The sequence below is a fragment of the Vicia villosa genome, unplaced genomic scaffold, assembly GCF_029867415.1.
Source record: "Vicia villosa cultivar HV-30 ecotype Madison, WI unplaced genomic scaffold, Vvil1.0 ctg.003694F_1_1, whole genome shotgun sequence".
NCBI classification, from domain to species: Eukaryota; Viridiplantae; Streptophyta; class Magnoliopsida; order Fabales; family Fabaceae; genus Vicia; species Vicia villosa.
In genome coordinates this window covers 157,093-227,130 of record NW_026706272.1, presented here as the reverse complement: position 1 = coordinate 227,130, position 70,038 = coordinate 157,093, and the positions used below count along the sequence as shown (strand labels likewise).

Sequence of the window (70,038 nt, the reverse complement as noted above, 5' to 3'; positions counted from 1 at the left end):
CGAGTGATAAAATGATTCTGGAGACTTTGCTAGGGAAATTACTGGATGTTCAGCCTTGTGAACAGTAATAAGGCCCTGATCGTCAAATGGTCTTCATGATTGATTTCCTTGAGAGGAAAAAGCTTTTGAAAGAGACATAAGCTGCTCAGATGATGAGGCTATTGCTTATGGTCCTATTTTTTCACGACTCTGTTTGAGGAATCGGAATTTGAATTTTTGGTAAAGACAAAGTTCTAACCATGAATGAATTGGAAAGAAACAGTCAAACAAGACTTTGTTCCCATGAGGGATGAACTCAAATGGGGATTTTCTCCTTTGTTTTGAGAGGAGAAACTGAAGCAACCTTCTTCCACGAGGAATGATCTCAGTGGGGAACTGGAGAAAGAATATGTTTTTTCTGCTTATGGGTGACAATCTATTTGGAGGGATGACACACCCATACTCGTTTCTTTTTTCTTTCTTCTTTTTTTCTTTTTTTCTTTTTTTTTTTTTTTTTGAGGATAGATATATCCTAAACAAGTAAGTATTGAAAAATGCAAGAATGCATAAATGATGCAAATATGTATGAATGATGAATGTCATGAATGTAGCATGCATACTGACAATACTGACAGACAATGGAGTATATACTGGAGATGGACCAACGCCGCAATACAACCAGATACTTGGCAAATGTTCTTCAACACGGTGTAGATAACACAGGTGATGAATGGTGTTGCGTGCTTTAAACTTCTCTGGGGAAGATAAGCATCTTTTCTCATTGAGATGGAAGAACCTTTTCACTGGAGATAGAAAATCTTCGTTACTGGGGATAAAAGGCCTTCTTCACTGGGGATAGAAGAGCTTCTTCACTGGGGATAATTGCTTCAAGAATTCTTTTCTGGGACAAGAATACCGTTGTTTCAACAATTTTTCAGGGAGAATCCTTTTGTTCATCCTATGGAGACGACTGCTGATGTTCCTTCCGTTGTTCACAACTCAAAGGAAAATTTCGCTTTTATTTTGAAAAAGAAAAGTGAAGTAAATTCATTTAAAACTTTTTTTCTTTTTCTGTTTCAAAAGTGAATAACACAATTAAAGCGTCATTTTGCAAGCTGAAAGAAATTAAAGATTGCAAACAAATGGGCACAAGGCTCAAATTTATTTAATAGGATGATAATCAGCTAAAGGCGTGATTCCATGGAGTATTTACAAAAGTTGGAAATGGTAATTATGCGGAAAAGGCTACATTGAAAGCAATAACCACTATTCCCCCCAACAACTTTGAGTTCCAACTGTGCTTGTCGCTTCAGATTTGGCGATGATTTGATTGAAGATCCTTTGATGAAGTACAGACTCTTCAGGTGACGAAGTATGGACTGATGCAGTTACTTTGTCATAAATCCTTAATTTTTGCCTAGATTGCCTTTTCAGGTTTTCAATCTACCAGGATGAATTTTTTTCTGTTTATTGTCTCTAATTTTTGCCTGGACCGCCCTTTCGGGTTTTCAGTCCACCGAGACGCTCATTTTTGCCTAAGTCGCCCTTTGCGGGTTTTCGACTTACCGAGCTGTTCTTTTGTATTTTTTAGACAAAGTATTTCTTGACTGCATCGGCATTCACAGGATGTGGGAGTTCATCACCATCCATGGTTGCAAGAGTCATGGCGCCGCCAGAAAATGTTCTTTTGACAACATACGGGCCTTCGTAATTAGGAGACCATTTGCCCCTAGAATCTGGTTGAAAAGACAAGATCTTTTTAAGCACGAGGTCGCCTTCTCGAAATTCACGAGGTCGAACCTTTTTGTTGAAGGCTTGTTTCATCCTTGCTTGGTATAACTGTCCATGGCATAGAGCAGTCATACGTTTTTCTTCGATTAAGTTTAACTGATCGTATCTGTTTTGACACCATTCAGCCTCTGATAGCTTAGTCTCCATGAGGACTCTCATTGATGGGATTTCAACTTCTACGGGGAGCACAGCTTCCATGCCGTATACTAGAGAAAAAGGGGTTGCCCCTGTTGAAGTACGCACTGAAGTACGGTACCCATGTAAAGCAAATGGCAGCATTTCATGCCAGTCTTTGTAAGTGACGACCATTTTCTGGACGATCTTCTTAATGTTCTTGTTAGCGGCTTCGACGGCGCCATTCATTTTTGGTCTGTAAGGAGAAGAGTTATGATGCTCAATCTTGAATTCCTCACACAATTCTTTCATCATTTTATTATTCAAGTTTGAACCATTGTCAGTAATGATCTTGCTGGGAATACCATATCGGCAAATGATGTTATTCTTGATAAACCTCACAACCACTTGTCTTGTAACATTGGCGTAAGATGCTGCTTCGACCCATTTGGTGAAGTAATCAATAGCTACCAAGATGAAACGATGACCGTTTGAAGCTTTCGGTTCGATCATTCCAATCATGTCGATACCCCACATGGAGAAAGGCCGCGGAGATGATAGAACGTTGAGTAGAGTCGGTGGCACATGGATCTTATCTGCGTAGATCTGGCACTTGTGACATCTCTTCACGTGTTTGTAACAGTCAGATTCCATTGTCAACCAATAGTATCCTGCTCTTAAGATCTTCTTGGACATTGCATGCCCGTTTGAATGAGTTCCAAAGGACCCTTCATGCACTTCATGCATTAACATGTCTGCTTCGTGTCTATCCACACATCTGAGCAAAACCATGTCGAAGTTTCTTTTGTATAGCACATCTCCGTTCAGGAAGAAACTGCCAGAAAGTCTTCTTAGAGTTTTCTTATCTTTGTTTGATGCCCCAAGTGGGTACTCTTGAGTTTGAAGGAAGCGTTTGATGTCGTGGAACCACGGTTTATCATCGATGACTGCTTCAGTTGCAAACACATAAGCGGGCCTTTCAAGGCGCGTAATTCTGACTTTAGGCACATCATTCCAGTGATTGACTTTGAACATGGAAGATAGAGTAGCCAAGGCGTCTGCCATTCGATTCTGATCTCGAGGTATATGATGCAATTCAACCTGGTTGAAGAAAGTCAACAGACGTCTTGCATAATCTCTGTAAGGAATCAAGCCAGGGTGGTAAGTTTCCCACTTGTCTTTGATTTGGTTGATCACGAGAGCTGAATCTCCATATATGTCTAGGATCTTGATCCTTAAATCAATGGCTTCTTCGAGACCCATGATACAAGCCTCATATTCTGCGATGTTGTTGGTGCAATCAAATAGCAATCTGGCGGAGAACGGGATATGAGTACCCTTGGGAGTGATGATGATTGCCCCAATTCCATTGCCAAAAGCGTTTACTGCTCCATCAAAAATTAGGCCCCATCTTGATCCAGGCTCAGGACCTTCTTCAGGTAACGGTTCGTCACAATCTTTCATCTTCAAGTACATGACATCTTCATCAGGAAAGTCAAACTTGAGAGATTGATATTCATTAATTGGTTGATGCGCCAAATGATCGGCGAGAATGCTTCCTTTGACTGCTTTTTGAGCACGGTATTCAATGTCATATTCGGATAACAACATTTGCCATCGGGCAATCCTTCCTGTTAAGGCAGGCTTTTCAAAGACGTACTTGATCGGATCCATTTTGGAGATTAACCAAGTAGTATTGTTGATCATGTACTGGCGGAGACGTTTTGAAGCCCAAGCCAAAGCACAACATGTTTTTTCGAGCATGGAGTAACGAGACTCACAGCCTGTGAATTTCTTACTCAAGTAATAGATGGCATGCTCCTTCTTACCGGTTTCATCTTGTTGTCCAAGCATACAACCCATGGATTCTTCTAACACGGTAAGGTACATGATTAATGGTCTTCCTTCAACTGGAGGAATCAATATTGGTGGTTCTAACAGGTACTCTTTGATACTGTCGAACGCTTTCTGGCAATCTTCAGTCCATACAACCCCTTGATCTTTGCGGAGAAGCTTGAAAATCGGCCCACAAGTAGCAGTCATTTGAGAGATAAATCTGGAGATATAGTTCAATCGTCCGAGAAATCCTCTTACTTGCTTTTCAGTTTTTGGTGCAGGCATCTCTTGAATAGCTCTGACTTTGTCGGGATCTACTTCAATACCTCTTTGGCTGACAATGAAACCCAAGAGTTTTCCAGATCTAACCCCAAAAGTACATTTGTTAGGATTCAAGCGAAGCTGATATTTCCTTAGTCGTTGAAACAACTTCAAAAGGTATTCAATATGTTCTTCTTCTGTGCTGGACTTGGCTATCATGTCGTCCACATATACTTCAATTTCTTTATGCATCATGTCATGAAAGAGAGTAGTCATTGCCCTTTGGTAAGTTGCGCCTGCATTCTTTAATCCAAACGGCATCACTTTGTAGCAAAAGGTACCCCATGGGGTGATGAAAGATGTCTTCTCCATGTCTTCGGGAGCCATCTTGATCTGATTATAACCGGAGAACCCGTCCATGAAGGAAAAGACGTTGAACTTAGCAGTGTTATCAACCAGCATGTCAATATGTGGTAATGGAAAGTCATCTTTTGGACTGGCCTTGTTCAAGTCACGGTAGTCAACACACATTCTGACTTTTCCATCTTTCTTCGGAACTGGCACTATGTTGGCCAACCATTGAGGATACTCAGAGGTGACAAGAAAACCCGCGTCGAGTTGCTTTTGAACTTCCACTTTGATCTTGTTAGCCATATCAGGGTGAGTCCTTCTCAATTTCTGCTTAACCGGCGGACATTCTGGCTTCAATGGCAAGTAATGCTGAACGATATTGGTATCCAACCCAGGCATGTCTTGGTAGGACCAGGCAAACACGTCAACATATTCTTTGAGAAGGTCTGTCAACTTACTCTTGATATCAGCATCAAGCAGCGATCCAATGGTCACTTCTTTTTTGTCTTCTTCAGAACCCAAGTTGATCTTTTCTAAAGGCTCTTTGTGAGGCAGAATGGCTCTTTCCTCGTGCTTAAGTAATCGAGAGATCTCGTCCGGGATCTCCTCTTCTTCCTCTTCTTCGGCTTCGAACACAGGAAACTCAAAGTTGGGAGAGGGCATAGGGTTATTGCATTCAATGGGTTTATCAATAGTAAATCTGCACATGTGATTTATATTTATTTCAGAAAATTTATGAATGCAGGAGTGTATGCAGATTTTTTTGAAAAAGTTTTTTTTTTTTTTTTTTATTTTGGGTTTTTTAGGATTACCATTTCCAGAAAAAGCAAAAATAAAACATATAGTGTAGGGAATTCAAAATGACACTTTATTTATGATTCATCTTTGAAACAAAGCCCTAAACACAAACTCATTTGCCTTGGGCAGGACAAAGAGGGAAACTTTTAAAACAAAGCCCTATACACAAAGTTATTCGGGCGGAACATTTAAAAGCAAAGCCCTATAAAACATCTCTCTGCTTTGGGCAAGGCAGGAGGTCAAAATAACAGCGAGGTGATTACTTTGAGCGGCGAACAACATTCGGAACGTCGACAGCTTTCCAGTAACAACGAACTCCTCTGTGTATTATGTATTCAGGAAAATTCTCCTCAGAATTATCTTCAGTATTGACATTGACCGCTGGTCGAGCAGGATTTGAAGGTCCTGGTTTGTCACCATTGTTCTTTGTAGAGTTGAAACGGTCTTCTTCTACTTCTTGAAGAGCATAAGACGAGTCACAATCTTCAGAATTTTCAGGATGTATTTCCCAGTCTTCAGGATGAAGAGACTCATTGTCAGCGACACTTTCTGAGTCGGTTGCGGGACCATCTTCCCCTTCATCTTCAAAAATGGCATTTATGTGATAATAACCATCTTCAGGATTATAAACATTGGCAGATGCATTGAAGCCGAAACCTTCAGTAATTTCAGGCTGCTGAGAAAATTGACATGGCTGATAGGCCTCTTCTGGTTGACTATTATATTCAAAGGAATCTCCCCATCCAGTTGGTTGGATATCCTCAATCGCAACCTTGTAACTCTCAGGTGCAGTGTATTTCACCATATACTCAAATTTTCCACTTGGTTGTCCCAAGGTGTCCCAGATCTCTGCAGGAACAGGCTCAGTTTCTTTGCCTTTGGATTTCTCTAAAGGAGGATATGGTTCTTCCTGAGATATGTATCCCGAGTCATTGAGATAACATTTCCATTCTTCTTCAGGATCGGGTAAACCTTCTTCGATGCACTCTTCGATAAGGACATTAACCTCTTGAGGAATTGGGTTAAGGAATCCTCCACTAATGAATGTTTCTTTGATCGGTCGAAGGGTTTCATCCTTCTTGGTGCAATTTGAGAATGTTGGTGAACATCCGAGACCTGCTCTAGTTTCATTCTTGGTAGGGATCACAACTTGCCCCCAGCCAGTGGTAGTTCCATCTTTCACTACTTTTACCGCCTCTTTGTAAGAAGAGATTGATGCTTTCTTCTTGGAAGATTCGTCTTCTAAAGAGAGACCTTGGAACTGAGTTCCTTCCACATCATCAGCACTTATGAAAGAGAAATTGGATAAATGGCTCACCATCAAGGCTTGTTCTCCACTTATTGTTACCAATTTTCCATTTGTTACAAATTTTAACTTTTGATGGAGCGTAGAAGTTACTGCCCCTGCTTCATGGATCCATGGTCGTCCTAACAGACAGCTATAAGCAGCTTGAATGTCCATGACCTGGAAGGTGATTTGAAATGTATGTGGACCAATTGTCATGGGAAGATTGACTTCGCCGATAACAGATTTTCGCGATCCATCAAATGCTTTGACAACTACACCACTGAACTTCATAGGCATTCCTTGGTAAGACAAGCGAGCAAGAGTTGTCTTTGGCATCACATTCAAGGAAGATCCGGTGTCTACCAACACATTGGACAAAGAGTCTGACTGACAGTTCATAGAAATGTGCAAAGCAAGATTGTGATTTCTGCCCTCCTCGGGGAGTTCTTCATCACAGAAGCTTAAACTGTTACAAGCTGTTATGTTGGCTATTATCCCATCAAAGTGATCAACAGTCACATCATGATCTACAAAAGCTTGATCCAAGACCTTCATCAGGGCTTCCCTGTGGGCTTCTGAATTCAACAGCAATGAAAGTATTGAGATTTTTGAAGGAGTCTGCATAAGCTGATCCACAATCTTGTATTCACTTCTTTTGATAAGCTTCAAAATTTCATCAAAATCAGGATTGACATTGGTTCCACTGGACTGACCAACATCAGTATTTGTATTACTGACAGGAGTTTCCACAGGATTTCCCACTGGAACATTGACAAGATTTTGTCCGGTTGTAGGAGCAACAGGCTGCTTTGAAGGTAGTGGAGTATACACACGTCCACTTCTTGTTACTCGACTTACATCGGCGATGTTTTCGACAGATGAGAGAGTTGGTAAAGGAACTTCTTGTCCATCCTTTATCATTGTTGCATTGTAGTTGTATGGAATTGCTTTGTCAGAGTCATAAGGAACAGGTCCAGGTAGACAAATGATCAGAGGAGCAACAGGAACCCTTGGCTTGTTGTAAGTAACTTCCATGCGCTCAGGCATGTTGAAATGAGGAACAATGACGTTAACTGTAGGCATTTCCGAGTTGATATCTGAGACTAAAAGCTCATGCGGATAACATCCTATCATGTTAACTTCATTTTCATCCCTATTTCTGTAGATCTCAATAGTACCATTATCTAGCAAAACTTGGAGATCTCTTCTCACAATCGAACACCCGTGAGGATCCACACAACATATTCTACAGGAACCATATTGATGCTGGCGAAAATTCGGCCCTCGACAAAGAGTAGCGTGCATTTGTACCAAATCTGCTCTTGAGAAGTTGATATTATAGACTCGGTATTGGCCAGGACATCCATATACCATGTTTACCACATGCCCTCCATGATTGGGCAGCGGATTTGCTTGTACATTTGGATTCAAATTTCTGAAAGAGAGGAGATTAGATCTAACCAACCTCTGAACTTCATATTTCAAAGCTATGCAATGCTCAAGATCATGGCCAGGTGCTCCTTGATGATAAGGGCATGAGACCTCAGCTTTGTACCACCATGGGAGTCTCTCAGGTATTGGTGGTGGTGCTTTAGTTTGAACGAGACCTTTTTCAATCAAAGCAGGGTACAACTCTGTGTAGGTCATTGGAATCGGATCAAACTGTGGAGCTCTTTGCACACGATTCTGATTATTGTTAAGCTGCTGAGCCTGTTGTCGAGGCTGTTGTTGTTGATACTGCGGGGTAAATCCCGGATTTGGCGCTGTATTAACGACTGGTGCAATAGCAGAAACCTGTTGTTGACGACTGACATTTCCTCTTGGCCTCCCTTGGGATACCATGTCAACACTTTGTTCTTTCTTCTTTGGGAAACCACTTCCGAACTTTTTGGTTCCGCTTGAAGATCCACCTTCTTTAGTTAGACGTCCGGTTCGGACCCCTTCTTCTAGACGCATCCCCATGTTTACCATTTCGGTGAAATCACTTGGAGCACTAGCAATCATGCGTTCATAATAAAACGGACTGAGAGTATTCAAGAAGATCTTTGTCATCTCTTTCTCTTTTAACGGTGGATTAATCTGAGCAGCAGTTTCTCTCCATCATTGGGCATACTCTTTGAAAGCTTCATGGTCTTTCTGAGCCATGGATCGAAGCTGATCTCTGTCTGGAGCCATATCCGAGTTATACTTGTATTGTCGGACAAAGGCCTCACCTAGGTCATTGAATGTTCGAATATTAGTGCTATCCAAGCCGGTATACCACTTCAGTGCGGCACCAGTCAAACTGTCTTGAAAGTAATGGATAAGCAACTGATGATTATCTGCATAAGTAGACATCTTTCTGGCATACATCACAAGATGGCTTTGCGGACAAGAACTACCTTTGTACTTCTCAAAGTCAGGGACCTTGAATTTAGCAGGTATTTGTACACTGGGAACCAAACATAGCTCCTGGGCATTCTTTCCAAACAAATCTTTGCCACGAATAGCTTTGACTTCCAATTGCATCTTGTTAAACTGCTCTTGGAGATCTTCCACAAGGTTACGCTGATTTGTGCTATCACCTTGATCATGATAAATCTCATTGCCATCATAAGGAACAGTGTGAACCGTAGGAGTCGGAACTGTCATAGTGGGTTGAGAAAGTGCCATAGTGATTTGGGAAAAAGTTACCCCTGAATGTGGAATAAATGCCGAACCTTGAGCAGCAGGCGCTTCAGTTGTAGCTGTTTGAACCCCAGAGAAATTATGGCGGAAACCTGTACCAAAGCTGAAAGGCGGGCCCCAACCTTCTGGCATAGAGAAAGATGGAATACCGAATGCAACTGTAGAAACTGGAGTAGTGACTTCAGAAGTCACTGTTGCTTGACTGTTGGGTGGCGGCGGCTGATTCTGTGCGGCCATTAAGGAGTCAACCAGAGTAGTGAGACTTTCCAACTTTTCCTGAAGAGTGGTCACTGTACCACGGAGCTCAATATTCTCTTGTTCAGAGTGTTCCATTACTCTTCTTCTGCTTGAACGAGTATTGTATCTGTGATCTGATTGCGAGCGTGGTCGAGTAACTTTGAGACGCGACAGCTTGACGATCTAATGGAGAAAGATCCAAAAGATGAGACTCTATACAACAGACTCGATATGCAGAATGATGTATGCAAAGAGAAAATTTATGATTTTTCCAAACATTTTAAAGATTATTTTCTTTGCAAATATTTGAACACAAACAATTCTTTTATTGAAATAATGGGAAATGTTACAACATTGGAGCGTAGCTCCTTACAGAATCAAATGATACATGAAAATCTAAACAAATCCTAAACATCTTCATCAGACGAAGAACCAAATGCATTGTGCAGCTTGAGCTTCATGATTTTTTTCCCATAGTAAGCTTTCAACTCGGCCTTTTCAGCTCTCAGCTTGTCAACAACATTCTTCCAATTGTCAGGCATCGGAGCGTTGCTTGTTGAGCCTTCGAGCTTTTTCTTGCTCTCTTTGATGTATCTTCTGATTGCGGCATCTTTCCGACGGATCTTCTCATCTTTGTTCATGAGCCATCCATCCTGATAATAGAGAGTTTCTTCATGTTCTTTCACTTGTTTCTTCAACTTTCTGTGTTCCACATCAGTTCTTCGAAACTTTTCTTCCCAAGCGTCTTTTTCTATCCTCATCTTGGTCAGAGTGTCTTGGTATTCCTCCATAGCAGGAATGTTGGGTCGTTGAGGTACCACAGGGAACATGGGTTTTTCATAATCATAAGGCATTTGAAACTCCCTTGCTCTTTTCTTCACCCAACAGGTATAGGCGTTCGTAGCGATACAGTTCTTTATCTCACCTTTTTCTTTCCATCGGATGTCGTACCAGGCTTTCACCATTTTTGTCTTCAACCCTTGAGGATCATTTCCTTCCTGATAGAAGTAGCTTTCCACTGTAGGGCCAATGGGTTTTGTTGAATTTGCATACCCGAGTTGTCGTCGGGCTAGGACCGGATTGTAGTTAATTCCTCCTTGTGTACCAATGAGGGGTACGTTGGCGAATTCTCCACAACTTTCAATGGTTTCTATACCGCAGCGAGCCAAGGTATACCACTGAATATCATTATTAGCAAGAGACATAAGTCTTTGAGACCAACGTAAACCTTCCCGGTTTTCCGTGAAAATGGGAGACTTAGGTAAGTGTGAAACAATCCATTTAAACAACAGAGGTGCACAACATACAATAATTCCACCACCTTGGTGATTCCTATGATGGACAGAGAAATACATGTCACCAAGTAGAGTCGGAACGGGATTTCCATTCAAAAAGACCTTTATGGCATTGATATCAACAAAGTCGTCGATATTGGGAAACAGAACCAACCCATAGATGAGCAAGGCTAGTACAGCTTAAAAAGCTATCATGCTACCAGTCTCGATGAAATCAAAGGCTTTCTTTATTAGAAACTGTGAAGGCAAACCTGGAAGGTTTCCTTTGGTAGTCCAATTACTCTCTATTTCAGATTTCTTCAAGTGGGTTCCTGTTGCAATGACTGGTGACTTAGGAATGGCTTCCAAACCATTGAAAGGTATTTTGTCAGACACAGGAATACCCAAAAGATTGGCATATTCTTCCAAGGTTGGTACCAACTGATAGTCTGGAAAGGTAAAACACCGGTAGACGGGATCATAAAACTGAACCAGAGTTTTGAGAAGTCCTTCATCAACATGAGTGTTCAAGATAGGCAAAAGCTTTCCATGGCTTTTCCTAAAATCAGAAGGATCTTGTACAAAAGACGCTAACTCTTTCAGTCTTTCCACATTAGGCTCTTTGAAACCGTACCTCTTGGTATGCCTTTTTACCCACTCCATAACCTAATCCTATAATGTTTGCAAAGAAAATTCTCTAATTGTTTGGAAAAAATCATGTTTTTATGGAAAAAGATTTTTTTTATTTTTTATGGATGTATGAATGCATGGATGCATGGATGCCACATATTCAAACATAGTAAAGCGAACATGGTAACGCCAACATGGTACTGTAAACATGGCAACACAAACATGGTAACACAAACATGGTACACACAGGTTCAAAGGTCCAGCGTCACGAGCATGAGGTCAGAGAACCAAATATGGGATAGTTCTAGTTAATCACCTGCAAAACATGTTCTACTGATACGTCAGAGTCTACATTTTTCTTTCGGATATTACCGGCTTTCCACAATTAAACTCATGAGCCAGCAATATTCTCAAGAAAAACTCGTCTGAGTATGGTTCTCCGCATGACAACTAATCCAAGTCTTCACCTGAATAGTTTCTGCACCACAACCTAATAAGGCCAGGATGGGTTGGGGTTCTACGGTCTCTCAGCTTCTACAGTTCAATGAAAGCAACAATGTCTTCGCAATTAACTCGCTAAACATATATTACAAACAAGGAACCTCCACTGAGCGGAAGGATTCTCACGTGCGCCTGCACATGACTATACCCTCCACCTAATTTCTTATGTGTACTTAATCCGGGTTAGGATTTGTCCATAATGTATCACTTGTAACAGAACCACACAAGTAACAGAACCAAAACCACACATATAACAAAAAAATGAAATGAAAAATAAAGTAAATAGAATTAACCCTTCCTTTGGAAACAATAAAAAGATGGTACCCAGTGAAGTCGCCATTTTTCTGTCGCGGGCGAAAAACCGTTTTGTTCCTCTTTTTTGTGGGATGAGACACCTGATGCCTTCTTTGGGCTCGAGTGCTCATAAAAAAATGATTTTTCTTTGTTTCGACCAAACTTTTTATTATTTCCAAAGGAGGAAAAGGAAAAAAGCTGCAATAACCTAAAAGTGGGGGGAGAGATCTTTGGGTAAGAGGGTTGGTTATACGAAGGGAAGGTATTAGCACCCAACGTATCTATAGTACTCTATAGGTTTCTTTGCTTTGTTTTTCATTCCATGTTGCTGAGAGGTTCTGTTGTGAAATAGGTGGGACCTAAGGTGTTTGTTTGATTATGCTCGCAAAGATCATCGCGATCCTCTGCATACATATCCCTTAGAGGGAATCAGAGCATCTGTAGCTCGGGGTCTACGGGTGCTAAGGTTTGAGTGGTTTTTTTTGTTTTGTTTTGCTCGCCAAGGATCGACCTTGTGCCTACGTATTCTCAAAGGGATGTTGAGAAAGTCAGAGCAATCGTAGTTCCCACTTATGCTAGTGGAAGCAAAGGAAAATAGACAAATGTCGTCTAAATGCTAGATGTATCTAATCTATATCATCACATACATCTGTTTGATTTTTGTTTGTTTAACCAGCCTTGTGGCAAAAACTTTCAATGAAGTCAGCCTTGTGACAAAAAGTTTTGATTAATCAGCCAGCCTCGTGGCAAAAGTTTCAATGAAGTCAGCCTTGTGACAAAAACTTTGATTAATCATCCAGTACGGTGGTAAAACAGTTTGATTGATTAGCCAGCCTTGTGGCAAAAAAGTTTGATTTTTTGATTTAGCCAGCCTTGTGGCAAAAGTTTGATTGATTAGCCAGCCTTGTGGCAAAAAATTTGATTTTGATTGATTGATTGTTTGTGATGATATAGAAGAGATACTCCTAGCATAGAGATGAAAAATGTCTAATCTCCTAGGGTATTTGATTTGGATATTTGGGATGCTTATAAGAAGCCCGTGGGTCCTTGTACGAAGCCCAAGAGGAGGCTATCCGAGGGTCCTTGCATTGTAAGCCCAAGAGGAGGCTATGGGAGGGACAATCCAGGGTCCTTGCATTGTAAGCCCAAGAGGAGGCTATGGGAGGGTCACTCGTTTGTACAAAGCCCAAGGGGAGGCATGGTATAGTTGGTTTGAGCTCTTAGAGCGATTTCACCGGGAAACCATACTCTATGTCTCAACCTAAACTAGTGGAGATTCTTTGCACGAAGCCCAATAGGAGGCTATGGGGAACCTAGTGTTGTACTAAGTTGAACAAGCACACATATCACACATATGAACAAACATGAACAAGTATGAACAAACATGAACAGGTTATGAATAAGCATATATATATGACAAACTGTGTGTATATAATGGAGTTTATGAAGGAAATATACCTGTAAGCATGATCCATTTGTATATACAGGGATCGGGACTCACACTCGGGGAGAAATCCACTTGAGTTTATTCACAGCTATGTAAACAGGTATTTACAAAAGGGCTTGGGACTTATACCTACATGGAGGCCCATGGTATTTTTGGGAAGATTTAAAGAAACCTTCATTTTTGGTTTGTTATTCAAAGTTTTAAAAAACACATTGATTGAGATATGTACAAAAGACGTACAATGAAATACCTAATTTCATGTACTTGAGTGGGTATGTACAAAAGGGGCTTGGGACTTATACCTACGTGGAGGCCCGTGTTTTATTTACAAAACATGGTTGATTGTTTTATTTACAGACGCGTCGTTTGTTGTTTGAAAACAGTTTGAAAAGTATTGTTTTGAAAGAGTTTTCTGTACAAAGAAAAACTGTATAAAAGGAAAAAGGAGTGGGTCTTATACTCTCTAATATTCGAGAGGCCCCACTTCGTTTTGAAAATCAATTGATCAATTAAAAAGATTTAATCAAAAAGAAGTGGTTTATCGTTTTGAAAAAGAATCGCGATCGCTCGTCTTAAAACGATTTGAATTTGACAAAAGTCAACTTAAATTAAGTTAAAACAAGTTTTAATGCTTAATTAAGACCTAAATGATTAGGGTTTGATCACAAAAAAATATTTACAAGTGATTAGGTTAAAAATTAAATGAAAAACAATATTTAAAGTAATTAAAAACACTTAAAAATGTATCATTTTAAACCTAATTAAAAACATATTAAATAAATCTTTTTTTGTGATTTTTTTTGATATTCATAAAATATATGTGTTAAATAAAGAGTGTACAAAAAATGAATAAAAAATGAATTAATTTGGTGTGTTAATTAATTAATTAAAGTTGTGTGAAAAAAAAGAAAGAAAAATAGTGATAAAAAATTGGTTTTGTCTCCACAAGGACTTGAACCCACGCCCTCATGCTTGCCAATCAAAACAATGACCAACTGAGCTGCGCGCGCAGCTTGTTATACATATGCCTTCATTTAATTATATTAAAAACAAACATTTGAAATTTATGAACAAAAAAAGGCGCCAAGAACACATCCCCAAATCAAATTTGAAAATTCTGAAAACTGAATTGTTTGGATCAAGTAAGGGGTCTATTTCACTCGATTTTCCATAAGGAACATGATGGTGATCTTTAATTGCATTTATTTTCACTCTAAGGCTATCAATTTTCTGATGAACACGAAGAACCCTAATTCTATGATTCAATCTGAAATCGTGTATGTGCAAGTTATGATGCAATTGATTGAGGGTTAATGATCCTCATGTGTGCAGAAATGAGATGGTATGTTCATATTTCATTTATGATGCGTGGAGAGTAGATTTTGAAGTTCAAGTGTACTTACCTCAAAAACGGCCAAACTGAGAATTGGATTTTGATCTGGAGGTGTTACAGAAGTTGTTTGATGATCTGGATAGCTTCAATGGACCTTATGGAAGGTGTCTGAATGCTTGGAATCATCTGAATTCATCTGGGCATGGCCATGGTACCCGACCTGCATAAGCTTCAAGAGTGAATCGAATTTGATGATTCTGAGGTTATTGGCTATATGTGATGGATTGGATAGTTCATATGTGATATATGGATGATGTTAGAAGCATTAGTTTGGACAGAAATGAGCCTGAATGAAAATTGGCATGATAAGGTTCATTTCATGTTCATATGGAGGTTGAAAAGTGAATCTGAGTTTTGGGGTGATTTGGGGTGTATGAGTGGTTCAAACAAGTTTCAAATGATGTTTGTGGTTTGTGGGAAGCATCACTTTGGTCAGAAATTCAAGGGTTTGGAGGTTGAGCATTTTACCTCTTTGAAACTTAAGAAACTTGCATTCTAAGAAAGAAAGAGAAAGCCTATAATTTGTGAGACTTTGGTGTGAATTTGAATGAGGTAATGACCTCTATTTATAGGCCAAACATTCTGAACTCAGAACTTTGCAACTTGCTTCTTCTTTGGTGATTTGGCACTTAAAGGATAGAAAGGAATCTTACCATTAAATGCATATGGTTAAAGTTACTAAACCATGGTTAAAATTGGCTATGCTTCTTATCTCTTTCCCATCTGTCTCAAATCAGAAAATATCTTCCAATTATTGCCTCTATGTATCATTACTTGGACAATTTGGCAATTTGGTTCATAACTTTGCAAAAATGGCTTGAAATTTCAAGTGAAATGGTCACTAATGTCAAAATTCAAAACCATAGCTACACTCCATATTTTTTCATGCTCTTGGACATTTTGGAAAGCTCATATTACATACTTCAAAACCCTAGTTGAAAGTTTCTTCAAACTCTTTAAGGAAATGGGTGAAAAAGATCCATGAACTTTGAGAAAAATGAAGTTTTAAGTGAAGTTTTCAAAAAGTACCAACTTTGAAGCTCCATATCTCTTAAATGGTTGATCTTATGGAAAAAATTTATATGTGTCAAAGTTGTTTATTGGATCAAAATCTACAACTTTCATGTTGGAAGTTTTTTTCAGTTTGTAGGTGAAATTTTGAGAAATTCCCTTTCAAAGTTTGGAAAAAACCATGAAAAACACTTAGAAATTTTTCTAAGTATGGAAAGTCAAACTTTTGACTTTTTGATTCTTGATTGATTTTCTTGATTTTTCTTGATCAAATGACTTCTCATATCATATATTGATGATTTAAAACTTCAAAAGTCATGGTTGACCAAAATTCCCAAAAGTCAAAGGTGTTCTTGTACAGTTGACTTTTTCAGACGAATCGCGTTTCTGGAGATTTCAAATGAAACAGGCTACCCTCACCAAATGAATGGTATGAATGGATCATATTGAAGCATTAGAGGATATTGAGCCATGGTTTGAGTTGTGACACCATGTCCTGATTAAAAAGTCAGTTGTTCAGTGAATTAGGTCAAAAACCCTAATTGTCGACCAGATGAAATTGATGACTGTGGATCTTGAATTGAGATGTAATTTCCATTGGATGTTGTCATAGGGATTATTTGAAGATGATTGAAACCTTTGATTGACTCCCTGGGGGTTTTTAGGGTTTCCCAAATGTGATCCCTGATTTCAGTCCCTGATAGTTCAAAACCCTGATCTGAGGATTTGTCTGATCAATCTTTGTATAGGAGATGTTATGGGCCAATGGATTAGGTCAAAATGATTCACTTGAGGTCTTGATATCATGTCCCAAGCCATTAGGTCAAATTCTGAGCAAAAGTCAGGAGTGTGCTATCCTCAGTCAAAACCCTAATTCAGTCGATTCAAAGCTGTTGAGCTTGTTGAAATGAATCTCTGAGGACCAAATGTTGATTGTAGATGAAGATGATTCATTTGAGATGAAGGGGGAACAAAACCCTAATTGATTGGTATTTGTACTGATGAGTGATTTCCTGATTAAATCCTGCTGAGTCACAAGTAGCAAACACAAACTATGCAATTTGTTAGAGATGCAAATGATGCATATGCAAATGATATGAGGTGGTATCTTAGGTCAAAAATTGGGGTATGACAGGTATGACAATGTGAAATGAACATTCTTGAATGGTCCTATAGATGAAGAGGTGTATGCCACAAAACCTCACAGGTTTGTGATACAGGAGGAAGTAAGGAAAGTATATAAGTTGCACAAAGTGCCCCATGGCCTCAAGCAGGCGCCTAGGGCATGGAACAAGAAGATCGACTCATACTTAGTTGAATTGGGGTTCATCAAATTCAAGTTTGAATATGATGTCTAAGTTTAAGTTATGTAAAAAGATATAATAATCATATATTTATATGTCGATGACTTGCTGGTAACTGAAAATAGCTTGAAGAAGTTGTCGAAGTTCAAAGAGCTAATGATGAGGGAATTTGAAATGTCGGATATGGGAAATTTGTCTTGTTTCCTAGGTATGTAATTTTAAATGTCAAATCAAGGTATGGTGCTACATCAAAAGAATTATGACAAAGTGATACTCAAGATATTCTGAATGGATAAGTTGAATACCGCATCCTCACATGTCGAGCCAAACTTGAAACTGGAGAAACACGGAGAGGAAGAGAAGGTCGATCCTACTTTGTTCAAACAAATTGTGGGTTCTCTGAGATAAGTGTGCAACAGTAGACTAAATATAAGTTTTGCAGTCGGATTAATGAGCAAATACATGAGTGAACCAAGAGAGTCACACATGAAGGCTGCATGAAGAATCCTGAGATGCTTAATAGGATCGATAAACTATGGAATTTTATTTTGACAAGACTCTGAAAGCAAAGAAACTGTGATTAACTGCTATTTAGATGTTGATTGGTGTGAAGATAAGGAAGATCGAAGAAGCACAAATAATTATTCCTCTCAAGTTTTTGGTTCGCTAATCTCATGGTGCTCGAGAAAGTAACATGTGGTGAGATTGTCATCGTATGAGGCTGAATATATAGCAGGATCATATATTGCGTGTCAAACAATTTGGATCAATCTATGCTGCAAGAGGTGAGGTCGAAGTGAAGAAACCTCTGGTGCTGCAGATCAACAATAAGTCATCCATTAATCTTGCAAAGAATCCAATTCTGCATGGAAGGGGTGAGCACATCGAGCTAGATTTCACTTCTTACGAGAGAAGATAAATCGATGTGAACTTGAAGTAAGACATTGCTCAAGTGAAGCACAGTTGCTTGACATTTTCACCAAAGGATTGAAGATTGACAAATTCATGAATTTGAGAAAGAAATTAGGAATAGTTCAGATCGACTATGATTAGCGTATGTTCGACAACTTGGATTATATGAAGATATGTTATGATATAATCCAAGTCAAGTAATCCAAGCCCAAGTTAATTAGGGTTTGTTAGTTACTTAGTGTACAAGTCATATATATATATATATATATAATTTGTAATTCAGTATGAACAATTCAATAATATTAATCTTTATTTCCTTATTCTCTTTCTTTCTCTCCTCATTAAAAATATCTCACGCACTAACATCATTTACATCCTCAAATTAAAACCATAAACATCATTTCAAAGATATTATTTTTTAAAATGTGAATACTTATCAATAAAATTTATTTGATAAAAAGATAAATTTACATACGTTAAAAAATAGTTTGGCCATTTTGCTAGAGACTGTTTGACAAACAAAGGAAGGAAATCAGAAGAAGCAAATATAGCTAGAGGTGATTCAGATAATGAACCTGTGTTATTGATGGCTTCAGAGTCTGACGGAAGATGTTTGTCAGAGTGGTGGTATATGGACACTGGGTGTTCAAATCACTTGACTGGAAACAAACAATGGCTGATAGATTTTGATTCTGAAAGGAGGACAAAGATCAGATGTGCTGATGACAAGTACCTTTATGTAGAAGGAATGGGAAATGTCAAAGTCAGAGTGAAGAATGGGAAGAATGTTCTGATCAAAGATGTTTGGTATGTTCCCGGAATCAAAAGCAATTTGATGAGTGTGGGTCAACTCATTGAAAAAGGTTTCTCAGTTGTTATGAAGAACAACCTCTTGAAGTTGTATGATTCCAATCAGAAGTTGATTATGCAATCTGAATAGGGAAGAAACAGAACATTCAAGGTGAATGTAGAAACAGCTGAAACAGAGTGTCTGAGTGCAGAAGGCTCAGAAGGTGATAGTAAGCTGTGGCATAAGAGGATGGGGCATCTGAACTATAGAATTCTGGGACATCTAAGTTCTAAGAAGCTTGTACATGGCATTCCAAAGATTGTGAAGCCTGAGAAGTCATGTGAGGTGTGCATGAAAGGCAAACAACCCAGATTGCCATTTGTATTAGAAGTTTCTCCAAGAGCAAAGCATGCTCTGGGAGTAGTGCACTCTGATGTGTGTGGACCATTTCCAGAACCTTCACTTGGAGGAAATATGTATTTTGTGTCTTTTGTGGATGAGTTCACAAGAATGAGGTGGGTAACACTTATCAAGTTTAATACTGAGGTGTTCACAGAATTCCAGAAGTTCAAGGTGAAGGCTGAGAAGCAGAGTGGTCAGAAGATAAAGATTCTCAGAACGGATGGTGGAGGTGAGTATAACTCTACAGAATTCCAGAAGTTCTGTGATGATAATGGAATTGAGCATGAGGTTACTGCTCCTTATACTCCTCAACACAATGGTTTGGCTGAACGAAGAAACCGTACTTTGCTTGATATGACGAGAAGTATGCTAAAAGAGAAGAAGCTTCCTCACAATCTCTGGGGATAAGCTGTTGCTACTGCAGCATATGTGCTCAACAGGTGTCCAACAAAGAGGCTGAAGGAAATTGTTCCTTTAGAGAAGTGGACTAAAGAGAAGCAAAGTGTTAGTCATCTGAAGGTTTTTGGTTCTGTGTGTTATAAACACGTTCCAAAAGCTAGAAGGAAGAAGCTGGATGATAGGAGCAAAGTGATGTTATTGGTGGGGTACCACAGTACAGGTGCATACAAGCTCTATTGTCCAGAAACTAACAAAGTTGAAGTCAACAGAGACGTCATTGTGAAAGAATCAGAAGCTTGGGATTGGAAAGAGTCTCAACCAACTTCTGATGTAGAGATAATCTTTGAAGAAGAGTTAGAGTCAAAAGATGAAGAATCTTCTGAAAATGAGTCAGATGGTGAATCTGATTCTGATCCAGATTCTGATGATGATCCAGAGTCTGGTGGTAGTCATGACTCTGGAAGGGAAAACTCTAAAGACGTAGAGTCTGGAGGACAAGCTTCTGGAGATGATCATGAAGGTGGTGACTCTGGAGGTGGTGACTCTGGAGTAGGTGACTCTGGAGTAGGTGACTCTGAAGTAGCTCAAAGGCCACAAAGAGTCAGAACTATACCTAGAAGGTTTGCAGATTTTGACAAGTTGCAAGACACAGAAGTTGACTCAGAAGGAGATGTCATTCAGTGTGCCATGTTAGTAGACTCTAAACCAGTGGGTATTGAAGAAGTGCTCAAGAAGAAAGTCTGGTTGAATGCCATGAAAGAAGAACTTGAGGCTATAGAAAGAAACAAGACTTGGAAATTGACAGAACTTCTAAAGAAGAAGAAAGCCATCAGCATCAGATGGGTTTTCAAGGTAAAGCTGAAGCCAGATGGATCAGTTGGTAAGCACAAAGCAAGGCTAGTGGCAAGAGGTTTTCTTCAAAAACCTGGGCTAGATTACTTTGAGGTGTTTGCTCCTGTAGCTAGACATGAAACAATCAGACTGGTGATTGCGTTAGCTGCAAACAGAGGTTGGTCCTTGATGCATCTGGATGTAAAGTCTGCATTTCTGAATGGTCCACTACAAGAGAAGGTATACGTGTCACAACCCCCTGGCTTTGTGAAAAAGAATCAGGAAGGGATGGTGTACAAATTACAAAAAGCTCTGTATGGATTAAAGCAAGCACCCAAAGCTTGGAATTTGAAGATTGATTCATTTTTCAAGAAGCAAGGGTTTCAGAAGTGTGAGATAGAATATGGAGTCTTTGTGCAACATTCTGGAAGCAATATGATTCTGTTATGTCTTTATGTTGATGACATATTGCTTACAGGGAGTTGTCCAAAAGATCTGATGAAGTTCAAGAAGGTGCTTATGAATGAGTTTGAGATTACAGACCTTGGAAAAATGTCATATTTTCTAGGGATGGAGATTCTGTACTCAGAAGATGGTATCATTCTGCATCAGTTGAAGTATGAGTTAGAACTTCTGAAGAAGTTTAAGCTGGAGAATTGCAAAGCTGCTGTTACACCGTCAGAAACGAATCAGAAGTTGGACTCTGACTCTGAAGGTGAAGATGTTGATGCTACGATCTTCAAACAGCTGGTTGGTTCTCTAAGGTATTTGTGTAATGCCAGATCTGATATATGCTATGCAGTTGGATTGGTTAGTAGGTTCATGAATAAACCTAAGTGGTCCCATTACCAAGCTGCTGTCAGAATCTTGAGGTATATCAAGGAAACTCTGAAGTTCGGCATATTGTTTCCTTCTGGGAGAAAGGAAGAATCAGAGTTGTTGAGTTACTCTGATTGGTGTGGAGACAGAGTTGATAGAAGGAGTACCTCTGGATATTTGTTTATGTTTCTGGGAGGTCCTATTTCTTGGAGTTCCAAGAAGCAACCTGTTGTTGCTCTATCAACCTGTGAAGCTGAGTACATCGCAGGCGTTGTAGCTGCATGTCAAGCTGTGTGGCTTCTGAATCTATTAGAAGATCTGAAGATTAGAGTGAAGAAGCCTCTGAAGCTGATGATTGATAACAAGTCTGCAATCAATCTTGCCAAGAATCCGGTGTTACACGGAAGAAGCAAGCATATTGAGACTAAGTATCATTTCTTGAGAAGCCAAGTCCAGAATGAAACATTAGAGGTTGTGCACTGTAGCACCCAGAAGCAGATGGCAGATGTTCTGACGAAGGCGATCAAGACAGATCAATTTCTGCTCTTAAGGAATGGAATTGGCGTTGTAAGCTTTGATTGAAGAATATGAATTAAGGGATGATATTGAAGAGTAATTCATATTTAGAAGATGAGCATCAGAAGTTCTGATGTGGGCTGATCTTCTGATGGTTACTCAGAAGATAGTGTTGACCAGAAGTTCTACCTTCTGGGTCCTGTTAGTTTAGCTATTTAGTTAGTAAGGGTACTTTAGTACTTCTTAGAGCTCGTTTGGCCCAACTTTTTTTAAGTCTTAAAAGTTACTTTAAAGTTAAAGTTAAAAATAAGAGCTTTTAAAATAAAGTTAAAGTTGTTTGGTTATGATTATTTTTTAAAAGTTATTTTTAATTTAAAAGTTGTTTCATATATATATATATATATATATATATATATATATATATATATATATATATATATATATATATATATATATATATATATATATATATATATATATATATATATATATATATGCATATTATTTAATTGTTATATTAACATCTATAAGTTAGTGTATAGTAGAAGAAATTCATAATATTATTATTGAAAATCATTATACAATAAAACAAGATATAATATATAAAACGAATAAAAAATTGGACAATACTAGTATCTACAAAAATGATGATGTAAACACAAGAAGAAAAAAAAAGAATAAATAAAACATAACTCTAGATGTTATGAACCGTAGAAAAAATTGAAAAATTTCCGTCTACTACATTAGCGCCATTTTTTTAAAGAAAAGTGTTTTCGTTGGGATTCGAACCGCGACCACATGTTTTAAGCTCCAAAAAAGTTGGTTTCAACGCCTTTTTTACAAGCTCATTTTATTCAATTTATTGTCTTTAAAAAAAAGCTACTTTTTTTCATAAGAGCTTTATGAAAAATGTGTTTGGCCCTCCATCTCCTTATAAGGAGAAGAAAAGTAGATAAAAAGTTGGGCCAAACGAGCTCTTAGTATTGTACTGTTTATACCTTAAACTTGTTCACTAAGTTTAGTCTATTAGGGCTTATGTGGCAAGATTTTCTTTTGTATAAATAACCTTGTAGTAGCTATCATTAAAACAAGTAGTAGAATACATCAGTAACATTTATTCTCTCATCTCTTTTGCGCCGTTATTTTTTTGATTATTCTCTTTGTTATCATCTTTCATTCTTGTGCACCAACACTATTCGATTTAATAAATTAATTTATGAAGTTCAAGAAAAAAAAAGTTTGGGATCGAAACCTCAACATTTAATTAAATGATAAAATTTTAGCTATTAGATTATATGAAAAGTAATATAAAATGAAAAACATGTGAAGAAGAAGAGAACAATAAAATGTGTTAAATGGGGAGAATGAAGAGGATCTGTTATAGAGAGAGGTACATATTGAACCAACATACCACACGAAAGCAGCTAGCTTGTATCCTGCTATCTCCCCAACCATATCCGAACTTTGAATTAGGTTTATATATGGTTCCAGCTGTTCCATTTTATTTTATTTATACAAGTGGAATTAACACATCATAAAACATATATTTTGCAATCGCATTTCCTTTTCCACATAGATCCTCCAAATTAACAAATACCACAAGAATATACATTTTTTCCATTTAATATTAAAATACAAATCCCAACAACGAATGAATTGGTAAGAGATTCTAAGCACTTAAATAAGTGGATAGATGCTGGTTTGGAGCTTTTCATTTATAAAAGATAAATACAAATGGAAATTAATAAGATCCATTTTAATAAATAATAGACTTTACTTATGAATTGTTTTCATCCATTTAAAATTGGTGTGTTTGCAAATATGAAGGTTTTTTTTTTGTTTGAGGAGACTTCTTGTTGAAATGAGAATGGAGATGTTTTATATAAATTATCTTTGAATTCAATTTTAAATAATGCAGAACTATTTTAATGTACTGATAAATCATATAGCTGCCTTCTAATCTAAGGGGCATATGATGTGAGTACCTCAATAGAAAATAAGAATTTATAATAAAATGTATTAATAGATAATTAATTTGTTCAATTTATAATAAAAACATTATAATAAAAATTTAAATAATAAAATATATTAGGTTATCCTAACAAATAAACTAAAATACATAAATATATTATATTAATATATAAGAAAGCCGTAAATTATAGTCTAATTAAAATAATAAAAAAATACAACAAGGACGTTATGTGTTATGTGTGTTTAGGTGTGTATTTCGTACTGGTATGTTATTATTTTAGAAATATCTCTAAGAGAAACTGTTGTTAATCTCGATTTTTAATTAATGTAAAATTATTTTAATGTATCGAAACATAACATATCTAGACTAGTTAGAACTAGAATCGAAAGAATCTAATCTTATCTTTAGATGAAAGGAGAGAATTCCTTCGTATAAGGTAAGAGGGGTGACAAAAAGGATCCGGTTCATTAGATATGTCCATTTTGACTATACTTTTTTGTGGGAAAAATTAAATTTTTTGACTATTCCTTCTAATATGTCCGCCTTAACTCGTTATGTTTTTTTTTTTTTGCAAAATTTTATAAATGGCAAAATTAACATAAATTTTTAAATTAAAAAGTTACGGTGCTTTTATTTTTTGCCGAGTAAAACAAAATTTTAAGATCGTACTCCGCGGAACTAAAAGGTGGTCGTGGTTTGCCACCCTACAAGGTAATAATTACCCATACCTAATAAAACAATTAGAATATAAATAAATAATTGTAATAATTAATGAGACAAGGAGCGAGAGTGACTGACATAGAAAACTAACTGCAAATGCCTCAACCAACACTACGATCAATTTCATTATATAAATAGCTGGTGGGGGAAGAAGTTCATGGCATCACATACCTCAAATTGTGTCTTGAATTTTGTTCACATATCAATATTAGCCTATACATATATATAGGAACTCGTAAGAAACACTATTGATATATAACAAGAAAATGGGAGCTCCTTTATCAACCTGGCCATGGGAGAACTTTGGAATATTCAAGGTAATTCATGCATTTTCAATTTTCGTGTTACTATTAACTCAAATTCATTGTCACCGCATTTTGTTTTTACATCCGTCAAATATGAGATATTGTTAGAAAATTTATATTTTGTTGATGTAATTAAAGTTAATTAATTATTTGTTTTTTCTATAGTACATGCTATATGGGCCATTTGTAGGCAGAGTGCTGTACGAGATGATTTATGAAAAAGAAAAAGACCTCAAGTTCAGCTGGTGCCTTTGTTTGCTCATACTCTCTGGTCTTAGAGGTTTTCTCTATGTGCTATGGAATTCTTACAGCAACATGCTGTTTCTAACTCGAAACCGTCAGATTCTTAAACAAGGGATTGATTTCAAACAGCTTGATAAAGAATGGGACTGGTAATTAATTAGTAAATCACATGAATAAATTCTCTTTCTATATATATTTTTTCATTATCTAATATATTGTTAAACAACAGGGATAACTTTTTAATACTTCAAGCAATGTTATGTTGTGTGGCCTATTACATGTTTCCGTTCCTACAAAACCTTCCTTCATGGAACATGAAAGGTGTTATAGCAGCTTTGATATTTCATATTGGAATATCAGAACCACTTTATTATTGGATGCATAGAAAGTTTCATGGAAACTATCTTTTCACCAATTACCATTCACTTCATCATTCATCACCTGTGCCACAGTCGTTGACAGCTGGAAACGGAACGGTTTTGGAGCATCTCTTTCTCAGTTTAGTAATCGGAATTCCGATCCTCGGAGCTTCATTTATGGGATATGGATCCATAAGTTTGATATTTGGTTACATTTTGATATTTGATTTTCTTAGATGTTTGGGCCATTGTAACGTTGAAATTGTTCCACATCGCATCTTCAAAACTTTCCCATTTATCAAATATCTCATATACACCCCAACGTAAGTTCATTAATTTTAGTGTTTGTCTTTTATTTTTTTATAATCTTCATTGTCAATTAATGTGTTATTAATTTATACGCAGATATCATAGTCTACACCATACTGAAAAGGACTCGAATTTTTGCCTCTTCATGCCTCTCTTTGACGCGATAGGAAATACTATTAACACAAAATCATGGGAATTACATGAATCATTGAGCAAAGGGAATTGTAGTAGGATACCGGACTTTGTATTTCTAGCCCATATAGTGGATATCACATCCTCTATGCATGCTCCATTCTGTCTAAGATCATTTGCTTCTTTACCGTTCAGAACAAGGTTTTTCTTGATCCCGTTTTTTCCAATTGCTGTGATAGCTTTGCTAGCTATGTGGCTTTGGTCCAAGACGTTTCTTAATTCTTTCTACTACCTTAAGGGGAGACTACATCAAACATGGGTTGTCCCTAGGTGTGGCTTTCAGGTAAGTGCCGGAGTCTTTTTTTTGTCAATTGTCATTACATGAAGTACTAATAAGTCACACATGCGTGACTGATATGATTCGAACCTTGATTTTCAATTTAACAATTTTAACTTCGGTCTACTCTTGAGTTAAAAGTCACACGCGCGTGAATGATAGGATTCGAACTTTGATTTTCAATTTACCAATTTTGACTTTGGTCTATTGTTGAATTGTGAGTCTATTTTAATGTAGTAAATTGATTGATTGTTTGATTCATCTTAATTGTATTTGGTTTAACAGTATTTCCTACCATTTGCTACCGATGGTATCAATAAACATATTGAGAAAGCTATCCTCACGGCAGATAAAATTGGGGTTAAAGTCATAAGCTTGGCTGCTTTGAATAAGGTAGGATACTTGGACATGTTAAATCAATTTTTATACTTATATATGTGGAGTACACATTTTTTTTAGATGATTTTATTGTATGAGCAAAGTAGATTGGTTAATTGCTTCTTAGAACAATCCTCTTTAGACCAATACAATCATAACATGTATTTCAATTACAATTTTTTTATTAATTAAAAAATTAAAATTAAAATTTTTGTGTTCTATTATCACAACCACTTTATAATTTCAATTAAAACATATTAAATTTTAAATAAATTTAAAATTTTCTATCACCTTATTAATTACTTTTAAAAAATTAGATTTCGAAATGTTTCCTATAAATATTTCTCCCATCGTCATCTATCAGTCAAACAAATCAACTACTTTTGTAAATTCATAGACAATTTAAGCAAATATTAATTGGAATTTAAATACTAGCTGCATTTTTCTCTCCAAAATTAGTAAAGAGACAAAGTTGAACTAGTTTTAGTATGGGGCAGTTCCCTGTCCAAATCGATCTAGCTATTCTTGGAACGACATTTAGAGCATTTATAATAATGAATAGGTTGTTTGTTATTTGTCTCTTTTTTTTCTTTACAAAATTAATTAATTTTCATTAATAATATAAGAAAAATAAATTTATAAAAGTGAAAGATAATTAAATAATAAATAATAAAAAGTATAATTAAAAAACACAAATGATAAAAAATAATAAATAAATAGTCCGTTTGAGATCAGATAATCCGCAATGTGTCTATAGTTGGACTCTAAAACATAATTCAACCTCATATTATAACATTGTTTTTATGATCAGGTCCTATAAAATTAATTTTGATTAAAATTTTAATTCTTCAAAATAAAAATTTTTATTTTAGAAAAATAGATAAATTAAATGCTCCATAAAATAATAATGTAAATAAAATTTAAAAAAAAATGAATTGTTTTGAAGAACACAACTTAAGAGCTTGTAATTTATAATACAAACAAATATTTAATTTAATAAATCAGAAAAAAAAATTCAGAATCACAAGTTATATACACATACATACACACCAATAAAAATAAATAAGATAGAAACATTTAAATGAGATGGTAAGTGATATCCTTCAATTTAACCAATAAATATGAATTTAAATCAAAAGTAATTAATAAATAAGGAGGGAGAAAAATCCCAAATTAAAAAATTACCAAAAGTAAATAAATAAATAAATAAATAAATCAAAATACTATAGATAATTAGACATAGTTAAGTACTAACATTTTAGTAAATACAAATTTTATTTTATTGAATTTACACTATCAATTAATTATTACTTAAATGAAAAAACATAATAAATTTGTTGATACGTGGGAGATGCAGAATGAATCTCTAAACGGTGGAGGAAAACTTTTCGTGGACAAGTACCCAAATCTTCGAGTTCGAGTTGTTCATGGCAACACCTTAACAGCAGCTGTGATCTTAGATGAAATCCCCAAAGATGCTAAAGAGGTCTTCCTTACTGGTGCAACTTCCAAGCTTGGAAGAGCAATTGCTCTCTACCTCTGCAGAAACAAAGTCAAAGTTCTGGTATAATAACCACCATTTTTTCTTCAATTTTTTCATTACATTTCTCATTTTAATTTTTAAGTACTAACTTGGTTATACCCTCTTTGCAGATGCTAACACTATCAACAGATAGGTTTCAGAAGATTCAAAAGGAAGCACCACAAGAATACCAAAGCTACCTAGTCCAAGTGACAAAATACCAAGCAGCACAGCACTGCAAGACATGGATTGTTGGCAAGTGGATCACTCCAAGAGAGCAAAACTGGGCGCCAAGTGGAACACATTTCCACCAATTTGTTGTGCCTCCAATATTTGCATTTAGAAGAGATTGCACTTATGGTGATCTAGCAGCAATGAGATTGCCAGAGGATGTGGAAGGGCTTGGGTGCTGTGAGTATACAATGGATAGAGGAGTTGTTCACGCATGCCATGCAGGAGGAGTTGTGCATAGTCTTGAGGGATGGACTCATCATGAAGTTGGAGCCATTGATGTTGATAGGATCGATGTTGTGTGGAAAGCAGCACTCAAACATGGTCTGACTCCTTTGTCTTCGGGATCTACTGCAAAACCAAATTAAATAATCACTATCATATATATCAGCTGTTGTTATAGTGCTCATTTTAATGTGCTTAGAATATTTTCACCATGATTTTATATTCTTGTTGAATCTTCCCATCCCTTCTTGGAAATGAAAATGTCTACATTTTTAAATTATTCTCTCTGTTCTTAAGAACATACTGTAATTATATTTATTTATTGTATTTTAAAACGTCAATGCTTATTACTTCATTCCTCATAAATTGAGTGATTTGTGTAAAAAATATTTTAGTAAAAATACTATTATCTCGTTTATATTTTTTATATATGTGAAATGATCAATTAAATTAATCATTTTAAAACAGAATGAGTATTGTTTTATCACTAATATCTTTTGTTTCGTGATTATCAATGAGTTGATGAGATTGACTCTTGATGTGGTGGTGTAGATTTTTGATACGGCTGCGTAGGGATGAATTTGTAAGGTTAGCCCTTCTACGCCTAAATTAGTGAATAAAACATTTTGCAGGATTTCCTCACACGTGGCCTAAGTTCATAGGCTAGGGTGTGATGCTTTCCTCTAGTATACTCAAGTGCACCTAAGTGTTGTTGCATTTTTCGAGGTGAGATTTGACTGTGGATTTTAATCTTCTCATTTTATTTCATTTCGGGTTGTTGATTTATCTATCTTATTTTATTATATAAAGATTACCTTGGTCTTTTATACGATTTTTGCCCTCTCTTGCAAATTGAGACTTACTTTTCTCTATATATGTTCCAAATGCTAACTCTTTAGGGGTTAATTGACCTAATCCCAATCTTATCGTGCTTATCAATAATTCTGGGTCTGGTGTGGATTCTGTTGAAGATGGCGATAGACCCTCTACTGGGTCTTCCAACGAGAGTACCGGTGATTCTTTTGAAAATGATACGTGGGTGGTTTACAGTACTCCCGTTACGATGGTTGTATTTGTCGGTCCACCTTCAATTATTCAACTACTTTCAGATTCAAATATAATTGATTGAGATGAATGTAGGACCTGTTACTTAGTGAGATCTCTTAAGGAGGAAAATGAATGAGACTTTACTGATATAGAAATTAAGGCTTATATTATTTTTCGAAACCATTATGTAATTCTTGGCATGCATTATCTTTTCATAACAGCCGGGCAAACATAATATGCTGAGATCGTGAACGCCAAGTCCTACCTCCTGATACTGAATTGTACCGGTGGGTGGACGCAGACTTATTTGGGATGGTTTCCTACTACGACATTGTTTTCAGGATGGAAGAGGCGTGCACGAATGTGATTCCATCTTCCAAATGACCAGTTTCCCATGTTGAAGTTGACAAAAGGATATGCAGCTCTTTTTAAGAGTGTTATGTTCCCTTCTACAAGTGTTTGTTCTCTAGGCGGAAACTTGATTTGCCTCTTACAAATTTGAGGAAGGGTTACTATGGTATTTAAGAATTTCCCTTCTCAGCTTCATCTAATTGCTTAGGCCTATGAATATTAGGATCAGGAGCCTTCTGTGAACCTCTTCTTCAACATCTTCACTATTTATTATACTTTGGTTAAAAGGGAACAAGGATCGGGTATGGTCTCGCTACGTCAAATAAACAAAGTATTCCACATCTATCATGAAAGTTGGAATTTTTTTTAAGGATCATTACTTTATGGTCACTCCCTTGACCACAAAAGCTTATTCAATGTTTTGTAGAGTCCATAAATCTTCCCCACACAACATCTTAATATGGAGCCTTCTAATTATAAGAATTTGATCCAAAAATGTTGGTTCCATAACCACTTCAGTTGATATTCAAATACTTATTATTACTTATGACTCTTTGACCTTAGAGAAGCACTCGATGAAAGGATATTTGATTTCCTGATGGGAGTTCTTGAGCTATGATAAGGAATCCTACCTTTTTGACTTATCGTTTTCTATAAGAAGTTGGCGGTTTATTGATACTCGGAAGGTTGAGGAGGTAGCCACCGCACAGGTTAGGATGGATGTCTTTGGTAAGAAGATAACTTTTATTCTTACCTTTATTTTTGTTGTTCTTATACTATCTTACTGATCTTTTTTGTGTTCTTCCATGTAGATAATACAACGTCCGTCAAGAATCTCTCTAGGAAGAAGAAATCCATTGGGGTAACTGACGTGCTTCAAACTCCTCCTATTTCCAATCTAACTTAGGTGGAAGCTATAATGGAAAAATTTCTTGTTGACAATGTGGATTTGGTTGCTGCTCAGAACCAACTGACTTATCTTGAGTAGGACCAGTCGTCGTATGTTGTAGAGCAAAAGTTAGTGTATAATTGTCGCCTCCATAATAACTATTTGTGTTTCCAAGACCCTTCAATAGTTTATATTACTTTAGGTTTGGGTTATCAAATGGCTGGTTATTTTGTGAATACTTAAGACGTAAAATAATAGAAAACAAAATTAAACATTCAATGTTTTAACAGTGAGAAAACTTTATTGGGGTTAAATTTCATTGGCCTATTCTTATGTAGTATCCTTGACCAGTAATATTCAATTGTAATTATTTATTAATATTACCTCTCGAAGCTCTCATCGCAACTTCTGTCTGAGTCAACGACATGAGATCTTCCACATTACCTAATAGATAATCTCTTAGCTAATTAATCAATACATTAGCATTAAGTTTCAACAATAAATGTGAATATTAAACCTAAATATATTTCTAGACTTTAGCATCCAATAAATGAAAAAATTGGATATAGGAATTACCAACACCTTTCGAATATTAAGTCATACTATGAAAACATATTTTAGGTAGCTAATCCAAAAAAAACATTAAGAACGAAGAATCCATCAATATTAAAACATAAGAAAAATTACATAGAATTTCATGGTCGGGATCAACACAAAAGTAATAGGACAACTACATTTAACCCTAACAAAAGATAAAATTAGCTACGCTTACTGATCGTAGCTTTACAATTAAGTCATAGAAGAAAGAAGTTAAACAACATCTATTGATGATTCCTTAGATAGCGCTTCCACCCTCAATCTTCCTCTCATACTCTCTCCTTTTGTGATTTATGGCAAAAACCTAGTTTCTCTAAGGAACCACCTCGATTCCAGCGACTTCCAATATCCATATATGATTGCTCGACACCTACTATTTATAGGGTTGTGAAGGGTAGGCTCACTAATCGCACTACCCATGCTTGCTTAACACACCTAATTTCTTCTAGATTAATTAATGCTAGCTCCCGTACAACTAGCCTTGACACATATGCTCGCTAAGAACACCTTCTGCACTACCTTAGCCACCAAGCCCTTACATCACCTTGAAGTAACTTAACCCTGAAGTCATGAACCACCTTTGCTCGCTAAGCGTACTTGTGTTTCTTAGATTATCAAGGTTGCACCTTTGCTCTCTAAGAGTGTCTATGATCTTGGCTTATCGAGCCTTCTTTTATTAGGAATGTGCTTTAGCTCTGTCTCTTGTCTTGCTTTGATGGCTTCTTGATCCTCTTTACCTATTTTTAATCAATTTATAGTTAAAATGATCAAACATGTGTTTTAAAAATTTTCATCAATAAATAAGGGGTCTTTCATTTGTTTACTTGTAAAATAAGTTATTAAGGTCATATATATTTAAATTATTTTGGCACTTATCATCGTCTAAATGGTGGATCAAGAAGTCCAACAAATGATTTGCTTCTACGGTTAAGGATAACAACAATCGAGGTTGGAAGAAGGTCTAGACAAAAGGTATAAATTGTATGGTCCTGCCTCCATGAGGATCACCCTCCCCAACACCAGAACTTTTTTTGCTTCTTCCAAGTTCCCCACCACTCTCCCATCCTAGGTACCTCGCACTTCTTAGGAAACACATGACTGCATCTCTGAAGAAGACTTTGCATTTATTCATAGCCTCTCTAACACAACTAAGTTAGAGCTAGTGGCTATGATTTCTTGCCATATGTTTCAGGGTGATTCCTTAATAACTTTTGATGTTTTTAGTCATGGATAAGCATTTTCCTTGGTCAACCCTTCCAAAGAGATAGAGCAATGTAAGGGTAAGTGTGAAGTCATCACAAATGAATATACTTGGCTTCAAGGAAGACTGCTTGAGCTTTAGAAGGAAGTGGAAAGCTTGCTTGGTCTTCATAGGAGGTGGATATACCTATGGCACTTCTTATAAAATGATGTTAAGGTGACAACTCTGCAAGCGTGTGTATAGGGTAAAAAAAGGCTCTAAAAGAAATAAGGACTTCTTTGATTATGTTGTCTTCCCAGGTCATTGAAAATGAGGGAGCTCTGAAAAAAGAGAAGGAAGCCCGTTCTGAGGAGTTTGAGTCCCACAAGGGGAAGCTGGTGGCGCTAAAGAAACAACATGACAATGTTGTTGATGAAAGCCTCAAGATTGCTTCTGACTAGTTGGACATGTTATGTTTGAGTATTCAGTTTCCCCAGACAAAAATGAAGCCAAAGAAGGTGGTTGTTGGAGGAGAGATTGTCAATGATAATGAGGAGAATGGGGAGTGAATTAGTAATCTTTTGATTCAATCTTTCTAATTTGAATGTCATGGAGGCTTTGTAATAATGTTTCTTTAAACAAGATTTTCTTTTTCATGACAATTCATTTACTTTGCTTGTTTAGTGTGTTAGAACATAGTTTAGTTCTAATCATATCTTAGTTTTTTGATGATAACAATTAAATAAATTTTGTATAAGTAAATGAGGTACTCTAATTATATGTTTCTCATTTCAGAAGATGTTCTAATACAAGTACCATCAGAACATGAACTTTGTGTAAAGCTGAACAAACGCCGAAAGGAAAAGTCGCTGAAGTTCTAATGAAGTAACCTCTGAATGCACCAACCGCTGTAAACAAATTCTGATAGAAGTTATGAAGAAAGTCAAAATTCAAAGTTCTAATACAAGATAGAATACCGTTAAAAACATTATGATTAAAAGACGGTTGAAGCACTCATATGGAACAATTTCCAAGAAAGATTGGAGAAACAAAAAGCACATGCAGTTCATTGGAGAAACAAAATCAAAAGTCAAACACACAACAAAAACAAAAGAAGACACGCAACATTTAATACCTTCTCCAAAATCAATACAACTGACAAATTCTTGAAGCTATATATAGAAGAATCTTTGAAAAGAAAGATGACGAGCTCATATACAAAGAAGAACACTTACGTGAACTCTTATGCTGAAGAAAAATATTTTCAATTTAATATACTGAGTTTATACTCCTTGTACTAAAAACTTAGTGAAAAATCACAGTTGTGATTAAAGCTTATTAGAAGCAACCTGAATCACTATTATTAGAAGTTAACTTGTAATTGTTTCTTGAGACACCAGTTGGGTCAAATTTCTCAAGAGGGCTAGGACTAGTTAGTCTTAGAGGTGTTAGTCACTTGCAGTTGGCTTGTGGATTGTATTGTTAGTGACGACACTTGGTTGTGCATTTGTAATTAATTTTGATTATAGTGGATTAAGTCCTCGATTGAGAGAGGCGAAATCACCTTGGAGGGTGGATTGGAATAGTTTGAGTTGCAAACGAAACAGGATAAAAATAACTGTGTTTTGTCTATTGTTGTTACGAAAAATAAAAAGAAAACTTATTCAACCCCCCTTATAAGTGTTTTCCAAACCTTCAATTGGCATCAGAGCAATTGGTTCTTGGTGCAAACACTTAACCGTGTCAGAAAAAGATCCAGAAGGAAAACACTATGGCAATTGATTAAAGCAACAACAATTACACAAAACCTCCGGTCTTTGATGGAGAAGATTTTAAATATTAGAAAGATAGGCTAGAAAGTTTCTTTCTAGGTCAAGATGATGACTTATGGGATGTGGTCTTAGATGGATACACACATCCAGTAGATGAAGAAGGAAATAAGATTGATAGAAAGATCATGACCAAGCAACAGAAGGCAGATTTCAAAAATCACTACAAAGCAAGAAATATCCTGCTAAAGGCTATCTCAAAAAACGAGTATGAAAAAAATCAAAATAGAGTTACTGCACATGACATGTTTGAGTCTCTCAAAATGACTCATGAATGCAATGCTCAAGTAAAAGAGACAAAAGCTTTGGCTCTTATCCAGAAGTACGAAGCTTTCAAAATGGAAGAAAATGAGTCCATTGAAACAATGTTCTCAAGATTTCAAACTCTGACTGCTGACCTAAGAGTTCTGAACAAAGGATACACCAAAGTAGACCATGTTAAGAAGATCATCAGAAGCTTACCCAGAAGATGGGCACCTGTCGCACGCTCGTGAAAATGAACAGAGTCGCCACCAATATATTTATCCCAAAGAGGGAAAGGAATATCAGAAAACCTAAGGTGAATAAGAACGAGGTCTTTCGACCAGAGATAGGGTACGGGAGTCGGTTACGCAAGGGGAAGGTACTAGCACCCCTCACGCCCATCGTACTCGATGGTATCCACCTATGTTTGTTGCTATCTAAAGGGTGTATAAATCTAAAGCTTAATGCTAAGGGAATGCATGCAAATGAAAGAAAAAGAAACACGGGGAAAAAAGGTTTATAAATAGTTGTGCTCGCTTAGGCCCCGCGACCTAATGCCTACGTATCCTTTTCAGGAATCAGAGCGTCGTAGTTCGGCTCTTTAGTTTTTGTTTGTTTTTGTGTTTTTTAGTTGAACAGTTACATTCGCACTCCGCTGCTCGACCTCTGGAGTCTTAAGTTGGGAATGGAGCGGAAGTAACGTGCTCTCAAGCGCCTCGGAGGCAAAAGAAAAAATGAAGAGTGTGGTTTGTGTTTTTTATGTAACTTCATGATGAACAAAACCCAATACAAGGCTTCGCACCACTTCATCACTTTGTTTAGGTCTGAGCCTTTATTAAGTATTTTAAATGTTTTTGATTGGTGATTTTTAAGGGGAATTAATCTGCGAGTTGAATCACATAAAAGTGTATGATAGTAGAGAAACAGATTAGGGAATGAATCCCACTCATTTCTCTACATAGTGATCGAGAAACAGATTAGGGAATGGATCCCACTCATTTCTCTCCCACTAAGTGTTTGAGAAACAGATTAGGGAATAAATCCCACTCATTTCTCTCCCACTATTAGTAAAGTGTGATCCGCCTCTTCCTTTATTAAATGTTTTAATGTTGAAAAGAAAAAGGAAAGAAAAACTAGCCTAAAATGAATAACTAGCCTAATGTTATGATTATACCTAAGTGTTAGGATTTAAGGGAAAACTAAGCCTAATATTATGAAGATATTATAGGTCCTAACTCTAAGGAATGAGATTATAAATGAGATCAAAATTATAGGTCAAACATCAATGTAAACAAATATACAACATTAGCACCAAAATTGACTAAAAGACTTGAAAATATAGTACAAAATGATTCACAATATAATGCACAATTGATACAAAAACATGAAACGAGACAAGTCAAAATATAGCATGAAATTGATTAAAAGACTATTTATTTTTATTGATTTTCTTATGAGAGAAATTGAATTACAAATCAAGCAAAAGAAAGATAACAATTAGCCTAAAAACTAATATTTTCATGATTATTTTTTATGTGTCAGAAATTGTATCAAAGCCTAAGTAAATAATAGGAAAAAATTAACATTTTATCACCTAAAAGAAATAGGTAAAAAGCTAAGTAAAGTCTAAATTTAACTAATTATAAAATAGAGTCATGGGGTATGAATTGAATCAAATGGTGCAGTCAATAGGGCGCAGGGGGAAGATGAGGATTTCGTTTCTGGCCCAAAGATGAGTTTGATCCATTTTCATTATTATTATTGATAAAAAAATAAAATAGAAAAAGGTAATAAAAATAAGAAAACAAGTGAAAAAGGAATGAAGGGAAATTAGGGTTACCTTGGTTGCGACGTTCCTAATCCCTTAGCCAGACTCGATTCTTATCTCTCTCTTCTTCAATCGCGACGGCGGCGTCCTTCAAATCTCTGGCGAAAGTAATGCTCCGTCCGCCTCTCCAATTCCTTGCTTTTGCTTCCGCTCTTCCATCTTTTGGTTCAATTTCTCAGTTCTCTTTCGATTTCCCCTGTTTCTGTTTGATTTGCAGGTTGATGTTGAATCGTTGTTGCTGAGTTGTGTTGTCGAAAGAATATTGAATGAAGGCTGAAGAAGCTTTGATTGTTGATGATTTGGTGCAGTTTTGTTGAAAGAGAGATCGACGAAAAGTTGAAGTTACCAAGGTGCTGTTAACGCGGATGAAGAACGTTCTTTGTTGAAGTTTAGGAGCAATTGGTGATTCAGTTATTGTTGTCGATGAAGGTGATGTGAAGATGAGGATGTACGATGCAGGATGAAATGATGATGGTGATGTTGCGGTTAAAGGATGAAGATGATGGCTCACAGGTTTGTCACGATTCTGTTATCAGGTTGAATCAAGAGAGAGGGAGAATTGAAGAGTGTTTGAAGGTTGTGAAGATGATGAAGAGAAAGTGAATTGTGGAGGATTAAGAATGTGAAGATGATGAAAAGTGGTGGGTGAAGAATGGTTGAATGTGAAGTGTGGATGAAGAATGATTATGGTGTGAAGGTGATGATTGGAGGTGGTGGTGGTGAAAGAGAAATGATGGAGAAGTGAAGAAGATTGAACAGATGGGAATTAGAGGTTATATAGAGATTGAAGATGAGAAGGTTAGTTACTCCTCCTCTTTCGGTTATTTCTGTTTGTAACTGATTCTATTAGCAACTCCGTTAGTTTGTTAACTGTGGTTAGGGTTAGTTAGAGAATCTGTTTTGGTTGTTATGATAGTTAGACACATGGTTAGAAATCAGTTGGGAAATGTTGTTATGGTTAGTTTGAAGTTAGTTACAACTCACAAGGGTGGGAACTGGTTACTGAACTGTTAGTTGGAAATTAGTTGGTTGTTAAGATTCTGTTGAATGTTAGTTAGAGGTTTGAATTTCTGTTTTTGGTAGTTGGGGCTATTTGATATGCAGGGCTACCTGGTGTATGTCCTGATGCAAGCATTGTTTTCTTTTGGGATCACTACTGTCATGAAGCTTGTTCTTTTACGGTATGCAAATGTATGGTGTTGATTTTAGAACTATTTTGGTAGGGATTATTTGATTTTGGGACTGTTTTATTGATAAGTCAACTTGGTTTTATCTTGTGACAGGTTTGGCATGACACTGTGAAGTTCTTGGCAACGGGACAGAATCGAAACGTGAAGAAAAAGGATAAGCTGAAGATGTTATGATAGAAACCGTTGAGTTCTAGGATATAGGCCTTCTAGGATATAGGCCTGTAGAGTTTGTAAATAGTATAGATGGAATGGATTTTTGTGTAACGGATTATGTATTATGAAGTGGATGTTTGAACTAACAATGGTTTGTAGAAATTTCCATGGTCTTTGTTGGATTGACATGAAGACTTCTTCATATTTTATAGATGTAACATTTGGATTGAGTTCATTTTGTGATTATGATGGATGTATAAGAACCTGGAGTTGATGAATGACATGAGCTTGGATTGAATGAACTTTGTTTCCATACCTTTGTCTTGTAATTTCACCTTTTGTATTGTTTCTTGGTCATTGGAGATGTAATGAGATATAACTTGTAATGACTTCTTTATACCATATAAAAGTCTTGACACTTCCTCCCTTTTTTTTCTTTTTAATGTGAATGACACTTGAAATTCTAGTGTCTTCATTATGTAATGCACCACTTTGAGAATGACTTCGGATGAAACTTGATCATGTCTTGTAAATGGTTAAATCTTGAATGAGCTATCAACTTAAGCTTCCTTGTATTGCAATCAATAAGTAATTGAGAAAATGACAAGATCCTTGATCCCATGTGTTTTGGATTATGAAAGCAATGATGTGTTAGATGATCTAAAAAGCCAATGATGTTAAAGCAATAAGCCAATTTAGAAATAAAATTAGGCGGGTAAATTTTGGGGTGCAACAACACCAATGGTTTCTGCACCCAAAGTTTCAAAATATTTGAACAATGCATCTTTAGAAGAACTCATTAGTGCACTAAGAATTCACGAGATAGAACTTGACAAACATGATCCCCAAAAGACAGGTAAGTCTGTAGCTCTTAAATCTACTAAAAATTATGAAACTAACGCTTTTCAGGTTAAAGAAGAAAGCTCTGAGGACTCTACTTCAGAAGAAGAAGATGAGTTATCTCTTCTCTTAAGAAGGATCAACCGGATGTGAAAGCACAGACAAAAGAAGTTCAGAAATTACAAAAGATCAGAAGATAAAGCAGAATCCGCTGGTGTCATACCCCAAAATTTGCCCATCTTATTTCTCTTAAATCAAACTCATATTAAAATTCAAGGCTCAAAGACACCCCTCCTAAAAAATGGCTCAAGGAACTAGGGTTTGTGTTATTCTGAAGAAAATCAATGGATCAAAAGCCCCAATGCATCTCATATGGCTTATGATGTTTCAAAATATCTCCATGACAAAATTCAGGTCCTAATTCAAAGGATTGACCACACAATTGCTCAGAAAGTCAATAGTCGACCAGTTTGACCTAAAAGTCAACTGTGGTCAAAATACAGTCAAAACTCCTGATTTTTTGTCAACAACCTTATTTTTAAGTGTCATTCAACATTTGATCAAGTATTGATCATGGTTCATCAAGAAAAGATCAGAAATCAACAAATTCAAGAGTTTCTAAATTAGGGTTTTCATAGGAGAAGTCAACTGAACTTTGACCAGCCATAACTCCTACATGGAACATCATAAATTTCCCATCCAAAGCTCATTTTGAAGGAAATTGAATTATTTACAACTTTGTCTCTCACCTGCCAAGTCTAAAAATGCTTCATTTGAGAGATATGGCTCAAAACATTACAGGTCATTTTGAAAGTCAACCAGAAGTCATCTTTTTCAAAAGAGCATACATGGAGCATAGAAAATTATTTTGACATGGGACCAAATACATTGGTTAGAGGACTCTTCAAGGTTTCTAAAAAGTCAAGGAACTTGAAAAAATGTGGAAGTATGAGGAAATGGCAAGGTGCACAAATTCACCTATTTTCAAAGGCATGTATGAAGAGAAAAAGTCTAAAACTCCAAATATTTCCAAATGGGCCTATATTATTTTCATCCAATCCTTATATTAAGCCCATGCACGTCCTAAAAAAGTATCTCCCCATATTTTATTCTTTTTATTGATTATTTTATGGTTTTTATTCATTTAAATCATAATTTAATTATATAAAATAGTAAAATAAATGAGAAATATTATTTTCTTTGATTTTAAGTTAAGAAATCAATCAAATATATTCCCTTAATTGGCCAAATAATGATTGAAACAAATTGAATCAAATATTGGGCAAAAATAGAAAGATTCAATACAAATTTTCAATCAAATTTCTCAAAATCCAATTTCATGATTTAGTAGAGATTTGATTCAAGTCATGACCTAAAATCCATCCATTATATATACTTAACAAACCTTGATGAAGAGAGAGTGGAATTTGGCAGACAAAGCCATAGTTAGAGGTCTTGAAATTTCAAGAAAAAAATCAAATTCGGTTTCTAGGTTGTAACGTGATTCAAGCCAAAACGAGTGTCTTATTCGATCCCTGGAGGTTTTCTGAACGAGTATACATCCTCTCCAACAACCAAAAGGCTCTGAATCATCATCATCACGCTCACGGTTAGCATCTCTTTAAAATTTTCAATTGCATTGATTCACGCATCCTAAACAGGTTTTGTTCATGTAAATATGTTCATGTGAATGTGTTCGTTGTTTCTGGGTTATTTGTTTGAAGCTTTAGCGTATATATGCTTGTCCACCATTGTTAGGTCACCGAGGTCTCAAATTGGGGATTCTTGGAAAGAAACGATCTTAGGTCAAATTAAGGACATCTTTGAGTTCGTAGGGGCCGTTAGAATCAATCTGGGTTGTTGGTTTTTGTTTTTGGCTCGGTTTCATGCAGCTATCAAGATCAAGGGGTTCGCTACAAGTTTTTTTGTAGCAAAACCGTAGCTACGAACGTAGCAAATGTTGCAGGTGGGATCGGCGAAGAAGATGATGGCGTGGCGCCTTTTCATTGGGCATTCTGCACGCGCGTCCCACATTTAAAAAAGAAAGATCCGGTGCGTTGCAATCCCGCGCGTACGATGTACCCCACGCCAATCAACCATTGGATCTCGTGGGCTATGGATCAAACGCTCCAGGGATGTGAGTCCTTCATACTCCCTGCAGACCTTACCACACAGGATCCAGCTAAGTATTTTTTTAATTTTTTTAATTTTTAATTATATGAACTCCTTTTATTTCCTATTTCCTTTATTTTATTATGATTTCTAATTTTTATGTTTTTACTTATTCTAAAAATAGTTTTTTAAAAAAAAATCATAATTATTTGTTTTTTTATAAATATTTATTTTATAATTAATTAATTTGATTTGATTATTAATAATGTTTTTTTTTTACTTTAGATTAAACGATTAATATAATTTAGTTGTTTCAATTATTTTAAGTTTTTTTTTAAAATTACACATTAGGGTTAGGATATTTAGTCGAAATTTTATTTTCAGCGATTTAATTAATTAGGTTGAAAACCAATAATTAATTAAACTGATTTTTATTTATTATATTAATCACAGTTAACTTGTGCCCTAATCAGGGTTTACGAGGATCATTCCTACACTGAAAATTTCCCTTTTCTTTGTGCAGTTTTTCAGGGTTACCATCAGGATTCGTCCGCCTACGCGCCATATCAGATCAAAAAGCTAAGTCCCTGATTTAATTATTATTTTAAATATTATTTGTTTTCTGCCTTATAAAATAAATTAGGGTTTACTTTCAAATGTCAATGAACTCCTCCTACACTCACCCTTTGTTGTTTATTCTTCCTTTGCCAATTTTCAGGGTTAATCAACCGGTCAGAGCTCAAATGTTCGGTAACCCTAAAATTCATTCTATTTTTAATTTCTCTTTTATTATTACTTATGTCAAACCATTTGCCTTGTTGGGGTTTTTATTTTATTGCTTTTTCCTCCTCCCCATGGTTTATTATGTAACTGTTCCTGGACTGTATTGTGTGGCCTTGAAGGCACTTAACACTGCTTATTATTATTACTGCGTGGTTAGTAATTTAGGGAGTGCAACCTCGAACTGAATTTAGAACAACTAATTATAATATAATTATTTGAATTAATCACGTGATTGTGCACCCACACACCTTTTATGGTAACCCCTCTTGTTGCCTGTTGCCTGTTGCCTTGTTGCCTTGTGTTTTTCAGTGCAGAATAGCCAAGTTCCTCGAATACGAGGACGCCTCAGCAATGTTGCCATCAGTTCATTCAGATCATAAGTCCCAATGATGCTGCCTTCGATTCGCTAATATGATCTCGTCCCTCGAAGTTGCCTACTAAATGCTGAGGTGTCCTCTGGTTGCCTAATAATGATGGATATTCTGATCCTTCCCTTAGACTACCTGCCACTCTATGGCAGGGACAGTCTTATGGTGAACGATAATTGCGACGACCCTTCAACCTCCAAATAAAAGGACTTCCTACCCTCTTATGGTATGGATAGCCCTGAAAGGCTAAAAGAACACTTTTACAAATATCAAGGTAATTTGCCCTTAATTGCATCCTCTGGTTTAAATTCCCTTTTCTACCCTTTTCTTAAAAAACTTTAATAAGGCTACGCTCATTTACGAGCTAAAGTCCTTATTTTCTTCTTCTACATTTCTAAACTTTTGAAAACAAAAAGAGCAAAGCAATTAAGAGCCCATGGAAAACCATGGATGCATAGGGTGCCTTACACCTTCCCTTTGTATAAATTACCCCCCGAACTCAAGATTTCTTTTAAAAGGTTTTTCTGTTCTTTTAGTCTTTCTTTAATTTGGATAAAATAAAAGTCGGTGGCGACTCTTGCTTACCGTACATTTTCGATAAAGTCAGTTCACCGTATTACAAAACTGACGACTCTGCTGGGGAGAATTTTCTAATAAAAGAAGGGTTACCTTAAAAGCTTAGGATTCACTTAAATGTTTTCTATTGTTTTCTTTAATTGCTTTAATTTTCAAGGCTGTTTTGGGTATTCTGTTGTGTGAAAGATCCTACACCCGGATCTAGTGTACCTTAGGTATGTGGCATGAGACCAGGGAGGCTGTACGACATGTATCGTTATGGTTGAACTGGTGGCCACCGTTAGTGCGTCGCTTTGGTTTGTCCTGATGGCCCTTGAATCTGATCGAGGAGACGTTTGGCTACCGCGTGGTGTCATGAGCACTAATTCGCCTTTAGAACCTTAGTTGAACTTGACTTTGACTTATAAGAAGTAGCGAGATGGCTGGCCTTGGATTCCTGACTGAAGCCGGTTGATACTCGATGCTACACTCATTGAGATTGGACTCTAGGGATGCTTTTGGCTGGCCGATTGAGTGCTATGTTGAGACAATGCCCGCGAGAAAGATCATGGATATGAGCACTATAGAACCCGGTTACTCTTCTAGGACAGGTTGAACCAACTAAACGAAAGGAAGGAGGGTATGTACTTATGGACTTCATGCAAGCCTAACCTTAAGGCAATTGTGTGACTTGTTTGTGTTTGTTATATACTTGGCATCATAACATCATGACATCATGGCATATCATATCCACTAACGATTTCAAGGACCAAGAAATTTATCTTTGTATTGTTTTGTAGGACATGGCCTTTGTTACTAGGGATTATGTACGACTCAACTTCATGGGGATACCTTCTGAGCTTAAGGAGCTTGTCTTAAAGGTTCCTGGAGATTCTAAGTTTGCTGAAAGACATGGTTATCTACTCCGACTGGTCACTTCTCAATTTGAAGAAGATATGATGAGAGTCATATGCCAATTCTTTGATCCTGAGCATCATTGTTTCACGTTCCCAGATTACCAATTGGTACCTACCTTGGAGGAGTTCTCGGATTTACTTGGTATACCCATCTCTGATCAGGTGCCCTTCACTGGTTTGGAGGACACTCCAAAACCCGAGACTATTGCTGTTGCGTTGCATATAAAGAGATCAGACATTGCTTCCAACTAGGACACCAAGAATGGGGCAAAGGTCTCTCAGCCAAATTCTTATTTGGGAAAGCTCGACAATTCCTGAAAGCCATGAGTTACCATGCCTTTGAAAATATTTTAGCTTTATTGATATATAGTTTGGTATTGTTTCCTAATTCCGATCAGTTCATTGATGTGCATGCAATTAAGATCTTCTTGACTCACAATCCGGTACCTACATTACTTGGAGATATTCTACACTCTCTTCATTCCGGTATCATGAAGAAGCGAGGAACCCTTATGTGTTGCACACCTCTGCTAGCTAGGTGGTTTATTTCGCACCTTCCTCGTTCAGTGTTAAGAAATGATCAAAATATGCAATGGTCCCGAAGGATTATGTCACTTTCTCATTCAGATATCCGTTGGCACGTCATATCTCAGGAGTACGTCACTATTATTGATCATTGTGGGAAATTCCCTAATGTGCCACTCCTTGGCATTAGAGGGGAAATCACCTACAACCCTTCATTAGCCCTACGACGGTTTGGTTATGCTCGCAGAGATGGTCCTCATCACATGATTATTGAAGGGGTTGTTTTCAGCTACGAAGAAGATGTTCAAAACCAACGCCGAGAGTTCATACGCGCTTGGAACAAAGTGTACAAGATTGATAGCAAGAGTTGGGGTCAAAAGAACTCCCTTCCTTCAGAGACTTATCTCAGATGGGTGCGCACTCGCGCTCAGCGTTGTGTCATGCCATATCCCTATGTTAGACCTGTGATTGTGGAACCAGAGTGTGAAGAAAAGGTTCCTTTGGTTATTCTCCATCCGCACATGCCTACTGATTTAGAAGAGCTACAAAGGTCATGGGTTCAGTTGAAAGAAGAAAGAGATACTTTTGAAGCCCAATTCCGTGCAAAAGAAAAGCAAGTGTTGGAGCTCATGAAACTACTTCATGCGGAGCAAGGCATCAACAACTTCATCGGATCAAAGAGAAAGCGACCATGGGAGACTTGAAGAAGTTTTATTTTATTTTATTATTATTTCTAGTTGTTTATTATTTAGTTGTTTTTTTTTTGTAAGCCTAAAAATGGCAAAGAACCATAATTACAATTTAATTATTACTAATAAAATTTGTCTCTTTTCTTTGTTTAAACAAATTTAAATTTCAAGGTCCTTGAAAACATTGCATATGCATAAACATACCATTCATAAACATTACATTACAGGTTTTATAATGCAAATACCTCATCTTTCCGCTGTTTATTTCAGTGAGAAAATGGATCTTGAACAATCTGTCAAAAATCTCCAAGCTCAGAATGCTGTGTTCCAAGCTGTAATTCTGAATTTGTCCAAGGGACAAGTGTAATACCCCAAAATTTGCCCTCCTTTTTATTTGGCTTATCGCTTCACAATCATTTGCTCCATTTGCATTAACATTCATTTAGAAAATAAAAATGAACATTACATGTTCATCCTTGCGCATTTTGTTTGTTTTTACGATTTAATAACCTTTTTTGATTTACTAACCCTTTTTGGTTTACAATTTTAATTTTAATTCAATTTATAATTAAAATTAGTAAATCATATTTGTTATATTATTTTGTTATTTGTATTATTTCTTTTTTGTTTTATAGGTGCAAATAATAAGGATAAGGTCCATTTCAATTCATTAAAAGTCCATTGGGCTCAAGTTGGTACAAGTCCATTATTATTCTAACCTAATTTCTTCTATAAATATAACAAGAATTAACCCTATTTGGGGGGACCTCTCTGACCTACACCTTTTTGACCAATTTTCTATTCACGTTACAAAGTCTTCCAAACCCTTATTCATTACGATCCTTTACTTTGACCATTAGCCAAGCCTTTTTGCCAAGAATAACTCTTCATGTGTTTTTCTTTTCAGAAACCAAATACAATGTCATCACAAACAATTAACCACAACTAAATTCTAGCCACACTAACCATCACCTTCATAAACTATCATCACCATCGTTTATACCCCATTAACATGTAAAACAAACTCTCATTCAACACAAAGGATGAGCAAGAGTCGAGATTTACAATACAATGCAAACTTGTGCGAGTTCTTGTTTTTTTTTCCAGAAAAAACCAAATCAAAGGATCTTCAATCTCAGCCATCACTAAATCTACCGCGAGTCCCCATCGAGCAACCTCGACACAGTAACCGTTTTTTGATTCAGCACCCTCACCAACGTCGTCAACATCGTTCACATCAATCAACAATGCAGCGGAATCGAATCGTGTCACGGTTTCGACATCATAAGCAACATAACAGAAGCCGTTTTGCAACGAATTTGAGTTGAGCAGAAGAAGAGAGTTGAGGTCGAAACGAATTTGCAAACAGAAATCGATTCATCACTTCAAGCATCAACAGACTTTAACTTCATCAACGACATCACCAATTTCTTCAACACTCATTCATCACAACAACTCGCAACGATTTAGCGACGAACACTCATCATCGTCACGGATCAACGACACATCCTCATCAATAAATCTACACCGAATCTACACCTGCACAATCGCTCAACACACTCGTCGATGCCGAACGGTACCGTATCGGAGACAGCCTCCCTTCCACCGGCAACTGAGGCCATGTCTCCCGCCGTCGGATCTCACATCGCGTGTAAGTCTTTGTGTTCTTAGTTTTTCCTATATGTGTTGCTTCCATGATCTTGCTCTAGATTGAACATATAGATGATGTGTGGGATTGATTGATATGAGAAAGAGAGGAGAAGAGAGACTGGTTTTGGGTTGACGTGAAAACAAGATTTAGAGGAGAAGAGAATGCCTTTCTCTCTTGCTCTCTACGGATGAGTATATGAGGTGTGGCTTTATTTTTGTTTTTTTTTTATTTTTTCCCTTGCCATGTGTCAACGTTTGAGTGGCCAAAGGTTTGACAAATAAAACCAAAGGAGATGCTTTTCACTAATGACATATCAGGTTTGTTTGTTTCCTTGTAATGTTTTTTATCTTAAATTAAATAAATAAATACTTAATTGCATTTTTTAGGATATTTAAATTGGTTTATTAGAAATATAAAATCTCAAAAAAAAAAAACATTCTAATTATTCTTCAGAACTTAATGTTTAATTTTATATGATTAATATGTGGAGTATTGTCATCATTTTATTGTACACTATTCGGTGTTTTCTTCCTATCCTTTCCTGTTTATTGCGAGGTACATTCGAGCGGTTTATATATTCTCGTGGATTTTTACAAATCCGTCCTCAATCTCCTCTATTGGATCTCACTAATTCCAGATCTAAAGGACCAGAACGCCATAGACATCCGACTACCAACCATATCAGATCAAAGCTAAGTCCTTTTACATATTTATTTAATTTTCCTTTTGCCATTTTTTATTAAATTAGGGTTAACATTATTTGCCAAAGAACTGTCCATACACTCACTTCCTATGATTTTTTCTGTTAATTCTCAGATGATCAGAGTCAATGCTCAAGGCAACCTCCGTTTGTCAACCTTCTCAATCGAAGCGAAGTTTCTATATTTATATTCCTTTTTCTGTTATCTTTGTATTTTTTATTAGGGTTAACCTATTTGCCAAAGGAGTCGATAATGCACTCACCCCTGTTTATTTTGTTTCCTATTTTTCCCACCTTTTCAGGGTTTGCTAACCGCCAAAGCTCGAATAGTCGGTAACCCTAAACTCTTATCTCTTTTATGTTTTGCTTTATTATTACTTGTGCCAAACCCTTTTGGGGATCCGCTGGTTTCAATTTCCCTTCCCCTTTATTGCTTTATATACTGCGTGGTTAGTAATTTAGGGAATGCAAATTTAAACTGGATTAGAGTCACTAATTACAAGATAAATATTATCTGAACATAACCACGTGAATGTTGCACACACGCACCCTTTTGGGATAACCTCTCTGTTGCCTTGTTGCCTGTTGCCTGTTGCCTTTGTGTTTTTGCAGAATAAGCTAGTCCCTCGAATACGAGGATACCTCAGCCATGTTGCCTCGATTAAAGGTCATGGTCCCTAATGATGCTGCCTTCGATACACTAACATGACCTCGATCCTCGAAAGTTGCCTACGGAAAAGGCTGAGGTATCTTCTGGCTGCCTACGAATAAGGCTTATTCTGATCCTTACCTTAGACTACCTGCCCTCCTATGGCATGGGACAGTCTTATGGCAAAGGATGCTTCGACGACCCTCCACCTCCAAACGAAAGGCTTCCTGCCCTCTTATGGCAAGGATAGACCCTTTCATTCTGAAAGGCTAAAAAGAGACCTATCATCTGAGTTTCAGGTAATTGCCCCTAATTGCCTTGCAATGCTCAATTTTCATATTCTTTCTCACAATTCTTCAAAAAACTGGCTACGCTCATTTACGAGCTAAAGTCCACTTTTTTCTTTCATCTACTTTTTCTAAAGACAAACGAGCAAGCAAAGCAATTAAGAGCCCATGGAAAACCATGGATGCAAAGGGTGCCTTACACCTTCCCTTTGCATAAATTACCCCCCGAACTTAGATTTCTTTAAAAAGGTTTTTTCTGTTTCTTTTTGCCTTTCCGAATTTGTTTGGATAAAATAAAAGTCGGTGGCGACTCTTGCTTACCGCGACATTTCGATTGATAAAAAGTCAGTTCACCGTATTACAGAACTGGCGACTCTGCTGGGGATTTTTCGATAAGAGAGGGGTTACCTTAAAAGTTTAGGAATCACTTAAATGTTTTCTATTGTTTCCTTTGCTTGTTTTATTTTTCAGGGCTGTTTTGGGAAAATTGAAGGACGAATCCTATTCCCGGATTCAAGAACACTTAAGATTAGGAGTGGCATAGTCATGGAGACCTCTTTCACATATGTGGGAGATGGGTCAATATGAAGTTCACGCTTGAGTTAGGACTCCATAGCATATGCACACCTTTCTCAAATGAGGGAGGTCTATGTATGTGTATGTGGGTGCGCCGGAGCTCAAGGACCTTTAGTTACCCTTAACCCATCCTGGCCTTTAGGAACGTAGTGGGGGGACTACTCTTGACAAATGTTAAGAACTAGTCGCTACCCGATGCTACAATTCAGATAGGTTCTTTCTCAAAGTATCATTGCATGATGCGAATGTATCATGTCCGAGGGTGCTTTAGAAGGGCTGACAATTCTGGATGACTTGTAGAACCCGTTGCTGAAATCTCCTTATCCATAGAAATACCCTTGGGAAGGACACCTGATTAGACTCCATGCAAGCCTTAAGCCAAAAATTGTGTGACTTGTGTGACTTGTTTGTGTTTGCTACTAACCTTCATTTCCTTGCAGGTTTTGTTAAAAGGACTTGTTTGTCCTTACTATCTCACACTATGCCTAATGAATTGCATCCGCATAACATTCATGACATCATGACATCATAAGCATAACATGATTTAACTACCCCTTTCAAGGATCTTAGGGATTTAGGGCGCACAATTCCAGGTACTCTTATCAAGGACTGAATTCCTATCAAGGGGCAAGAGGATTTATTTCCTCTGGCCACATACCTTCCAATTCAGAGACTCAGCACCTATCAAGGGGCAAGAGGATTCATTTTCCTCTAGCCGTGTACCTTCAAATTCAGAAGTACCCCGAATCAGAGGCTATGACCCACTGGATATGGTGAGCTTGATTCCCATAGAAGAATATCCAAGAGTCAGAATTCTTCAGACAAAGATGCGACCTAATCATTTTCTAATGTTGCTAACTAAATTCTTAAAGATCCTTGAAAAGATTGCATTTGCATTCACAACATCACATAGAACTAACTTTGCCTTTCAGGTCGACTAACTGGTCAGACAAATACCATCAACAAATCAATCTCTGTCAGATATACATTCTGGAAAGCATATCCCTCCAGACATTCTGAAGACACCTACATCAGATATACATTACGGAAGCTCGAACCCCGGACGTTCTGAAAGTTCCAATCAGATGAACATTCTGGAAGCTTGACCCCCAGACTTCTGAAACATTCCAATCAGATATACATTCCGGAAGCTCGAACCCCGGACATTCTGAAAGTTCCAATCAGATGAACATTCTGGAAGCTTGACCCCCAGACTTCTGAAACATTCCAATCAGATATACATTCCGGAAGCTCGAACCCCGGACATTCTGAAAGTTCCAATCAGATGAACATTCTGGAAGCTTGACCCCCAGACTTCTGAAACATTCCAATCAGATATACATTCCGGAAGCTCGAACCTCGGACATTCTGAAAGTTCCAATCAGATGAACATTCTAGAAGCTTGACCCCCAGACTTCTGAAACATTCCAATTAGATATACATTCCGGAAGCTCGAACCCCGGACATTCTGAAAGTTCCAATCAGATGAACATTCTGGAAGCTTGACCCCCAGACTTCTGAAACACTCCAATCAGATATACATTCCGGAAACTCGAACCCCGGACATTCTGAAACATTTATAAGATATACATTCCGAAAGCTCGAACCCCAGATACTCTGAATCTCTACCCCAGTTCCACAACAACGATGCAAGCCAGATGCACCTAAGTGTCAATTCACCAAAATCAATATATCGTCGGCTCAAGCATTACAACATCTGTTGAAGATCAGATTGATTACTCTGAGGGATGCTCCTAAGAATTCTAACACCTCCACTCCTGGCTATAAACTCAATGCGAGGTGCGCGTACCATCCCAACATTCCTGGACATTACACAAACAATTGTTGGACACTTAAGAATAAGATCCAAGACATAATCAATGCTGGTGAAGTTGAGTTCAACCCTCCTGAAACTCCCGTGGTGATCACCGCTCCTATGACTAGTCATGACAAGACTGATTGACGTCTAAACGGATGAACTTTTGGATCATTAGATCTACTTTAATTTGAAAGTTTCTTTTCTGTTTGTTTAAACATTTGACTCATGATAGACATTATCTGTTTTAATAATCATCATCAGTGCATTGCATATGTTTGTCTTGAATAAATTATTTCGCTATCACTCATTTTAAATTATGTCTTTACTTTGCATGTGTCTTGTGATATTCAACTCCTGCTAAGCTGTAAGTCTTTAAGGGAGGATGACGAAAACGATACCGCAACATCATACAGTATGCTTTTGAACGGACTATGTTGACGATGTACAGGCATTGTTTCAATTCCTAAACAGTGGAGATATAAGGATGATAATCCCTCGTCAACCCCTTTGAGCCTAAGAAGTAGAAGTTTCTTTTTTGTACTAATTAAAACCCTTGATCATAACCTGGGGCAGGGTAGTTCTCAGTTAATTTGGCTGTGCATTCTATTTTAAGAGAATCATTCCGTACACCTTTCAACAAAGGTTTCAATCACAAGCGCTCATCCACACACATCAAAGAAGTGTTGGAGATGTCAATCAAAAGCCAATGATGGTTCATCAATCATTAAGCAAGGCAGTCAATATCTTTCAAAAAAAATGAAAATGAAAAAACATATATACAAAGAAAGGCCCGCTAAGTCAAAAATCAAAAAGATGACTTAGGCAAAAATCAAGGCATCCCGCTGACTGTAAGCTCAAAATAGACAGTTCAGGCAAAAGTTAGGGATATCAAAAAGATGAAAGAAGAGAAGTCAATAAAATCCTGAACAACACAATGTTGTGACTACCAAAAGGAAGAAGTGACTGCCATCTCAAAAGTTCTCTTTGCTTGTGAACCATCATCATTATCAAAGGTGCAAATCCAAAAAAATCTCTTGGAACCCGAATGCATAAGTTGAATTAACTGAGCATAGGACTGAAGATCAACACGAAGAAGGGTGGGTACAATCAAATTTTGAGCCTTTATCTTTTGTTTCTTAAACCGTGAACCAAGCCACGTTACAACCCTTGAAAGTCCTAATTGAAGCATGGTTAGTTCGAAAGCATACTGTCACTAAAAGGGTATCCCGACTCCTTAAGGTTTATTAAAATGCTGAGTCGATATTTCGCTTCTACAAAAATATCATGTTTTTACAAATATCACGCTTTTACATCTCTTGTTTTAAATGTTTTTTTCAAAAACCCAAGACAAACGTATGCATTGCATCTCATGAATTCATTATTAAACATATTCTGCTACATAATTTTAAATGTTAGCATCAGAAAGAACTTGCACAGGGTACAACTAATGACTGAAAGTTATCCCGACAGACAAGATTACTCCGAGAAGCAATGTCTCCTACGTATACAAGGGGCATGACACGTTTTGCCCAATCAATCTGGGGCAATCAAGTCAAGACTCCGAGAATCTCTCAAGGGGGTAAAAAAAAAAAACAGTCAGGGGCATCGTCCTAAGTTTATGATTACTAAGGGCACGTCGCCCATAGTACGCATCTCATGAAGTCCTCGCGAGGCGAATCTTTCCAAAGTTCCTACTAACAGGGGCAAGTCCAGTTTGACATCTAGATCAATAATCAGTGGTATGTCCTAATCAAATCCAGGAGTGGTAGTTACTATAGTACTGTGGGCAACTTTCAAGACACCCATGTCTCCCCACAGAGCCGGGTTCACAAAATCACATCCCCACAGAGTAATCATCAATGAGATATTTTCAAATGTTCTCATCCCGCCGAAGACACGGCTCCCCGACAGAGTTTACATCTTCAATACTACCAGTTCTCCAACAATTTGCTCTTCTCCAACATTGGTTTATCAAAATCTTTTAGCCCTAGTCAGGGCGCGTCAAGCTACTATTCATCCCCAAGCAAGAATCATAAATTCCCAGCTGAGCATCTTCAAATAAGATCAGACATCAAAGACAAATAGATTTATTTTCTCAATCAAGACAACATAAATCATATTCACATATCATATGTCATAAACATATTCATACATTGCAAACATTACCTCGTAATGAACTCATCCATAACATACAAAGTTTCTCATTTATTTTGAGGGACTCATTACATAATACATGCATCATGACATTGCATAACTATACCTATTGCAGGATGCAGGTACCGACAAATGAACGAAATCTCCAACTTTCCAAGATCTAATTCAGCTACTACGAATGGTACTGACACGGTCAACGCTCGAAGATCTAATTCATTTACCACGAACGGTAATGACACGATCATTTTCAAAGATCTAATTCAGCTACTACGAACGGTACTGACACGGTCAACTCTCAGAGATCTAATTCTATCATCACGAACGGTGTAGACACGATCACTGACCTTCCCAGTCTAATTCAGTTACTACGAACAGTGCTGACACGACAAGAGAATCTAATTCTATCATCACGAACGGTGTAGACACGATCATTTCCAAAGATCTAATTCAGTTACTACGAACGGTACTGACACGGTCAGAGATCTAATTCTATCATCACGAACGGTGGGGACACGATCAATTACCTCTTCAGTCTAATTCCATCATCACGAACGGTGTGGACATGATCAACTGTTTCTAAAGTCTAATTCAGCTACTACGAACGGTGCTGACACGACAAGAGATCTAATTCTATCATCACGAACGGTGTAGACACGATCATCTTTCAAAGATCTAATTCGTCTACTACGAACAGTAATGACACGATCAACTCTCAAACAACTACTTCTCAAACACTCCAAACATAATCTAATGCATGATTTACTGGATGTCATCTTTAAGCCCATCCCCATCATACACCTGGATGGCATCTTCAAGCCCATCTCCGACAAAAGCCCCTTCATCATCTGCTAGGGCAAATTTCTGGGTATTCTAGTGTTCAATCCTCTTCCACCTTCAGATTCCGACTGACATACAAACCACTCTACATCTTCAGGTTTAAGAAAATTGAACAGGGGCAGCTGTAATACCCCAAAATTTGCCCTCCTTTTTATTTGGCTTATCGCTTCACAATCATTTGCTCCATTTGCATTAACATTCATTTAGAAAATAAAAATGAACATTACATGTTCATCCTTGCGCATTTTGTTTGTTTTTACGATTTAATAACCTTTTTTGATTTACTAACCCTTTTTGGTTTACAATTTTAATTTTAATTCAATTTATAATTAAAATTAGTAAATCATATTTGTTATATTATTTTGTTATTTGTATTATTTCTTTTTTGTTTTATAGGTGCAAATAATAAGGATAAGGTCCATTTCAATTCATTAAAAGTCCATTGGGCTCAAGTTGGTACAAGTCCATTATTATTCTAACCTAATTTCTTCTATAAATATAACAAGAATTAACCCTATTTGGGGGGACCTCTCTGACCTACACCTTTTTGACCAATTTTCTATTCACGTTACAAAGTCTTCCAAACCCTTATTCATTACGATCCTTTACTTTGACCATTAGCCAAGCCTTTTTGCCAAGAATAACTCTTCATGTGTTTTTCTTTTCAGAAACCAAATACAATGTCATCACAAACAATTAACCACAACTAAATTCTAGCCACACTAACCATCACCTTCATAAACTATCATCACCATCGTTTATACCCCATTAACATGTAAAACAAACTCTCATTCAACACAAAGGATGAGCAAGAGTCGAGATTTACAATACAATGCAAACTTGTGCGAGTTCTTGTTTTTTTTTCAGAAAAAACCAAATCAAAGGATCTTCAATCTCAGCCATCACTAAATCTACCGCGAGTCCCCATCGAGCAACCTCGACACAGTAACCGTTTTTTGATTCAGCACCCTCACCAACGTCGTCAACATCGTTCACATCAATCAACAATGCAGCGGAATCGAATCGTGTCACGGTTTCGACATCATAAGCAACATAACAGAAGCCGATTTTGCAACGAATTTGAGTTGAGCAGAAGAAGAGAGTTGAGGTCGAAACGAATTTGCAAACAGAAATCGATTCATCACTTCAAGCATCAACAGACTTTAACTTCATCAGCGACATCACCAATTTCTTCAACACTCATTCATCACAACAACTCGCAACGATTTAGCGACGAACACTCATCATCGTCACGGATCAACGACACATCCTCATCAATAAATCTACACCGAATCTACACCTGCACAATCGCTCAACACACTCGTCGATGCCGAACGGTACCGTATCGGAGACAGCCTCCCTTCCACCGGCAACTGAGGCCATGTCTCCCGCCGTCGGATCTCACATCGCGTGTAAGTCTTTGTGTTCTTAGTTTTTCCTATATGTGTTGCTTCCATGATCTTGCTCTAGATTGAACATATAGATGATGTGTGGGATTGATTGATATGAGAAAGAGAGGAGAAGAGAGACTGGTTTTGGGTTGACGTGAAAACAAGATTTAGAGGAGAAGAGAATGCCTTTCTCTCTTGCTCTCTACGGATGAGTATATGAGGTGTGGCTTTATTTTTGTTTTTTTTTTAATTTTTTCCCTTGCCATGTGTCAACGTTTGAGTGGCCAAAGGTTTGACAAATAAAACCAAAGGAGATGCTTTTCACTAATGACATATCAGGTTTGTTTGTTTCCTTGTAATGTTTTTTATCTTAAATTAAATAAATAAATACTTAATTGCATTTTTTAGGATATTTAAATTGGTTTATTAGAAATATAAAATCTCAAAAAAAAAAACATTCTAATTATTCTTCAGAACTTAATGTTTAATTTTATATGATTAATATGTGGAGTATTGTCATCATTTTATTGTACACTATTCGGTGTTTTCTTCCTATCCTTTCCTGTTTATTGCGAGGTACATTCGAGCGGTTTATATATTCTCGTGGATTTTTACAAATCCGTCCTCAATCTCCTCTATTGGATCTCACTAATTCCAGATCTAAAGGACCAGAACGCCATAGACATCCGACTACCAACCATATCAGATCAAAGCTAAGTCCTTTTACATATTTATTTAATTTTCCTTTTGCCATTTTTTATTAAATTAGGGTTAACATTATTTGCCAAAGAACTGTCCATACACTCACTTCCTATGATTTTTTCTGTTAATTCTCAGATGATCAGAGTCAATGCTCAAGGCAACCTCCGTTTGTCAACCTTCTCAATCGAAGCGAAGTTTCTATATTTATATTCCTTTTTCTGTTATCTTTGTATTTTTTATTAGGGTTAACCTATTTGCCAAAGGAGTCGATAATGCACTCACCCCTGTTTATTTTGTTTCCTATTTTTCCCACCTTTTCAGGGTTTGCTAACCGCCAAAGCTCGAATAGTCGGTAACCCTAAACTCTTATCTCTTTTATGTTTTGCTTTATTATTACTTGTGCCAAACCCTTTTGGGGATCCGCTGGTTTCAATTTCCCTTCCCCTTTATTGCTTTATATACTGCGTGGTTAGTAATTTAGGGAATGCAAATTTAAACTGGATTAGAGTCACTAATTACAAGATAAATATTATCTGAACATAACCACGTGAATGTTGCACACACGCACCCTTTTGGGATAACCTCTCTGTTGCCTTGTTGCCTGTTGCCTGTTGCCTTTGTGTTTTTGCAGAATAAGCTAGTCCCTCGAATACGAGGATACCTCAGCCATGTTGCCTCGATTAAAGGTCATGGTCCCTAATGATGCTGCCTTCGATACACTAACATGACCTCGATCCTCGAAAGTTGCCTACGGAAAAGGCTGAGGTATCTTCTGGCTGCCTACGAATAAGGCTTATTCTGATCCTTACCTTAGACTACCTGCCCTCCTATGGCATGGGACAGTCTTATGGCAAAGGATGCTTCGACGACCCTCCACCTCCAAACGAAAGGCTTCCTGCCCTCTTATGGCAAGGATAGACCCTTTCATTCTGAAAGGCTAAAAAGAGACCTATCATCTGAGTTTCAGGTAATTGCCCCTAATTGCCTTGCAATGCTCAATTTTCATATTCTTTCTCACAATTCTTCAAAAAACTGGCTACGCTCATTTACGAGCTAAAGTCCACTTTTTTCTTTCATCTACTTTTTCTAAAGAGAAACGAGCAAGCAAAGCAATTAAGAGCCCATGGAAAACCATGGATGCAAAGGGTGCCTTACACCTTCCCTTTGCATAAATTACCCCCCGAACTTAGATTTCTTTAAAAAGGTTTTTTCTGTTTCTTTTTGCCTTTCCGAATTTGTTTGGATAAAATAAAAGTCGGTGGCGACTCTTGCTTACCGCGACATTTCGATTGATAAAAAGTCAGTTCACCGTATTACAACAAGACGAGCTGAAATCACTCTTGACTAAGAAGAAGAAAGCTAAGAAACCTAAAGGTGTTCTCAACCTGGGTAGAAGATTCAAAGGCCCTCTCAAAAAGGCCGAAGAAGCTGAAATTCTCAAGGAGGAAGAAGAAGATGATGATGCTAGTAACAAGACCAACGCCGGAAGCAATGTAGGCTCTGCTAATCAAGATGATGATGAGGTAGACTATTTCCATGAAGAAGACTATGCTGATGAGAAGTACAGGCTACTAGAGGAACTGTTGAGAAATATGGAAATCCAGAAGGTACCTGGGCTGGATTTCGAAGAGTTGGGACTCATTCCTAGAGTCATCATTCCTCCAAAGTTCAAGACTCCAGATTTTGCTAAATATGATGGAGTCTCCTGCCCCAAGATGCACTTGAGATCGTATGTGAGGAAGATCCAACCTCATACTGAAGACAAGAGACTGTGGATTCACTTCTTCCAAGAGAGTGTGTCTGGGACTCAACTGGAATGGTACTATCAGCTGGAGAGTGGTAACATTCGCACTTGGGAAGACATGGTTGCTGCTTTCTACAAGCAATATCAATATAACTCTGACCTCGCACCAACTCGCATGCAACTACAAAGCATGTCTATGGGACCTAAGGAAATTTCAAGGAGTATGCTAAAAAATGGAGAGATTTAGCGGGAAGAGTCCAACCTTCCTTGACTGATAGGGAATTGGTGGACATGTTCATGGGTACGCTAACTGGGCCGTTCTATAGTCACTTGCTGGGTAGTTCCTCATCTGGTTTCACTGATCTCATATTGACTGGAGAACGCGTGGAGAGCGGTATTCGAAGTGGGAAGATTCAAGTAGGTACATCTTCTAGTACTGCAAAGAAGCCATATCATGGAAGAAATGAGTCTAATGCTGTTCATAGTCAGAGAGGCCACAGTAAGAATGATCAGAATCAGTCCGTTGGAGCTGTTCTCATATCTACACCAACACCTCAACAAGCTCCTAGACAAGGATATCAGCGCAAGACAGACAGACCGAGAAGACAATTCACTCCAATCAACATGCCTTTTTCTCAAGCCCTACAACATCTATTGAAGTCTAACTTGGTCACCCCGAAGGATCCTCCAAAGTTTGTCAACACTGCAAATCCAACTTATGATCCCGAAGCCACATGTGCTTATCATTCCAATGCTCCTGGGCACCATGCAGACAATTGTTGGGCCTTGAGGAACAAAGTCCAAGACATGATAGAAGCTGGTGAAATCGAGTTCGACGCTCTAGAGACTCCTAATGTCATCACTGCCCCAATGCCAAAACATGACAAAACCGTTAACGCTATCATAGACACAGTCCATGTCTATGATGTGAGAGATCTGTCAACTCCTCTCCTTGACATCAAGAGAAAGCTGCTGCAAGCTGGTTTATTTTCAGGTTGCGACCAGGCTGTTATTATTGTGCATCCCAACCCAATGGTTGTGAGAATCTGAAAAGAGGTATTCAAGGCTGGATGGATCGTGGCACTATCAGATTTGAGAAGATTCCTTCTATTGAGAATTTGTGCGAAGGTTTCTCCCGTGGCTTGAAGATCGAAGATGTATCCGTAATTTCCAAAGCTCCGCTGAAGATCCCTACTAAGGCTCCTTTCAAGATTTCTGTTGAGCCCCGCGTGGCTCCTATTATCATCACTAAGCCTGGTCCAATTCCATATTCTTCCGATAAGGCTATCCCTTGGAACTATTGTGCCGAGGTCTATATTCAAGGAGTTAAGCAAGAACTCATAGCTGACAAAGTTTCCGAAGACGCCAATCCTGATGTGGGTAATATTAGTCAGATCAAAGGAGAATGGGACACGAAGCATCCTAATCTCATGCCTTACAAGGATTTGGTGTTATCTCTGATTCCTCACTTCGAGGAGATTACTTTTGAACATATTCCCCGAGAGGAGAATCAATTGGCAGACGCATTAGCTACTATGTCATCCATGTTCAAGGTCAGATGGGACAACTAGGCTCCTATAGTTATAATTGAAAGACACGACGAACCGGCATACTGTTACGAGATAGCTACTGACGAGGTCGAAGAAAAACCATGGTTTCATGAAGAAAAAAGATACCTCGAAGCTCAGGAATACCCTGAAGGGGCATCTATCAATGACAAGAAGTTCTTAAGAAGTTTTGCTTCCAAGTTCTTCCTGAGTAATGGTACCCTATACAAGCGCAACCACGATTCAACTCTGCTTCGTTGTGTGAATAAGAAGGAAGCAGAAGAGATTATGGAAGATATGCACGACGGTACCTTTGGAACTCATTCTAGTGGACACACTATGGCTAAAAGATCTTGAGAGCGGGTTACTACTGGTCCACTATGGAAACTGACTGCCATCAGCATTCCAAAACTTGTCACAAGTGCCAGATCTACGCTGACAAAGTACACGTGCCTCCAGTCCCATTGAACGTCCTGACTGCTCCTTGGCCTTTTGCAATGTGGGGCATTGATATGATCAGGGAAATCAAACCTACCGCGTCCAATGGACATTGTTTCATCCTTGTGGCCATTGATTACTTCACCAAATGGGTAGAAGCTGCTTCATTCGCCTCCGTTACTAAGAATGTGGTGGCTCGATTCATTAAGCACAACCTTATTTGTCGATATGGCATCCCCAAAAGAATTATCACAGACAACGGTACCAACCTGAACAACAAGATGATTACTGAACTTTGCACGCAGTTTAAGATCAAACACCACAACTCTTCTCCCTATAGACCAAAGATGAATGGCGCAGTGGAGGCCGCCAACAAGAACAAAAAAAGATTGTATAGAAGATGACTGTTACTTACAAAGATTGGCATGAGATGTTACCATTTGCTCTTCATGGTTACCCCACTTCAGCACGCACCTCAACTGGGGCAACCCCATTTTCACTAGTCTATGGCATGGAAGCAGTGTTACCGATTGAAGTTCAGATTCCATCTCTAAGAATTATGAAAGATGCAGAGTTAGAGGAAGATGAATGGATCCAAATTCAACTAGACCAGATAAACCTGATTGATGAGAAGAGGCTTGCGGCTGTTTGTCATGGGCAGTTATATCAGAAGCGTATGATCAAGGCGTTCAACAAGAGAGTCAAGCAACAAGCATACCAGACTGGTGACTTGGTTATAAAGAGAATTATTCTACCACAAGGAGATCCTAGGGGCAAGTGGACGCCCACATATGAAGGACCATTCATAATCAAGAAAATATTCTCTGGAGGAGCAATGATACTCACTACTATGGATGGCGAAGACTTTCCACATCCTGTGAATGCAGACATAGTCAAAAATACTACGCATAAATAAGACCCGCTAGGTCGACGCACCTAGACAAAAGTAAGGGCATCCCGGCGAACCAAAAGGGTTCAGGCAAAAATTAGGGATATATATAGAAAAATTGTACACCCGGCAAGTTGAAATCCCGAAAGGGCGACTTGGGCAAAAAAGGGTATCCTGGTAGGCTGAAAACTTGAAAGGGAGGCCTAGGAAAAAGTTAAGGATTAAAGCGTACGACTATGTCTCGTTCAGATCACTCATCATTCAGTTCTATTTACAATATCAAGTTCAAAAGGCACGGACTGATTCAATCATCTTTCTCCAACAAGCAAGGGATGAGATACTCAAAGTCACATTAGCAATAGCAGAATTGAAACTCAATAGGATTGTTTGCACATATCTATTTTTCTTTTTGTTTTATTGTTTATCTTTTCTAAAAACACACAAATGTTCTCTTATTATCTTTCCTATTCATGGCTTTTCCTTAATACAAGTTATTTTTTCCTTTTTTTTCTCTTTCTCGAATTTGCAAACGTCCAATGGTAATTTTAAATGAACATATGCATCATTTATCTTTTCTTTCGCAAAATATCTATATGATTAGTAAAAAGACAGGAAAGGCAAATAGACAATGTCTAAAGTAATCCAGAAGTCCTCCCTCAGAGTCAATAATCTGGAGGAATCCCCACAGAGTAATCATCAAGAAGATATCTTCAAATACTCTCAACAAAAGACTTAGCTCCTCAACAGAATCCAGGTCTTCAACACTGCCAATTCTCCAACACTTTGCTCTCCACCAACATGGTTTATTAATATCTCTAATCCCCAGTCAGTAAACATCAAGTTACTGTTCATCCCCAAGAAGAAATCATAAATCCCCAGCTTATATCTTCAAAACAAGACCAGACATCAAAGTCACAAAGACATAGAGATTTATTTGCTCAGTCAAGATACTCCAGATAGCATGAATCATAGTCATACATCATATATCATAAACATATTCATACATTGCATACATTACCTCATAATAAATTCATACATAACATGTAAGTTTCTCATTTATTTTGAGAAGCTCGTCACATAATACATGCACCATGACATTGCATAAAGCTGACAATATTTTACAGGTATATTACAAAGATTCGAATCTTATTCAAAGCAAAGCCTAACGTTCGGCTCATTCTGACAAATTATTAAATACAGTCTAACGTACAACTCGTCAAAGCTCGGCCTAACGTACGACTCATTCTGTTATTTCTCCAATACAAAGGATTTAGTCTGACGCACAACTCATCCTGACATACAACCTGACGCACGGCTCATCCTCCAGCCTAACGCACGGCTTTCCAAACATTTATCAAATGCAATTGGATCTGGTCTAACGCAGGACTCATCCTTCAGCCTAACGCACGACTTTCCAGACGTCTACCGATGCAAATTGGATCCGGTCTAACGCACGACCCATCCTTCAGCCTAACGCATGGCTTTCCAGACATCTATCGATGCAAACTAGACCCAGTCTAACGTATGACTCGTTCTAAAAAGTATAGCCTAACGTACGACTTACTCTAACACTTACAGCGGATTCAATCTAACATATGACTCGTCCTAAGCATACCCTCCAGATACGGTCTAACGTACGACGTATTCTAACACCCAAGTCTATCAAAGCTGGATGGCATCTTTAAGCCCATCACAATCAAATCCCAAAAATCCGGATGGCGTCTCTAAGCCCGTCCCCGATTGTACAAATTTCTAGGTATTCTGGTGTTCAATCATCTTCCACCTTCAGATACCGACTGGCACACAAACCACTCTACATCTTCAGGTTTAAGAAAATTGAACAGGGGCAGCTGTCATACCCCAAAATTTGCCCATCTTATTTCTCTTAAATCAAACTCATATTAAAATTCAAGGCTCAAAGACACCCCTCCTAAACAATGGCTCAAGGAACTAGAGTTTGTGTTTTTCTGAAGAAAATCAATGGATCAAAGGCCCCAATGCATCTCATATGGCTTATGATGTTTCAAAATATCTCCATGACAAAATTCATGTCCTAATTCAAAGGATTGACCACTCAATTGCTTAGAAAGTCAACAGTCGACCAGTTTGACCTAAAAGTCAACTGTGGTCAAAATACAGTCAAAACTCCTGATTTTTGTCAACAACCTTATTTTGAAGTTTCATTCACCATTTGATCAAGTATTGATCATGGTTCATCAAGAAAAGATCATAAATCAACAAATTCAAGAGTTTCTAAATTAGGGTTTTCATAGGAGAAGTCAACTGAACTTTGACCAGCCATAACTCCTACATGGAACATCAGAAATTTCCCATCCAAAGCTCATTATAAAGGAAATTTAATTCTCTACAACTTTGTCTCTCACATGACAAGTCTAAAAAAGCTTCATTTGAGAGATATGGCTCAAAACATTATAGGCCCTTTTGAAAGTCAACCAGAAGTCATCTTTTTCAAAAGAGCATACAAGGAGCATAGAAAATTATTTTGACATGGGACCAAAGACATTGGTTAGAGGAATCTTTAAGGTTTCTAAAAAGTCCAAGAACTTGAAAAAAATGTGGAAGTATGAGGAAATGGAAAGGTGCACAAGTTCACCTATTTTCAAAGGCATGTATGAAGAGAAAAAGTCTAAAACTCCAAATATTTCCAAATGGGCCTATATTATTTTCATCCAATCATTATCTTAAGCCCATGCACGTCCTAAAAAAGTATATCCCCATATTTTATTATTTTTATTGATTATTTTATGGTTTTTATGCATTTAAATCATAATTTAATTATATAAAATAGTAAAATAAATGAGAAATATTATTTGCTTTGATTTTAAGTTAAGAAATCAATCAAATATATTCCCTTAATTGGCCAAATAATGATTGAAACAAATTGAATCAAATATTGGGCAAAAATAGAAAGATTCAATACAAATTTTCAATCAAATTTCTCAAAATCCAATTTCATGATTTAGTAGAGATTTGATTCAAGTCATGACCTAAAATCCATCCATTATATATACTTAACAAACCCTGATGAAGGGAGAGTGGAATTTGGCAGACAAAGCCATAGTTAGAGGTCTTGAAATTTCAAGAAAAAAATCAAATTCGGTTTCTAGGTTGTAACGTGATTCAAGCCAAAAGGAGTGTCTCAATCGATCCCTGGAGGTTTTCTGAACGAGTATACATCCTCTCCAACAACCAGAAGGCTCTGAATCATCATCATCACGCTCACGGTTAGCATCTCTTTAAATTTTTCAATTGCATTGATTCACGCATCCTAAACCGGTTTTGATCATGTAAATATGTTCATGTGAATGTGTTCGTTGTTTCTGGGCTATTTGTTTGAAGCTTTAGCGTATATATGCTTGTCCACCATTGTTAGGTCACCGAGGTCTCAAATTGGGGATTCTTGGAAAGAAACGATCTTAGGTCAAATTAAGGACTCCTTTGAGTTCGTAGGGGCCGTTAGAATCAATCTGGGTTGTTGGTTTTTGTTTTTGGCTCGGTTTCATGCAGGTATCAAGATCGAGGGGTTCATTACAAGTTTTTTCGTAGCAAAATCGTAGCTACGAACGTAGCAAATGTTGCAGGTGGGATCGGCGAAGAAGATGATGCCGTGGCGCCTTTTCGTTGGGCATTCTGCGCGCACGTCCCACATTTAAAAAAGATAGATCCGGTGCGTTGCAATCTCGCGCGTACGATGTACCCCGCGCCAATCAGCCATTGGATCTCGTGGGCTATGGATCAAACGCTCCAGGGATGCGAGTCCTTCATACTCCCTGCCGACCTTACCACACAGGATCCAGCTAAGTATTTTTTTTGTATTTTTTTATTTTTAATTATATGAACTCCTTTTATTTCCTATTTCCTTTATTTTATTATAATTTCTAATTTTTATGTTTTTCCTTATTCTAAAAATATTTTTTTTAAAAAAATCATAATTATTTATTTTTTTATAAATATTTATTTTATAATTAATTAATTTGATTTGATTATTAATAATGTTTTTTTACTTTTGATTAAACGATTAATTTAATTTAGTTGTTTCAATTATTTTAAGTTTTTTTTTTTAAAATTACACATTAGGGTTAGGATATTTAGTCGAAATTTTATTTTCACCGATTTAATTAAGTAGGTTGAAAACCAATAATTAATTAATCTGATTTTTATTTATTCTATTAATCACAGTTAACTTGTGCCCTAATCAGGGTTTACGAGGATCATTCCTACACTGAGAATTTCCCTTTTTCTTTGTGCAGTTTTTCAGGGTTACCATCAGGATTCGTCCGCCTACGCGCCATATCAGATCAAAAAGCTAAGTCCCTGATTTAATTATTATTTTAAATATTATTTGTTTTCTGCCTTATAAAATAAATTAGGGTTTACTTTCAAATGTCAATGAACTCCTCCTACATTTACCCTTTGTTGCCTTGTTGCCTTGTGTTTTTCAGTGCAGAATAGCCAAGTCCCCCGAATACGAGGATGCCTCAGCAATGTTGCCCTCAGTTCATTCAGATCATAAGTCCAAATGATGCTGCCTTCGATTCGCTAATATGATCTCGTCCCTCGAAGTTGCCTACTAAATGCTGAGGTGTTCTCTGGTTGCCTAATAATGATGGATATTCTGATCCTTCCCTTAGACTACTTGCCCCTCTATGGTAGGGACAGTCTTATGGTGAACGATAATTGCGACGACCATTCAACCTCCAAATAAAAGGACTTCCTACCCTCTTATGGTATGGATAGCCCTGAAAGGCTAAAAGAACACTTTTACAAATATCAAGGTAATTTGCCCTAAATTGCATGCTCTGGTTTAAATTCCCTTTTCTACCCTTTTCTTAAAAACTTCAATAAGGCTACGCTCATTTACGAGCTAAAGTCCTTATTTTCTTCTACATTTCTAAACTTTTGAAAACAAAAAGAGCAAAGCAATTAAGAGCCCATGGAAAACCATGGATGCAAAGGGTGCCTTACACCGTCCCTTTGTATAAATTACCCCCCGAACTCAAGATTTCTTTTAAAAGGTTTTTCTGTTCTCTTAGCCTTTCTTTAATTTGGATAAAATAAAAGTCGGTGGCGACTCTTGCTTACCGTACATTTTCGATAAAGTCAGTTCACCATATTACAGATGGACATAAGAAGTTAAGCAAAATAAGCGTCGTCTGCTATGAATGTAAATAACCAGGACACTACAGAAATGATTGTCCTAAGCTGCTAAAAGAAAGGCCAAAGAAAAGGTTTGAAAAGAAGAAAGGTTTAATGGGCACCTGGGATGATTCAGATTCCTCTGAAGATGAATTCAGCTCAGAAGATGAACATGCCAACTTAGCTTTTATGGCTACCACAACAGATGATTCTGACACTGAATCAGAATCTAAAGAGATATTCTCTGAACTTACTAGAGCTGAACTTGTAGAAAGTTTGTCAGAACTTCTTAAAAATTACAGTCAACTCAAAGTCAAATACAAAAAACTCGAAAAGAGTCTCGTATCTGTACTTGAGCAACTTAAAGCAGAAAACTCTGATCTTAAAGAAAATTATGTCAAACTAAAAGAGGAATTTCATGAAGCTCAAAAAGTTTCTGATTCAGATATTGCTTCTAGTTCAAAAAATATTCTTAAGGAATATGACTCTAGCTTTCAAAAATTTCTTACTAAGAGCATAGAGAGAAGCAAAATGGCTTCAATAATCTATGGTGTGAGTGGAAACAACAGAAGAGGAATTGGATATGAAACTCCCGAAGAGAAAGAAACATTCCAACCTAAACTTGTTGATAAAATGAATATCACATATAAAACACTGCACAAACAATATAGCTTTGGTCACACACATGATATCAAATTTACATCTTACTTTGAAAATTTTCATGCTAAACCAAAGTTCAAACAGAACTTTAAATACTCTAACCAAAGAGGACCCAAAAAGATGTGGGTACCTAAGAAGAAACTAATGTATGTTACAGATGTCCTTCACAGCAAAGTTGAAACACCAGTATTGGTACCTGGACGCTGGACGCTCGTGACACATGACAGGAAGAAAGTCTATGTTCTAAAGCCTGGAGCTTAAATCTGGAGGAGATGTTAGATTTGGAGGAAATCAAAAAGGAAAGGTTATTGGTTCTGGAACCATTGGTAACGGCAAATCTCCCTCCATAACTAATGTTTTATTAGTTGAAGGATTAGCACATAACTTGTTGTCCATAAGTCAATTAAGTGACAACGGTTATGACATAATCTTTAATCAAAAATCCTGTAAAGCTGTAAGTCAAAAAGATGGATCAATCCTATTTACTAGCAAGAGAAAGAACAAAATTTATAAAATTGATATTTCTGATTTTAAAATCAAAAAGTAACTTGTCTTCTGTTTGTTAACGATGAGCAATGGGTTTGGCCCAGAAGATTGGGACATGTTAGCTTGAGGAGAATATCAAAGCTTAACAAACTCAATTTGGTTAGAGCACTTCCAAATCTGAAGTACAACTCAGAAGCTCTGTGTGAAGCGTGTCAGAAGGGAAATTTTTCAAAACCCTATTTTAAATCAAAGAATGTTGTCTCTTCCTCTAGGCCATTAGAAATTCTGCATATTGATTTATTTGGTCCAGTGAAAACTACATCAATCAGAGGCAAGAAGTATGGATTGGTAATTGTTGATGACTATAGCAGATGGACATGGGCAATTCACTGACAGAAAGTTCCAAGAATTCGTGGCTAAGCTCGGCACCAAGCAACACTTCACTTTGGTCGAGCACCCCCAGACCAACGGACAAGCCGAAGCGGCGAACCGAGTCATCCTCCGAGGATTAAAACGAAGGCTCGGCGAAGCTAAAAGGGCTTGGGTCGAGGAGTTGCACAGCGTGCTCTGGGCATACAGGACGACACCGTACTCGAGCACTGGAGAAACCCCATTTAGATTAACTTACGGCACCGAGGCCGTTATCCCCGTGGAAATACGAGAACCATCTCGTCGTACCGAGTCACCCCTCGAAGAGGAACTCAGCAAAGAAGCGATGAGGGAGGAACTCGATATGGTCGAGGAGATTCGAACAGGGTCCCCCCTGCGCGAAGCAAAATTTAAGCAATAGATAGCACTGCACCACAACTCCAAAGTCATCAAACGCGAGTTCGAAGTCGGAGCTCTAGTCTTGTGCAGGAACATGAAAGACTCAAACGAAGGCAAACTCGCCCCAAACTGGGAGGGCCCGTATCGAGTTTACAACAAAACCGAGAACGGCGCCTACTACCTCGAGAACCTACTCGGAGAAAAACTTGCTCGACCATGGAACGCTGAAAAACTCAGACGATATTACAGCTAACAGCCACCCGAGCATCAAACTCAAAAACGAGAAGTGACCGGGTGCGGACACGCGTCGTGGTACAGACGCAAATGCTCCATGACAACGACAATCCGAATCTCCTACGAATATTGAGATCCGACAACACGGGGAGCCCTACACCTAGATCCACCGTGGCAGTACCTGCACGGCAGAACCCCAGCTCGCGATGGGACCTTTCACGCCACGAGCACTTGGCCCCGACCGCGGTCTCGTACTCGTTCATAGCGCACACCTGCTCTGCGGGCCTGGTGCTTACCCCACATGCCCGGAAAATCACCCGAGGTCGAGCACAGTCCATTAACAAATATTCCTAAGCGTGATAACATTCGCACGTATTGACGACCATCGGTTGTCGAGCAAAGTCCAACAACGGATATTCCTAAGTGTGATAATACTCGCACATATTGACGACCATCAGTTGTCGAACACAATCCCGTAGCAAATATTTCTAAGTATGATAACAATCGCACGGATTGTTGGGCATAATCCAATCACAAATATTTCTGAAACGTTAGGCATTCTAAACACACAGAAGAAAGTCGAACACAAGCAAAGATTGCAAAATAGGAATAAATTTAAAGGTTAAAAAGCCCGACCAAAATGGCTGGTAGTATTCAGAGATTACAAAAATTGACGGGCGCGCAGACCCCCAAATAAGCCGGGCAAAGCCCAATATCAAGAAAGAAAAAATAATATGGCGCACAGGCCGAGCAAACACGGGCACGCAGACCCAAAGTAGTAAAACCAACAGAATCATTCATCCTCGGCCGGAGAGTCAGGCACTAGCTGTCCATCCACGATCCTCGACGAGAGTCCGACGTTGTCCACCTTCTACTCTGGGTTCAGAAGCCTCAACTACTCAACTGCCTGGCTGAACCCAGCTTCAGCTATCTCGGCAAGGTCGAGCTTAAGGCTATCAATCTTCTCGACAAACTCGGCCCTGGATTTCTGTCCAGCTACATCGTCAGACTCCTCCGCCGTCGGCGCCCAGGACAACTCGAGATCGGCAAACTTTTTCTTCTCCGCCGCCAGCTCTTCGTCCTTTTTCTTCAAAGCCTCCTCGACCTTCTTCTTCACCCTTTCCCGAGCAGCCTCCATCTTGGCCACCTTGTCCTCGGCAGCTTTCTTGTCCGACTCCGCCTTCTTCAGCGCATCGGCAGAAACGGTGCTCCCCCTGGCGAGCACCGGGGCCATTCCTAAGACCCTCGTAACAGCTGCACTATCACTAGTAAGCTGTTTGAGGTGGGCAGGAGTGTCCATCTCTTCTATCCACCGAGCCTCATCCGGGGAGACCGACAGAGGATATCACTCAAGGTACTGTCCGTCTTTGAAGCAAGGAGGGAGCACAAACGCACGATCAGGCCCCAAACTTGACGTCTCTTCGCCAGCCGCCTCTGCCTGGCACTGTCTCTTCGGAGTCCTCTCGGCCTCCAAGTTCACCAGGGGAGAACCATCCGATCCTGAGTTATCACCCGGACCTCCTGTCCGAGATTTCTTTGCTCGGAGCCTCCGGGCATCTTGAGTTATCTTCATTAGCTTATCATCCTTCGTCGGCATGGCATCTGAAAAACAAAACAAACAAGTTAGCGGAAACATCAATCAGAAGACTCAGACGAAAAATAACCCGAGTACAACCTAGCAGCGCCCGGGTTTCCTCGGGTGTCTTGCACGACAAAAGGGCCTTCGTATTTATCGCCCGCGCCTCAACCTTCACTTCGCCCTCCTCGTTCAGAATGGGCTCGCCGGTCCTCGTCACCCACTGAGGCATAGTAAAGCTGTCCACATATTTGCATAGAACCGCGTACGACGCTGCATCCTGCTCGTCCAGCTCTTCATCTTCCCAGGCATAGTGCTTAGGAAGGGCATTGAAATGACCATTCCACCAAAAGAAGGGAAACATACTGCAGAGCTTCGTCCTCACCTCCCCGGCCTCATCCCGCTCCGGGGTACCGTCCTCACCGTGCACCGTCACCAACTTAGACAAAGAAGTGTACGCTGTCTGGCTATGCAGACGAACGACGTAGTAACGGTCCTTGAAATCCTTGACCAAATCAACATACATTTTGAAGAGCTTTCGGTCGGTGTTCTTGAAAAAGACCCAACTGAAGCGCTCGTCAGCCGATTGCCTTTGGACGCGGAAACAACGGCCGAACAAGGCAGTTATAGCTAGGGGTGCTCGCGGTGCGTTTTGGGCGGTTTTGACGAAAAAAATCATCCGAACCGCAAGAGAAAAAATAGTGCGGTTTGGTTTGGTTCGGTTCGGTTGGCTTTTAAAAAAAATCCGAACCAAACCAAACCAAACTAATGCGGTTTGGTTCGGTTCGGTTTTTTACAAATATTTTATTGAGCCATACATACACATATAGATGATAACATAATTTTGTATTTATACATTCATACACTATCAAATAACAACAAAACTCGTCATATTTTGACAACAATTTTCCATTTAATATGTAAAAATTAAATTAGACAAAAGTGGAATATTAAACATAAAATAATAGCATAAAACAATATAAAAATTATTATAACGAAACAAAAAAATTGAAGAGACGAAAGATTAGTGAAAGTGAAAAAGAAAAAAAGTGTTGAGAGATTAGAGAAGAAGATATGCAATAAAAATGAAACTGAAATA

At 37.7% G+C, this 70,038-nt stretch overlaps 1 protein-coding gene across 1 annotated transcript; it reads left to right on the top strand.

Moving 5' to 3' along the window:
* The first annotated feature begins 24,666 nt into the window (after positions 1–24,666).
* LOC131641360 (very-long-chain aldehyde decarbonylase CER3-like) lies at positions 24,667–28,858 on the top strand. Its single transcript, XM_058911667.1, has 7 exons — positions 24,667–24,854; positions 25,008–25,234; positions 25,315–25,767; positions 25,850–26,228; positions 26,508–26,615; positions 27,958–28,164; positions 28,254–28,858. The coding sequence occupies exons 1-7, from the start codon at positions 24,804–24,806 to the stop codon at positions 28,719–28,721; spliced, it is 1,893 nt and encodes a 630-aa protein (XP_058767650.1). The 5' UTR covers positions 24,667–24,803; the 3' UTR covers positions 28,722–28,858.
* The last annotated feature ends 41,180 nt before the right edge of the window (positions 28,859–70,038 follow it).

Bases quoted from the DNA above. Each gene is read 5' to 3' on its own strand.
- LOC131641360 (XM_058911667.1), top strand. From the start codon at position 24,804: ATGGGAGCTCCTTTATCAACCTGGCCATGGGAGAACTTTGGAATATTC. The intron at 25,235-25,314 runs GTAATTAATTAG...GTTAAACAACAG, and splicing joins CTTGATAAAGAATGGGACTG to GGATAACTTTTTAATACTTC. The intron at 26,616-27,957 runs GTAGGATACTTG...TGGGAGATGCAG, and splicing joins GCTTGGCTGCTTTGAATAAG to AATGAATCTCTAAACGGTGG.